Below are 72,089 nucleotides of genomic sequence, written 5' to 3'. Positions count from 1 at the left end.
CTATCATTCATTTCAAATCATATACTCCCATGCACTTCATTGTACTTGCCTTCTCCTACTTCACTTAACTCCTTAGCAACACTGAATACTCTCATCTATCCTATACATCACATAAACGTGGCGCCAACAATCCAATACTCTTCCTCCCCCCTTTTCCACATTTACCAATCATGGTGTGCTATTGAACCAATATACGTCTACACACACAAAACATCCCCTCCCAAAATAACTTTGACATGATGTCCCTCACAGGCAACAAAATCCGCCCTGATATTTGCCTTCCTAACATCTACATCTATTGTTGTTGTGGTCTTCAGTCTGAAGAAGACTGGCCTGATGCAGATCTCCATGCTATAATGTCCTGTGCAAGCCTTATCATCTCCGATTAACCACTGCAAACCACGTACTTTTGAACCTGCTTCCTGTGTTCTCCCTCTGCAATTCTTACCTCCCCCCCCCCCCCCCACGCGCTTCCATCCAATACTAAACTGATGATCCCTTGATGTCTCAGAATGAGTTATCTGAACCGGTCCGTTCTTTTAGTCAGGTTACAGCACAAATTCCTTTTCTCCCAGATTCTGTTCGTTAGCTCCTCATTGGTTGCATAACCTACAGATCTGTCTTCAGCATTCTTCAGAGGCACCACATTTCAAAGGATTCTAGTCTCTTCTTGTCTGAACTGCTTATCGTCCATGTTTAGATCCTATACAAAGCTATTTGTACATTCCACACAAATACCTTCAGAAAAGACATCCTCACACTTAAATCTATATTCGATGTTAACAAATTTCTCTTTTTCAGAAATACTTTTCTTGCCATGGCCAGTCCACGTTTTATGTCCTCTCTATTTCAGCCATCGCTAGCTATTTTGCTGCCCAAATAGCAAAACTCATCAGCTACTGTAAGTGTCTCATCTCCTAAAGTAATTGCCTCAGCATCGCCTGATTTAATTCGTCTACTTCCATTACCCTCGTTTTGCTTTTATTGATGTTCATCTTATATCCTCCTTTAAAGATGACGTCCATACCGTACAGCTGCTCTTCCAAGTCGTTTGCTGTTTTTTACAAAGTTAAAATGTAATTGTCAAGTCTCAACGTTTTTATTTCTTCTCTCTGAACTTCAATTCCTTCTCCAAATCTTTCTTTGGTTTCCTTTACTGTCTGCTCAATGTACAGGTTGGAATAACCTTGGGGATAGGTTACAACCCCGTTTTACTCCCTTTTGAACCACTGCTCCACCTTCATATCCATCGACTCTTATAACTGCTGTATGGTTCCTCTACAAGTTGTATATAAACATTTCGCTCCTTGTACTTTACTTTTAGAATTTGAAAGAGAGTATTCTAGTCGATATTGTCAAAAGCTTTCTCCAAATCTATAAAAGCTGTAAACGTAGGTTTGCTTTTCTTAACTTATCTTGTAAGATAAGTCTAGGGTCGGCACTGCCTCACGTGTTCCTACAGCTATTATCTACAAATCACAGTGCAGCGGACGTTGAGAATATATTGTGACGGTCGCTGTGACCGAGCGGTTCTAGGCGCTTCAATCTGGAACCACGCTGCTGCTACGGTCGCAGGTTAGAATTGTGCCTCGGGCATGCATGTGTGTAATGTCCTTAGATTAGTAAGGTTTAGGTATTTCTAAGTCTAGGGGACTGATGACCTTAGATGTTAAAACCCATAGTGCTTAGAGCCATTTGTACCATTATAGAATATATTGCATTGTAGCACGAATCAGTGAGTGTTCCGTTCTATTCGCGTTTGGAAAAAAACTGCTAAAATTCGTCTGAACGCACTGTAATTAATCTAATATTGTCTTCACAGTCTGTACCGGACCGATACAAACGACATTCCAGTACGTTCCTGGATGTCGCACTAAATACTGGTTCTAGAAACTCTGTAAAAAGTCTTACACGCTATAGCTGGCTACAACCAAGTGTCCGACAGGTCAAAGTATTTCAGCATTTCCGTGACGATCTCCTACGTAGAAGGGCAACAAGGAAGCCACCCAATGCTGCATTGTACCAAATTGATTCAAGATGGCGCAACCAAGTTGGCAGCCATATACGTGGCAACATCGTAGCAACGTCACGGAGGGAAGATCAAATTCTGAGGGGAAATAAGGACAATTTGGCTCCACTAACCTAACCCCAGCAGCCCTCCCCTTTCCCCCATGCCCCTCCGCTCACCAGCTTAACCCATCTGGAAATTGACAGGAAAAGAACTCAGTATGTACTGGGCCACCAGATCGGATGGACGTAAGTCTTTGTTTTATATGCATTGTTTATTTAAACAGTTTGAGTTGTCATAGATTGTAGCACCATCCAGTGTGTTCACCACGAAATATTGCCCCCTCTCCCCTTCCGTGACGTAATCCAAGACGACAGTCTGAGGAAAAAATGGCGAGAAATTCCCTAAGTCTGTTCCTAGCTGCTGGACTGGCAGCGTAGATGTAATTGTTTACTGTGTTCAATAGGTGAAATAACTGTAGGAGAAGGAGGAGTCCAATAAATAAGTCAGTTAATAAAAGCCCAGTCAGTCTTCCGACGGGCAAGAGGCAACACATCACTTAGGAGCGTGACGTCTTACAACGGGTACGGAGACTGGGGCAGGGACCACGTTGGGCTCATGGCACGCCATGCGGCAGCTGCAGGCCCACCCCCTAAGCACTCGCTGTCGCGTTGGAAATACCCGCAGTCTTCCCACCCTCGGCCCATGGATACCCTTTGTCACTGAATGCGAACTGCTTCAGGAGTTATTACATCTGATGTTTAAGCATTATGCACATACATAAGTTGAAATTGTCTCAGAAACTAAATGCACAAAGAGAGTGAGAGAGTTTTGCTGATGATGAAAGAATATTTAAACAATTTTCGATATAATTACACGTTTTATTCCGGGGAATACCACCACCATACTAGAACAAAAACTCTAAAAGAATCGTAACACACTTGTCAAACCGTCCCTGACACACTTCGCAAGCTATTGTAGGAAATACCCTTGTCTTTGAGCATGAGCTGCTTCAGGAGTTGCTAAATCCCACTGAATAAATCTCTAAATACACCTTCAAGAAGATCACTGCACACTAGTTTGCTTCAGTTTTGTGATGTGTACCGCCACACTCGAACATAGACTCTAAAAAGATCGCTGCACACTTAAAAAATCTCCCTGAGACACTACACACGCTTTTGTGGGAAATAGATCCCGAAACCGATATCTGCTGCAATATCTGGTATACACGCCACACCGACGATTTTTCGAAATCGAAGTAAATATGTCTGTTACTCTAAAAATAGGATGCATACTGCTTTTCGAGTTTTAGCTGCTTGTTTGGAGGCACTGCCAGAGAGAGAAAAATTTCTGAGTCTCACAACTGCTGTGGTGTTCATCACTTTTCTTAAACAGGGAGTAGGCTTGTATGAATGCATGGTTTCGCGGCGATATGAATTAATAAAATTTTCTCAGGCTTCCAGCCGCGTCGGCTGGAAGCCCGAGAAAATTTCATTAAGTGAGTGGACCTAGTTTATATTTTCTGCTGGAATCAGGCATATTATATTCCTCACTTCTTGGAGCACACACTGGTGTCTAAGGAGCACAGACGGGAAAATCAAACAGAATTCGAAGCACTGTCCTACAAAAGAGAAAAATGGTTGGAACTTTCTGTGAATTTTCGATGTCGTACAGCTGCCACAATGGTGGGTGACAAACAGCATCCAGCCTGTTTGAACAAGAGGAGGATGGTCCGTTTGGACCTGTCTCTGAACACTCGAACAAATAAGACATCACGTGACTCTCAGATGTCACAGAAATTTCCTCAGATGCCTTGCCTCTGTCTTGTTTGAACCAGTCTGTAGAAGTTCCTATGTCCGACACAAAGGATGTCTTTTGACTCTCTGATGTCATCGAACATCTTGTAAATGGAGCATGCTGATTGATCATTGCTGAATTTGCCCACTGAACTGCTACTGCTGCCAGTGTGGGAGCACTAACGGCATTTTATGCAGACAGACAAATTACGAGACTTTCAGTGGCAAAACTATTTTGTACAGATCGAAAGAAAGATACAGCTCTCATTTTGCACTCACAGTTAAACCCTGCAAAAGTGGCCTAAAGATCATGTAATACGGAAACTATCGCCAAAGACACTTCCCCAATTACATAGCTCAGTTATTGTTGTGAAAAGCTTGAATTTTTCTGCATGAAACCGATCTCCAACTTGGCTATATCACTACATACCATGTGGATGTAGTAAACACAATACGTATCTTGCAATATACAAAATCATCGTTTCTGCATAGTGCATACAGCTAACGACCACCAGACACTCGTACATACACGGCGAAGACAGACAGACATAAGCACATACAACATATATAGTCCTCGCTGCACTAGATATTTCCCACGAGGTAGGCCGGCCATCCACCGTGGCCAACAATCACTAGTCAACTGCCCCACACTCATTGCTCTGATGCGCAATCAGAGCACCTTCAGTGGACCCCAGTCACTCTCCGAACTGGTGTACAAAGGCTGGGCTGGATTCTCTCGGCACAAAGGCATTACTGTTTCTGGCCCTGACCTGCTTGCTTGCTGCCATGCTTTCTACAAACATCTCCAGATTCTAGTATTACAAGAATATATGTATTTTCTCCTGACTTGCCAGAATATCATACCATTTACGCGGTAGTTCTCGATATAAAGCCCATATCACTATGCGATCGATCGCTTGCATGGTAGAATCTTGAAGATAGAAAGTGGAATTCATGTCTCTAGATACCCGAAACTTTAGCGAGGGGGAGCATGGTGGATCATGCTGCAAGCCACTGAGTAACTAGAAACTTATCTCATCTGCGAAGATCTTTATGTGAAAACTCGGAAAAATAGAAGACACTAGTAGTTCCACTCGTATTTTTTAATGAATACCGAAGTCAATGATATAACAGATTCCAAATCATCCATCTACTTTACAAAGTCAACTAAAGTGTTTCTCATGTCTAGAGAACTAGCAAACATCTCTTCCGCCTGTCTTTCACCAAATAGATGCATGCAGCACACACTACAATCGATGTCCTTTCCACTGAATAAAGATGGGAAATGTGTAGAAGCAGTCAACCAGACATTTTACATGGGAGGGAATGCCTGTCCAGCGCAAGTATATGCCCATATGGAATTTTCTCAAATTTCCACATATTGCAGCACATTCGCATGCCCCAAGAACTATATAGCAGATAGGCAGGAAAAATAATTCTATAATGTTCGTTTACAGCATATACACATCTTGACACAGTCACGTCCATTAGATATTTAGGCCTGAGGATTATGGTAGGGAAGGTGAATGGTCGACTTCAGTTTATTGGGAGCTAAGTACAGAGCACTAGTGCTACCCCTTTTTCAGTGCTTCTCGAGTACTTGAGATCCCCACCAGGTTAGATTAAAGGAAAACACCAAAGCATTTCAAAGGCAGGCTGCTAAGTTTGTTGTCAGTAGGTTTGCTCATCATGCTAGTATTAAGGAGATGCTTTGGGAACTCAAATATGAATTCCTGGAGGGAAGGTGACGTTATTTTTGAGGAACACTACTGATAAAATTTAGAGAACTGGCATTTGAAGCTGACGGCAGAATGATTCTGATGCCACGAATGCGCATCTCCTGTGAAGATCACAAAGACAAGATAAGAGAAATTAGGGCTTGCATGGAGCATATAGACAGGCATGTTTACCTCTGTCTATTTGTGAGTGGAACAGGAAAGGAAATTATTCGTGGTACAACATATCCACCTCCACTCGCCATATCGAGATCTATTCATGTATGCAGATGTATAGTCACACTGACCTCACGCCATGTGACTTCCAACTATTTGTGCATGGCTGGAAGACCTCTGGCAACATGCTTCCACCCTTTCATTAATTTCCATTCATGAGTTAATATTTTGTATTACTTTATCCGTCTCGTCCTTCTGTTTTGCAGAGCAGTGTAAATAACTGAATCTCCTGTAAAAGCCTGCCCAGGTTAGTAATATCCAACATGAACAGCTAGGGCCTCAACAAACCTCCCTGAGGAACCACTGAAGTTACTTTTACGTCTGTTGATGATCTTACATCCAAGATAACACATAGCATTCTCCCTATCAGCGAACCTCAATCCAGTTACAGGCTTCGTTTGATACCTTCCTTTGTGGTTGGGCTGTTTTAAGAAATGAGTTTTACAAGAATATAAATATAATAAGGATTAGAAAGGATTGTGTTTGCCATGCAAGCAAATGTTAATAGGGGATGGTAATAAAGTAGCACCTTTCTCTATATTACCATCTCATCTTCAGTGTGTATGAAATACGACTTAACACTTTGTAAAGTGTCAAAATTTACATAAGTGTGAAAGTGATGTAATTTTTGTTCTAGCCAATAATAATTATCTTTGTCTCACTGGCTGGTATGATTGTAACCTCGTTTATAGTGAACTAACTTATTCTAAAAACTTTTCAAAGGTGTCTAGAATACCATATTACTGCAAATATGGCAGTTATTTGAAAGGACTATGTTATCCATGCAATAATCATACGTTGTTGCTTTGGGCATTGAATTTAAATAAGATAATAAAGTAATATTGGAAATCTATTTGTGTAAAAGTGTCCCTTCACTCACATTTATTAATTCATTCATACATCATGCTCCAGAAATCCCATAATGCAGGAGAGCCTCCAGGATAGGGAACAAGTCATGTTTCACATTAATAGGGAGAAGTAGCCACTACATGCTACTTCTGTAATGTACACTAACAATGAATTATGACTAATGCTAATGTAACATACTGATAATTTTGCAAACAACTTCTAAACTCCTTTATATATGTTTGAGTATATTGGGAGAACTATCTGATGAAACTGTAGTTGTTTCCACAAATCTCTGGAAACGCATGCACATTTGAAATATTTTTTGTAAGCCCCATTTGGTGAGCCAGAAATGCATGTGAAATTATCTCCATTATCTTAAAAAAATGTGAACACTCACTCATTCCTCTCCTGCTTAATTTCTTCAATTAAGGTTTGAATTTAGGTGTGTTTCCATCTAAATTATGATTTATTAAGTCTCTACTTGATAGGATGAAATTATCTCTATTATTTTAAAAAGATGCAAACACTCACGTATCCCTACCTGATTTATATTTTCAATTAAAGTCTGAATTTAGGCATATTTCCATCTAAATTATGATTTATAATACTCAAGCCCATGCATAATAAGAGCACTACCAACAAAGTTGATAACTACCAATTAATCAGTTAATTCTGATCCTAACTGAGGTATTTGAAAAAAATTATTGCACCGAGATAAGAAAACTTTCTTCTCAAAGAAATGTATTACGAGAAGCTCAACATGATTAAGAAAGACTAGTGAGTATCATCAGCTATATATGATCCAGTGCCTGCTAATACAGATGATATTAGTTAGGAAAGAAAGGGTGGTATGTTTGTTGCTAGATCTATCATGTGTATTTGACACAATATATCATGAGCTGCTGCTTGATGTATTGGAAACTTATGTTAGATGAATAGCAAACTGTCTCCTTCAGTCAAACCTATGAGACAGATTGCAGGTCACACAAATCACACACCAAGTGGGGAATATTATTCAGAAGTACAACTCCAGTCTAGCAAAAGTAAAGTGAGGTGTGCCCCAAGGGCCAGTTCTGGGTTCTTTATTGTTCATAATTATATTTAATAATCTGTCCACAGAGCACTATGCAGGTCACACAACAATTGTTAAGTGCAGACCTAAGAAGAATGATCTGACCCAAAATTGTTCTGGTGTATTCCTTGAATTGAAAATTACTTCCAGAACAATCACTTAAGCATAAATATTAGTAAAACAGGTGTAATGGACTTTCAAATATATCATCATGCTGGACTGTTCTGTCTGATGATGGTTTAGAATTAAAACTGTTTGATAAAACTGCTTTTTTGTGTAATGTTAGATATGCATCTCTCTTGGGAGCATCACTTTCATCTCTTATGGCAAAAAGTAAGAAACTTAATTTACTGACTTGTGGGAAAATGAGTATTATTCAAAAATCTTTAGTGTAATCATACCTTACATGTGGATTTAAAGTACAGTGGTATGCTGATGCCTAACCCAGTAATACAGTATTGATCCTTGAAAAAAGCCAGTAAGGATTCAATTTAAGCTTAGTTATATTGAGTATCATGCAAAAGGATGTTCATAACTAAGAATCTACTAACACTGCTATCAATAAATGCTTAGGCAAAACTGTTCTACAAACTTTAAAATACGAGTAGAACAAGTCTAAATAATGATCTACACATTTATAACACTAGGGGAAACTATGATTATCATCTGGAAAGGCTTAAAACAAAAGTTGCAGAAAACAGTCACTATTACATGGGGATCAAATTTAATAACAAACTTCCAAAAAATTTAAAAAGGTCAAATGGAAACTGCTTTGAAATGGTCCTAAAGGTGCTTCTTATGAATAAAAGTTTTTATAGAGTTAATAAATTCTTTTCAGAGGAGCAGAAGACTTTCATCTACACAAACAGTATTTAAGTGTACCAGAAAGCAAGTTACATATATTCTTTTGTTGTTTGTATTTATTCACACAAAGCTATGACAGGAAGTGTAAAATATGTTCAGAATCAAAAAAATCCTGTAATTGGCTGTGGAGAACAAATAAATAAATAAAAATAAATAAACATTTACATTGTGTGGACTTTACATCCCTCATTCCAAATACTATGATAGATTGCAGGAGTGGTTACTGATATATTCTTTTACTTTGTTTTGAATATATAAGGATTTTTCAGTTTCCTGACTGATATCTGGTTGTATCACAATATAAAACTACATTGTGAAACCTAAATTAGGGTGCACAATACTTATGGAAATTATTTTTATTCCTAGCGCTATAAATGCGAACTATTCATTTCGCACTAAACTTATTTCTATTACTAACAACAAATGTCACTAATGATCATGTGTATTGGGAACTAAGTGAAGGAATCCCTAAGTCCCTTAACAGGTTTCTTCAACATGTTTTATTATCAATATACACAATGCTGCTGTAGAATAATTACTTTTTTAACCTTGTATGGATTGTATTGTATGTTAACTGGCCACCTAGAAACGATGGAGAGGCTCCGTCCCTGCTGCAGCCGCAGTGGTCCACAACCCCATGACAACTACTGCAGTCAACTTCAGCCCTCTGTCGCCTCACACCGAACCACTCTTTCAGAGTCATTGTGCGGTTCAGCCCCTGGTGGATCCCTCCAGGGAACATCTCACACCAGACGAGTGTAACCCCTATGTTTGCACGGTAGAGTAATGGTGGTGTATATGTACGTGGAGAACTTCTTTAACCTTAGTTGCATTGCTCCAGAAGAGACACTATAGGAAAGTACTGAGGAAATATTCTGGCAATTCTATTTGCTGTTCAGTGAAATAAGAGAAATTTCTAAGTGGAAAACAGATGGAACTGTCCTTCATACATAATTTACCCACAAATGAGTGGTGTCTCCCCTCCCACTTTATTACCAGTATAATACCTATGAACTTCACTTAAGAAGCCTCATCTCTAATTCTGATACCTGTAAGTTAATTTACTTTGTTTGGAATTGGACAATATCACTAATCATAAGATCAGGTGTTAAACTATTTCTTATAAACTAGCTGTAAGGCTATTGCATTATTCTCTCCTGAATGTGTTGGTTATGGATGTGTCATTTACAAACATTAAAACCCAACAATGTCATTGCAGATCTATCATATAACCACAGAATAGGAGTAGGTCAAGAACTGAGCCTTGTAGGTCATCATATTAACTTTTTAATATTTCTTTAGACTTAGCTTAGCATTATCCCTGGTAATGTAAACCTCTGTTTTCTATTGTTAACATAGGAGTCTTGAGGCAAGTATGGGCTCCATAATATAAGAAATATTAAGCTCTTGAACAAAACGCAAATTTTGTGAAAGAGAAAGCACCAAAACGTATCAAAAATTATTTTCCTCTACAGAAAACAATGTGGAAATAATTCAGTGGCATCAGAATATAATCCTGTAGTATAATGTTCCTCCCCATGAACCATGGACCTTGCCATTGGTGGGGAGGCTTGCGTGCCTCAGTGATACAGATAGCCGTACCGTAGGTGCAACCACAACGGAGGGGTATCTGTTGAGAGGCCAGACAAATGTGTCACTCCTGAAGAGGGGCAGCAGCCTTTTCAGTAGTTGCAAGGGCAACAGCCTGGATGATTGACTGATCTGGCCCTGTAACAATAACCAAAACGGCCTTGCTGTGCTGGTACTGCGAACGGCTGAAAGCAAGGGGAAACTACAGCCGTAATTTTTTCCGAGGGCATGCAGCTTTACTGTATGATTACATGATGATGGCGTCCTCTTGGGTAAAATATTCCGGAGGTAAAATAGTCCCCCATTCGGATCTCCGGGCGGGGACTACTCAAGAGGACGTCGTTATCAGGAGAAAGAAAACTGGCGTTCTACGGATCGGAGCGTGGAATGTCAGATTCCTTAATCGGGCAGGTAGGTTAGAAAATTTAAAAAGGGAAATCGATAGGTTGAAGTTAGATATAGTGGGAATTAGTGAAGTTCGGTGGCAGGAGGAACAAGACTTCTGGTCAGGTGACTACAGGGTTATAAACACAAAATCAAATAGGGGTAATGCAGGAGTAGGTTTAATAATGAATAGGAAAATAGGAATGCGGGTAAGCTACTACAAACAGCATAGTGAACGCATTATTGTGGCCAAGATAGACACGAAGCCCACACCTACTACAGTAGTACAAGTTTATATGCCAACTAGCTCTGCAGATGACGAAGAAATTGAAGAAATGTATGATGAAATAAAAGAAATTATTCAGATTGTGAAGGGAGACGAAAATTTAATAGTCATGGGTGACTGGAATTCGAGTGTAGGAAAAGGGAGAGAAGGAAACATAGTAGGTGAATATGGATTGGGGGACAGAAATGAAAGAGGAAGCCGCCTGGTAGAATTTTGCACAGAGCACAACATAATCATAACTAACACTTGGTTTAAGAATCATAAAAGAAGGTTGTATACATGGAAGAACCCTGGAGATACTAAAAGGTATCAGACAGATTATATAATGGTAAGACAGAGATTTAGGAACCAGGTTTTAAATTGTAAGACATTTCCAGGGGCAGATGTGGACTCTGACCACAATCTATTCGTTATGACCTGTAGATTAAAACTGAAGAAACTGCAAAAAGGTAGGAACTTAAGGAGATGGGACCTGGATAAACTAAAAGAACCAGAGGTTGTACAGAGATTCAGGGAGAGCATAAGGGAGCAATTGACAGGAATGGGGGAAATAAATACAGTAGAAGAAGAATGGGTAGCTTTGAAGGATGAAGTAGTGAAGGCAGCAGAGGATCAAGTAGGTAAAAAGACGAGGGCTAGTAGAAATCCTTGGGTAACAGAAGAAATATTGAATTTAATTGATGAAAGGAGAAAATATAAAAATGCAGTAAGTGAAACAGGCAAAAAGGAATACAAACATCTCAAAAATGAGATCGACAGGAAGTGCAAAATAGCTAAGCAGGGATGGCTAGAGGACAAATGTAAGGATGTAGAGGCCTATCTCACTAGGGGTAAGATAGATACTGCCTACAGGAAAATTAAAGAGACCTTTGGAGATAAGAGAACGACTTGTATGAATATTAAGAGCTCAGATGGAAACCCAGTTCTAAGCAAAGAAGGGAAAGCAGAAAGGTGGAAGGAGTATATAGAGCGTCTATACAAGGGCGATGTACTTGAGAACAATATTATGGAAATGGAAGAGGATGTAGATGAAGATGAAATGGGAGATACGATACTGCGTGAAGAGTTTGACAGAGCACTGAAAGACCTGAGTCGAAACAAGGCCCCCGGAGTAGACAATATTCCATTGGAACTACTGACGGCCGTGGGAGAGCCAGTCCTGACAAAACTCTACCATCTGGTGAGCAAGATGTATGAAACAGGCGAAATACCCTCAGACTTCAAGAAGAATATAATAATTCCAATCCCAAAGAAAGCAGGTGTTGACAGATGTGAAAATTACCGAACTATCAGCTTAATAAGTCACAGCTGCAAAATACTAACACGAATTCTTTACAGACGAATGGAAAAACTAGTAGAAGCCAACCTCGGGGAAGATCAGTTTGGATTCCGTAGAAACACTGGAACACGTGAGGCAATACTGACCTTACGACTTATCTTAGAAGAGAGATTAAGGAAAGGCAAACCTACGTTTCTAGCATTTGTAGACTTAGGGAAAGCTTTTGACAGTGTTGACTGGAATACTCTCTTTCAAATTCTGAAGGTGGCAGGGGTAAAATACAGGGAGCGAAAGGCTATTTACAATTTGTACAGAAACCAGATGGCAGTTATAAGAATCGAGGGACATGAAAAGGAAGCAGTGGTTGGGAAGGGAGTAAGACAGGGTTGTAGCCTCTCCCCGATGTTGTTCAATCTGTATATTGAGCAAGCAGTAAAGGAAACAAAAGAAAAATTCGGGGTAGGTATTAAAATTCATGGAGAAGAAATAAAAACTTTGAGGTTCGCCGATGACATTGTAATTCTGTCAGAGACAGCAAAGGACTTGGAAGAGCAGTTGAATGAAATGGACAGTGTCTTGAAAGGAGGATATAAGATGAACATCAACAAAAGCAAAACAAGGATAATGGAATGTAGTCTAATTAAGTCGGGTGATGCTGAGGGAATTAGACTAGGAAATGAGGCACTTAAAGTAGTAAAGGAGTTTTGCTATTTGGGGAGCAAAATAACTGATGATGGTCGAAGTAGAGAGGATATAAAATGTAGGCTGGCAATGGCAAGGAAAGCGTTTCTGAAGAAGAGAAATTTGTTAACATCCAGTATTGATTTAAGTCTCAGAAAGTCATTTCTGAAAGTATTCGTATGGAGTGTAGCCATGTATGGAAGTGAAACATGGACGATAAATAGTTTGGACAAGACGAGAATAGAAGCTTTCGAAATGTGGTGCTACAGAAGAATGCTGAAGATTAGATGGGTAGATCACATAACTAATGAGGAAGTATTGAATAGGATTGGGGAGAAGAGAAGTTTGTGGCACAACTTGACCAGAAGAAGGGATCGGTTGGTAGGACATGTTCTGAGGCATCAAGGGATCACCAATTTAGTATTGGAGGGCAGCGTGGAGGGTAAAAATCGTAGAGGGAGACCAAGAGATGAATACACTAAGCAGATTCAGAAGGATGTAGGTTGCAGTAGGTACTGGGAGATGAAAAAGCTTGCACAGGATAGCTGCATGGAGAGCTGCATCAAACCAATCTCAGGACTGAAGACCACAACAACAACAACAGTATAATGTTCAAAGGATCCCTACATATTTCTATAAGAAATCCACCTTCATACCAAACTCTGTGAATTGAGTATACATTATTACAATAGTGTAATGTTCTTAATGTGTCGATTCTTTTATAACATGGCTTGCTCAGCTATGTTGTTTTACTGCCATTGTTTTTAAAAATTGCGGTATTGCCTTCAGAAATTTTGACATATTGCAAGAATATGTATGACAGGTCGATATCATCACACAAAATTAATTTGATTGTGTGAAATCGAATATTCCCAAACAAAGCAACAAATAAAATCGACTTATATACCATATATGAGTGAGATAATGATGCAGATAGTTTAGTACAGTCAAAAACTATTAAAAATAACCTCAACAGAAAATTAAAAATTTTGTGTCAAATTTATAATTTCTGACTATTTTTCTAACAAAGCAAAACCCATTTCATGGCCAGATGTGTTGACACTGAATGCTTTAAACTTACAAACGTACTCTTATGTATAGATAGATGACTTAAATGTGAGATGACCGCTCATATCTGAAATATAAATGAATGTGATAAATTTTGCCGTAAAACAATAATTGAAATATTTCTAACTAGTACATCTGGTATGACTGTTGAATAAGTTATCATCCAACTAGCCAAAAAGTAACACAATATTAAGTGATGTTCTCTAATTCAGCTTCAGTTTTGAATGTACACAAAAATCTTAAGTGTGGACAGTAACTTCAGTAATTTCAGTGCATTATCTTGTTTGAACACTCAGTTACTGTTACCAATTCGTAATGAATCCAATCAAATTCATTATAAATATGTATTTTTAGGAATGATGATTATCATAAAACTGAATACTGATGAAGTTGAGTCATGATTACTCTTTTGAGCTCAAAACTTCATATTTACTATTTTGATAAAGACATATTAATTTTTAAACCTTGTACTATATTACTTACTTGTACACAGTTTTCATGTGCATAATAAATACACAAGTTTCAGAACAGTCTACCATATTATTTACTACTGACTTTAAAGTTTGATTGATTCATTTTTGTTTGGTCTCATTTGATTACTTTATATTTTGTTTACACAACGCAATATAGAACATAAAATTGTCAAATGTGATTGTACCATCACAAACATTTTTCTCTTGAATTTTATTTAAGTCATAAAGTTATTTACATACTATTTAGCTCAGGTGACTACAGAACAGACACACATAAACAAGTATGCATACAGTATACAATGTGTGATCAAAAAGAAATGGGAATATTTGTTTTTTTTAAAGAATCTTTATTTATCCATCAACATCAGCTTTGCCCCTTCAAAGTAATCCTCCTCAGATATGATATACTTTTGCCAGCGCTTTTTCCATTCCAACAGCCTTACTGCAGTGGTATCACCAGTTCCTGTCAGATCACTGAAGTTAAATGATGTCAAACTGTGCTAGCACTTGGATGGGTAACCATTCAGTCTGCTGAGCACTGTTGGCAAGCGGGATGCACTCAGGCCTGCGAAGCAAACTGAGGAGCTACTTGATTGAGAGGTAGTGCCTCTGGTCTCATAAACTGACATATGTCCGGGACAGTAGTGTGCTGACCGCATACACCTCCATATCTCCATCGAGTGACGCCTATGGGCTGAGGATAACATGACGGCTAGTTGGTAGTGTTCGGCCTTCATGGCCTATTCGTATGGAGTTTAGGTTTTGGGCTTTTTCCAATCTTGGAAGGACTTCTGGATCTCACTTTTAGTTATTGTGTTCAGCTCCTTCAGCGATTCTGTTTCTGTCTCACCAGTGATGGCAAAATGATGTCTTTCACGATTCTCTTCAACCTTGGGAATAGAAAGGAGACGCAAGGGGCCATGTCAGGAAATTCAGTGGTTGAGGCAACAAAACGGTTTTGTTTTTTGGCAGAAAATCACGAACAAGCATTGATGTGAGAACAGGAGCATTGTTGTGATCCAGTTTCTATGAGTGGTTAAGCCAAAATTTTAGTCATTTCCTTCGTATTGCTTAACGTAAACGGTGCATAACTTCCAGGCAGTATTCAATATTGACCATATAACCACAAGGCAAGAACTCACGGTGCAATATCGCATTGTAATCGAAGAAAACAGTGAGAAGAACTTTCACAAGTGGTCGAACTTGCCGAATTTCTTTTCTGGGTTGACTCTTCAGGCAATTTCTGTTGGGACACTTGAGCCTTGGTTTCGATGCTATACCCATATACCCATGTTACATCATCTGTTATAACCTTCTTTAAAAGTTCTGGATCATTGTCGACTTAATTTAGCAATTACTGAGCAATGTCTATGCCACTTAATTTTTGGTTGTAATTCAACAACTTCGGAACGAACTTTGCTGCTACACGTTTCATGCCCAAAATATTCGAAAAATTGCTTGGTATGAACCGAAGGATATGCCATAATCATCAGCAACCTCGCTTATAGTGATTCGCCGTTTTTCCAGAATCATTTTCTTTACTTCTTCCACATTGTCGTCAGTAATTGATGTGCTAGAGTGTCCAGTATGGCAGTCATCTTCAACGCCTTCTCGACCCTCTTTGAAACGTTTATACCAATCGTAAACTCTTGTCTTACTCATAGCAGAAATGCTACAGTCAGTGGGTCATATGATTAAAAAAGAGGATATTCTCCAGAGAAGATTCTCATAGCAAAAGAACATCCTGTGAGAAAGTTCTCAGTTTCATATGAATAAAAAATTCATAGAATATTCTCTGATGAGGGAGTTCCTTCTCTCTACCTCCTCTCCTTCTTCAGAAGGTTCTTGGTGTGTGTTGTCCGCTGTCTCTGGCACAGAATGTACACATAATGTTACATACCATTTCACTCATTTGGACAGGCAAACTATTCAGTGTATATACAAGGAACCGGCATCAGTATGTTCTAGAAGAGCTGCACTGCATTTCGATTTTACTGTTATATTTGGCAAAAATTATTAAGACGATTACAGATTACGAAAATACATTTTTTTGCGATGTTATCGATATTCCACAAACTTTTTTGTTATTAAAGTTTGGTGAATACATTATGCAAACGAAATCTTAAGATTACATAACATTTTCATATACTTCCAAATTGGACCTCTGCTAGAGTTTTCTAACATGAGGCAATTTTGGTTAAATATGATGCATAATGGTCTGCTTGATATCTTGTGTGTAAGTGGCCACCCGTATAGTTTGTTACAAGTAACGGATCGCTAGGTTTATCATAAACCAGTTGTTAATTTTTCTGGTCTATTGGTTGATGTGGGGGACGGAAGCAAACAGCAAGGTCATCAGTCCCATCAGATTTGGGAAGGGAGTAGGTCATGCCCTTGCAGAGGAACCATCCTGGCATTTGCCTGAAGCAATTTAGGGAAATTAGGGAAAATCTGAATCAGGATGTCCAGACATGGGTTTGAACCCTTGTCATCCCTAATGTAAATCCAGTGTGCTAACAGCTGCGCCACCTTGCTCAGTAAAATTTCTAACATAACAAAATATACGATGCATGCTGTGAAAAAACATGGTGATGAATGTCTGAAAATCTCAGTGACACAACTGTTTAATGTATGCCTAAGTCTTCACCTACACCAATCTGAAAACTTGGGTCTGCTAAATAGCAACAAAAATGTTTTAATTTTCACTTCATTTGAAAGATCGCCTCCCCCCCTCTTCTTTCACGACTTTCTGTGGGAACTTTACCAGGCAAATAAAGTTTTTATTGTTAAACACAAATAAAATTCTACAGTTTCCTCTTAAGAATTTCTTTGGGCCACATATACTTTTTTGCCTTCCAAGCAAGATAATTTCTGTAATTTTTACTAAAATAACTTGGCATAACTTAGACACCAACAGAACTTACTCAGCTCAAAGTATGCTACAGAGCTCGCTTATAAAAGCAGAGAATGTTCTCTGTTTGTGAGAAGCTCCTCTAATTTATTTTATACAAAATCGGAGAATGTTCTTTGTTTTGAGTAACTTCCCCACCCTCATACTCACACTGAGGGCTTCTTGGGTTCTCTAACTCGCTTTATTCAAGAGGACCTGGGAATTTTCTTCGAAATTTCGAATATAAAGTATACTCTCCAGCTCATTCATTCGACTCACTACTTCAAAAACGGTGTTGCACTTTATTTCATTTTTCAAACAAAATTTCATAGAAATTCTTTGATCCATATTGTTCGAAAGTAAAAATTCACGAAATAATCGAAAACATGCACAACCTTTTCGATTATCAACAATAAATTAAATATTCGAAACAGCTGAAAATGCAAACATACATTGGGTACGTGTGTACCAACAAGATAGAAAAAATTGAAAATCAGATTTACAAAACCTCTCAAATTAAAAGGTTCCTGTTACATTTTGATCACAACTTAGATTCAGGTGATTAAAATATGTACATACAAGTAATAAAATCATTTGTTATTATGGGACACGTACAATCTGGAAGCAAAAAATTTTTTACGTTGGATAATCCTTAAGAAGTTAATGGAATATCTTTTCACTCTTACTGTCTGCAGACTATTAGAACGTGACATCATCAGTTGCACATCTTGGTATCGAGGACATTTTTCAGCAGCTCTCTATCTATGTAGTATGCTTCTCTGCTGGCTTCTATTCCTTGTATACTAATAATGAATACCTGCATTTTTTCTAGTAATATGTTGCGTCTAATTAATTAAATTATTGTTCTGTACAGTATATGCAGGTAGAAGGAAATGTCAATATTTTTAATTATGAATGGCTTGAATCCATTTATTTTGTTTATTCGCGATGGTCCTAGTGGCCTCTTTGTGCAGTACAAAAATTCTACTTGTATAATTGCTGCTGGGATTGTCCAAACAGTAATTTCATATTGAAAGTATGGTTCAGAAAGTGCATCGAACTTGTTTGTAGACATAATGTGCAAAGTATTACATAGTAAAAATTATAGTGATTAATTTATAGCAAACATCATATATGTTTGGTCTCCATTGGAGCTTATTGCCAAATATAATTCACGAGAGATAACGTCTTTCAGTTTTGTTTCAAATATGAATGTATCTATGTGAACCTTTGCCTTGTAATCGACGCAATTATTTTTAATAAAGTCATTCTATAAGAGCCACTGCACAGTGTTATTTATAGAAACAAACACGCTTCTTTCCAGCGTGTTTAGATATTTTCTATGTTTACTAATGCCATTTCATCAGCATACAGTATTTTTTGTTCCTTCTCACTGACGTCAGTAGTGGACAACAATAGTGGACCAAGTACAGATCCCTTCAGATACAAAATACATAATGGCTTGGATTTGAGTTCTGCCTCCAGACTCTATAGCCATACATTGCTTTCTATTGCCTATTGATTGTATTTATTACGCTGCGTGCCCGTGCATGTCATAGCTTCCAAGATTTTCAATTAGTGCTGGTTGTGGTGGATGTGACGAAAACTTTAGACATCTAGAGAAATATGACATATAACGAGTTTCTTTTTTGTAATGCATTTATAATAGCTTCTATTAGAATTCAAATAACTATTTCTGTACATTTCCATTTTTGCAATCAGAAACCTGTGTTTTTTAGATGATAACATCAATCAGTTTCCGGAAAACCAGTTCTGCATATTATTATTTTAATAGTATTTTTTTCTGTTCATTTATCACGAATGTCAACAGTCCATTGGAATCACTTTTCCGAAATCAGTTTTCTTAATACCTATTTTCTTTTTGATGTCGAACCAAGCATTTACATAAATGGCAAAGAGGTGGTATTTTCTCTGTGGAGTCTCCAGTCTGTCGGCTTGACTTGTATATCTTTGGCATGTGTTTCTATTCTCTTTGTCGGATATGTCAAGTAGGGGCGTAACCTGTCCACATTACGCAATTGATGAATCATCGACAAATTCAATGAGTGAAATTAATGCGATGTAATTCGCCATGGAATCGCACAAAGAGCAAAATAATGGTCTGGCACTTTATTCTTGAATCCAAGCATTGAACGGCATGATGACATCAATTTCCCGTCCGAATGTATTAACTGCCAAGGACACCCCATTCACAAAATAATAAAACAGGACGCTTTACACATCGGCGATAGCAGCGACGTTTTATCTAGTCCCACTCAGCCGCTACGCGCGGTGTCAGCTGCAGCGCCGTAATTTAGTGGAGAGACGCTCTACAGACCGGTGTTAGTTGGCGATTGGCGGTCGTAACATTTGATATGGAGTGGATGCTGACACCGTTAGATATCTTGTCTGTTGTCCCAAGGTGGTATGTGGGCGCCTGCTTTGGGACAGTATTCTTCTTATATTACTTGCGCGATGCCGTGAAAGTAAGTTTAATGAAAGATATACTAGCGATTTTTCGAATAGAAGTGTAGTTTTAAAACAATTCTGATTTTTTTTTTTATAGCTACCAACCATAGCGTGTGCTCCCGGCAAGTTCAGACAATTTTTGGAAGATAACGTTCCTATATTGAAGGAAAAATTCTGGCCTACATTATGGTGTTTCGAATCGCGAGCGCAAACTGTTTTGGCTAGCCTACTGCGCTCACAACTTCTTCCCGAAATTCTGTACAGAAGGTGAGCCAATATTTCAATTTTTGCGTTGTCACAGCTGATCGTAATTCCATTATATATCATGTCATTAACACCAACAGAGTTTAGGGCTACTTTAAACATTTTGTAACTTATATACTTTATTTAACGCTTTAGCTGTTGGACTGAAGTTACTGTATAAAATGACCTACATTGATGCAAAGCGAGACATTGTCTTGGCGTAGGTCCTAAAGACTGACGCTTACCCACGGTAAAAGTAGATACGATATACGTTTCGATACAGTCATAAGAGCACGCACAGTTTAGAGTGAAGTTAATTTTTCTAGTGTCATTAGTAAAAAGCGCATGGTATAAAATTTTTGAAACTACCAAACCCTTGAAGAGATGTTGAGTGGAGTTTTGATCATAAAGTTTGGTGCTTCTTAACGCATATCATATGTACAAAAACTGAACGTGACTTTTTATTTACAGTTTTTGTGTGTAACTTCGAATTTATTGTATAAATTGTAAATATTTGTCATCCATGGTGTGCTCTATCCTATTTCTGACTTGAGTGTGATACTGCCGCCCCCACATAGCTTAAATCTTGAGTGTGGCAACAAACTGACCAGTGGTGTAGCCCAACATCTAGGTTTTAAGTTTAAAGGGAAGGGTGTTAGTTGATGCAGCCAATGAATGTGAAGGCTATATAGACTGTGTCAGCAGCTTGACATGTAGCACAGCATAACTTTTACATTCACACCATAGTTAATTGCTCTTTGCTGTATTTTATGCATGTGTCATAAAAACAAAACTTCAAGATAAATTCAGAAAATGTGTGATAGATAGTGGACCCATCTCTGATGAGTGTTTTGATACATAGACCTGTTATGCACATATATCATACATCAACTATGAACAGTGCAAGTGGGTCCACTCTGTAGTCTTAAAAGTCTACAGAGGTTATATAGTCACTCTCCACAAGACTAGATGCACTAATGATTCAGCTGTCATGCTGCCAACTTCAGCCATTAACATCTTCAGGTCCCACATGTGTTATTGGAAGGATTGTTTCAATGAAGACCGCTTGAGCCTGAGCCTAACTGATACTTAACATATCATTCATTCCATAGGTATTATAAGTGTCGTCTTTGATAAATGGGCATATGTATGATAAAACATGAAGAAAACGGGCTATTTGTAGATTCAAATCAGTTCATTTAGACTGACTGCTCAGTACATATAAATTTGAAATGGTATCACTGTCGGATCACACACACAATTAGATTATTTCAGACGTATTCCTTTTGAGTTCAATAACTCCTGTTTTAGGGTGTCATTAATTGTCATTTAACAACCACCTCCTTTTTCACATAGTAAAAAAATGTGAATTGAATCGTCATTTCGAACTTGTGAATCAAATTCCTTCTTCCTTACTTGTTGAAGAGACATTAGAGATTGACAGTTCGTATTCTCAAACTTAATTTTTACTTGGTTAGTTTTTACTAGTTACTATAAACACCTGCAGTTCACAAGCTTTAGTGTAAGCATTATAATTGTATTTCTTGTTCTCTTGATGATAAGACACACACCATGAAAAATAAAAATTGATTTTAAAGAATTTATACACGTCACCATGTTGTATTATTGGCTTTGTTTCTCTTTGCAGAGAGATATTGAGGCTTAGTGATGGTGGACAAGTGGCCTTGGATTGGCTGGAAGATGGCTGTGCCCCTAAGTCACCAATTGTTGTTATCCTTCCTGGTTTAACCGGAGCTAGCCAAGCAGATTATGTTAAAACGCTTGTTAGAGCTGCAAACAAACTTGGGTTGCGTGTAGTTGTGTTCAATAACCGGGGTCTTGGAGGTATATCACTGAAGGTAGGTTTCAGTTGTATCCACTGATGTGGCACACATTCATATCTCAGTTTTACCATCAAATAAGACAGTTGTTAACAACAATGTCACCAAAGAAATATTTTATTTTATGAAAAGAATTGTTGGTGATTGGCATTGAAGAGAATAAATATTTATGTGTAAGGCTTTTTTTTAGAAAGTAAATGGAAAAAACACACGCACAGGCAGGTGTGGCATTATCAAAAGATATTATCTTTATTTGGTGATGTCACTATATAATTTTTTTAAAGCAAGAATTTAGGTCTTCATTGACTTTGATTTTAATCTTCTTGCTATGATATAACGTGAAAGTGATCCTTATGTTCCTCGACATTTTTCATTACTTTACCACTTTATTATTATAATTATAGCAAAATTATTTTGGCAACATGTATAATTTTTGTAATTGGATGAATGCCAGTTAAGAAGTAACTTGTTTTAATGGGTCAGTGTAAAGTGCAGAAGAAGCCTTTAATACATAGCTGAGGTAACTCAGGAAATATAAATTGAATAACAATATTAGTTACAAAAGTGGCTGTTAATCACTTTAGGGCTTCAAGGTAGTTGGTAACACTTGCATATTGGACCAACAAATTAAAATAGGATCAACAAGCTGACTTTAAAGCCATTTGTTAACTGTTCTGTAAAATATAGCACCAGCCACAATGCATTCCCACTGTGTTTGCTTTTGTCAGGCTGAGGATGAGTTATTGGATGTTCCCAAGTAGCTGGAAATTGCCCTGACTACTGTCAAAAATTGAAAGCTGCTACAAATGTTTTTTTTTTGCGAAGGCTACCAAGGATCATGTACCATAGACACAAGAGGTACCTCAAGTACTGTCCTCTCAGATGCTTTCTCCTCTGCAGGGAGTACAGGGTTTATCAGTACTTGTCCACTTGGATGTCAGTGCTATGTCAGTAACAAGCCAAGCCGCACCCCCCCCCCCCCCCCCCCTGCAGGGGAAACAGGAGAACTCAGGCTGTCACAGCCGGCCCCCTAACGAACAAGTTCCATGTGCTGTCTTCCACTGAAACTGAAACCGAGCCAGAAAGACACACATCAGTTGTTGGGAAACAGACTGTGCTCTGTTTCATGGGGAGATGAGCAGGAAAGGATAGTGGTCTGTTAATCATCGACAGTTCAGATGTTCAGAGAATAATGATACCCATTGAGAAAACAAGATGCAAATCAGTTGCATGTTGTTACACCTTTTTGGAACAATTGGTGCTTGTTGTCTGGGCTCTGAGGTTGAGAAGATATTGCTCATAATCTGCATCATTGTTCCCAGCAGTGATCATGTCCCCACAGTTCTGAATTAAGTGGAAGGTTTCCATCAGAGACTGAAGATTCTGTTACTACCTAGGCTGCAACGACCTAAACTTGTACAGTCCTTCTAAATTGGATGGTGTGCACTACATATCAGAGGCAGACAGTGTGTATACAAGAGTTTTTTGGATGAGATGACTTTGTGTCCAGTCAAGACAACAATAGCTGTAGGATACACTAAAATATCTGTGTAGATGCATTGAAATGCCCCCTGCCACCCCTCCCTCCCCCAGCCCCCTCCCACAGGTGAGAATATTAAAATTCTAATAGTAAACGATCAAAGCATTCACAATGAAGTGCCATAGTTTAAAGCCATCCTAAAAAACAGTTGGACTCACATAATACTAGGCAAAGAAAGGCTTTAAAAACCAAACCATTGAGATTTCTGAGGAAAATTTAACCATATGTTCAAAGAATTGACTAATGTAAACTGGAGATGGTGTACTTGTTGCAGTAGACAAGGAACTAAAATCCTTTGAGAGATAAATTGAAGCTGCATGCAAGATTTGTTGTGTAAAACTCATTACAAATAGGCTATGTGTATAACCTTATGGTTGGATCCTTTCATTGATCCTCAGATTCACCCCCAGGTGCAAATGGAAGCTTTAGAGAAATATCACGCCAGTAGTACACACGTTCCCCTATCATACAGCAGTCATTGAAAAAGACTTTAGTCATCTATCAATCAATTGGTATGGTTATAATTTTGTTAGTGATTGGCATGACAAGTCAGCCTGCAAAACATTACTGCGTCTCCTCTGAAGAACAGATAGTTTGGAACCCAACAAACAGATCTTACCTCACTGAGGATGCCTATGTTGAAGCTACTAAAAGGACAAAGGGCAGCTAAACATATTGAAATATTTATATGTTCAGCAAGCTAGATAACAAGGCAGTGGTGTCTTATCTTTCTGAGGAACTTGAAACATTTTGATCTGGATAGGAGCATGTATAAGAACCGTGGCTCAAGTTTAAAACAATAGTTGACCATGTTCTTGAGAGACGTGTATCTCCTAGAAAACTCACAGTGGGAGGGACCCTTTAAAGTATACAGTTATTGTAAAGATAAAGACACTACTGAGTAATAGGTGAAAAACAAAGCCTAGGTCTACAGGCAAAAATGTGGTGAATGTCAAATGTTGTTTACAAAGGAAAATCCAGAAGTATTGCCCCAGTTTAATTCTCATACCACTGCAGGTATTAGTGTCAGGTGCTATGAAAAGCAGCTGAAATCGTTAAAAGTGAACGAAGTTTCAAGACCTGATGGAATTCCTATCAGATTCTATACTGAACTTGCAGCTAAGGTAGCTGCTCTTTTAACAATAATATGCTGTAAATTTCTCAATCAAAAATCATGCCCAGTGCTTGGAAGTAAGCATAGATTGCTCTCATCTACAAGATAGACAGCAGAAGTGGTCCTGAAAGCCAATATTTCTGGCATTCATTTGTTTTTGGTGATTGTGACAGAAAAATCCTCAATGGCTGTAGAATACTGTTAATAAGTCGCGAGCTGTTTCGCGCCACTAGAAGAGACATCCTCAAGCTGAAAAAGATTATTTTTATCACTAAAAGGCAACTGCCTTAGATCCTCTCCCCATCATTTGTGTCATATTGTAAACAAACTGGACACTAAAAGCTATAGTCCTTACTTAAAATGAAGGGGATAGCGGAACCACGCTACAAGCAGGAAGGTGGTTGAGTGGCTGGAGGCAAGGCAGTACCAACAAAATAAAATGTTGTTGGTGAGTCTTGGAACATATTATGTGCCCAAATGTAATGAGGTAACTTGAACAGAATGAACAACCAGCATAGATTCCAAAATCACCGCTTGTGTTAAAGTGAACTAGCTCTTTTCTGTGATGACATCCTGAAAACATGGATCAAGGCTGTCAGGTAATTGCAGTATTTTGTGACTTCCAAAAAGCATTTGAGTTAATACCACACATAAGCCTATTATCAAAAGTGTGATCGTATGGAGTGCCAAGAAAATTTCATGACTGGAGTGAAGATGTCTTGGTAGGGATCACATATCATGTTATCGTGGATGAAAAGTCTTACCCAGATGTTGAAGTAACTTCATGTGTGCTCCAAGGAAGTTGGTGGATATTTTTTCTGTTCATGTAGTATATTAATTACCTTGCAGACATTAGTAATAATAATGCCAGATTTTTCTCAGATGATGCAATTTTATGTGAGGAGCTATTATCTGAAATAAGCGGCACAAATTTCCAGACAGTAACATTTCAAAGGCTGCAAGGATTGGAAACTTGCTTTAAATGTTTATAGATGTAAAATCATGCACTTTACAAAGCAAGTCAAAGTAGTTTCCTGAGACAGACTCTAAGTGTCACATCTGGAATTTGTCAACTCATACAGATACCTTCATGTAATAATTTGTAGAGGTATAAAATGGAATGATCACATTTGCTCAGTGGTAGGTAAGCAGGTGGCAGACTTCAGTAAATTGGCTGAATATTAGGGAAATGCAGTCTGGAGATTGGATGTTTTGTAAACAAATGAGTCATAATAGAATATTGCTCAAAAGTGTGGGACCCATACCAAATAGGAGTTCTGCAGAAATAAGTTGAAGGACATGAAAGGGAAGTAGTAGTTGAGCAGGGAGCTATGCAGGGTTTTAGGCTTTCGCTAATGTAATTCAGTCTGTCCCTGAATAAGCAGTAACAAAAATCAAAGATAACTTCGGAATGGCAACTAAATTCAGAGAGAAGAAATAAAAACTCTCAGGTTTGCAGATGAGATGGCAGTGCCGTCAGAGACTTGCTGCTCTTCTTTGTATAATTTCATTATGTCCTGTTAGACCTATTTGATACGGATCCCACACTCTTCAGCAGTATTCTAAGATAGGTTGCGTTTTTACTTTGTGAGCAATCTCTTTTGTAGACTGATCGCTTTTCCCTGGTATTTTACAAGTGGTTATAACTCTGCCATCTCATTTACCTATGACTCAGCTTGTTATTGTTCCATTTCATACTCCTACATTTTGTTACACTCATATATTTGTATGATTCCAACTGAGACTTGTTGGTATTGTAGTCACTGGGTGCTACAGCTTCCTTGTTTTGAACAGTGCAAAATTTTGCATTTGTGAACATTAAAGGCAGATTGCCACTTTGAAATCGAATCAAGATTTGAATGAGTATTTGAGCAGCTTTTTGCAGACAGTGTGTCACTGAAGATAAATGCATCATCCACAAAAAGTCTGAGGTTACTATTAATGTTGTCTGCGAGGTCATTAATGTATAACATGAACTGCAAGGGTCCCATCACACTTCCCCGGGCACACGTGAAGTTACTTATACATCTGTCGATGACTCTCCATCTAAGAGAACATACTATGTGAACTGCACCAAAACTCAACAATCCAGACACAAGACTTTTGAAAATCAAGAAATACTGCATCTCCCTCACTGCCTTAACCTGTGGCTTTCAGGATTTCATGTGAGAAAAGTGCAAATGGGTTTCAGTTGATCCATTATTTTGGAATCCTTGCTGATAGGCATGGAGGACATCATTCTGTTCAAGATACTTCATTACATTTGAACTCTGAATGTGTTCTAAGATTCTGCAACAAATGAATGTCAATAATAGTTCACTCCTGCTGCCCTTCTTGTACACGGTTGTGACCTGTACTTTCTTACAACCACTGAACATGACTTTTTGTTCGAAGTATGTATGATATATTATGGTTAAAAGAGGAGCTAACTTGGCTTCAAGTGTACTACAGAATATGATAGAAATTCCATGAGGCATTGGGGCTTTGTTCAGTTTTAACTGTTTCAAGTGCTCCTCAATGCCACTGACACTAATATCTATTTCACTCATCTTTGCAGTGGTACTAGAATTAAACTGAGGCAGTACTCCAGAATTTTCCTTTGTAAGAGCACATTTGAAAATGGAGTTTAGCATTTTGCAAACCTCAGTTTCAGTTCCCATCTTGTCTGTGAATGTCTGTACACTGACATGTGAGCCACTAAGAACGTTTACAAATGAACAGGATTTATTCAGGTTTTATGAGAAATTTTTTGATAATATACTGCTACAGTGGATTTTTAAGTCTTCATGCATTGCCCTCTTGACAACCAAACACGTTTCCTTCAGCATCTCCCTGTCTACAACTGCGTGCTTTGTTTTATATATAATATGCAGTAGTCTCCTTTCTTTATAATGACTGCATCCCATGGAGGGTCCCTCCATCATTAACTGACTTTCTAGGTACAGGTCTATTGATAGCATAATTAACTAATATTTTAAACCTGGCCATAGTTCTTCTACATGCTTCTGTCAGAACTAAATGTTTCAAGTTCCTCACTGTGAGATAAAGCCACTGCCTCTTTATGTAGTTTACTGAACATATAAATCTATCAGCTTGTTTTAATTTCCTTTGCACTTTGGTAATCATTGTTGTAACAACCACTCATGGTCACTCATACTAGTTTCGGTGTAGCCATCCTCAGTGCTGTCAAGTCTGTTTCCTGTCATTAGATATAACATATTTCCATTGTGAGTGGTGTTTCAAAGTATGTATTCTAGGGAGTTTTCAAAGAAGCTGTTAGTGCTGCCCTCTCACATAAAAGAAAAAAGAGAACCCCTTGATCAGGCTCTGAAGACAAGTAGTAGTCAACTAACAAACCTGTCATCCTCAGTTGCTCATCATGGGATGTGGTATGGAGGCACATGGGATCAGCACGCCACACTCCCAGCCATTTTCCATGTTCTGACCTTGGAATTGCTACCTCTCAGTCTGGTAGCACCTCAGTTGGCACCACAAGTCAGACTGCTCCCTGGTGCACTTCTCCCACCAGGGAAAAATCCCTAGTAGTATTGGGAACTGAACCCAAGCCCCCTACATGAGGGTCTGTCGCATTGACCACTTGGCTACAGAGGCAGACCTCTCTCATATAAGAAACAGTAATTCTTCAAATTGATTGATGGATGGTTAAAGTCTCCTCCATTGATCACAACAGTATGATGGTAACAGAAGTATGTTAGAGGAACTCATGCATTAGTGAATTGAAGTTGTCTTCTAAAAGTTTTCAGTCACAACAGGGCATGTGTCTGGTGGTTGATAAAAGGATCCAGTTGTAAGTTAATGCTCACTCTTGATACTGGGTTTGCTCAGTCTTGCTTGTAACTTCTGTCTCAGGGGATTTGAGTTTCTCGAAGACACTTCAAAAGTCTTTCATTCAACTGCATTAGATGTCAATAATCCTTCATTCTAAGATTATACACTGCCCATTTCATGATATTTTAATTGCATTTGAAGTTGAAAAATTTAGCTAATTTACCAGTAGGTCATTGAATTGGTATTGTTTCCAAAATTTCAGATGGCACTTGACATTAGCATTGCCAGTTAAAATCGGTGGTAACCCACAAAAAGACAACCAAAATTATTTGTTTTAGGCTGGGTAACTGAGCTCTGCAAGTCAGTTTTGTAGGGCAGTGCTGCAAAACCAGTGAAAACAGCAAGAAGCAACATGTAGTGCCCATGACTATGCCTGCAGCAGGAAGGTCGACTTTTCTGCTACAGGCATAGCCAGGTCACAAAATGTGGCTTCTTATTGTTTTCACCAGATCTGCAGCACTGGTCTACAAACATAACTCTAAGAGTTCACTTACATGGCCTACAACTACTAATTTTGGTTTTCTTTTTCTGGGTTACTTAGCATCAATTTTAACTGTCCATGCTCATGTCAAATTCCATCCAAACATTGGGATGCCTAATGTTAAATTAGCTATATTTTTCACCTGAAGGTATAATTACAATATCACAAAACCAGTCATGTGTAATCTCAGAATAAAGGATTATCAACAGGTAATGTTGTTTCCAGAAGTTTTTTAGAAGATTTTCACAATTTTTAAAGAACATTTTTATTGTGTATCAACTATGCTGTGGATGCCTGTGCACCTTAAAATCATGTCTCTGGTTCGAGCCTTCCACTAGATTCAGAACCAGGGGGCCACAATCAGTTCTGCAAGCAAGAGTGCAGACTGTGTGCTTTGTTGAAACTCCATGAGCAAGGCTAGGCTTTTCTTCTTACCACTGGAATGATCCAACTGTGACATCAGAGCCCGGACAGTTGACAACCTTTTTTACAGTGTCTGCCACAATCCATAGTTGGTTACATCCTGTTACCTCAATGGCAGCTGGAACACACTCTTTGACTATTTGAATGGGGCCACCAGGTACACACACTGAGTGCACAATGTGTTCCTTTCTGTCCCTTGCTGCCATTTCTCGAAGGGGTTCCATTATTCACAGGATGTTTAAGCTGTAGACAATAAGTAGACCCCTACCCTCTAGCTTTTGCCTCCCTTTGACATGGAAGTTAACATGTTCCACATCAGGTGAAGTGATTCTCACTGCCTCAGTTTCAGTGGAAGGCAGCACCTCAGATTCGTTGACCTGAGGGGAATGGATTTAACACCTAGAGTTCTCCCTGGTCCCTGTCTCCAATGCGTAGGGCACCAGAGACCATGCAAGTCAAAGGCACGCCTTCCTGTATTTGCTATATAGGCAGCATCCACAGTACTTGAGGTACCTTTGCTACCTCTCATACATGATTCTTGGTAACCCTCCCAACATATCCTTTCTTAGAAGCGTACAAATGCTTGAAAGTAGTCCAGAAAATTTCCAGCTGCTTACAAACATAGACTAACTCATCTCATGCCCGAGAACAGCATATACAGTGGGACTGCATTGTGTATGGTGCAATATTTTACAGAACAGAAAACTAAGCTTACTGATTCTATTTGAACACATGGTCCTATATGCTACTAACATCAACAGTTGCCTATAAGGACAGAAGGGATTAACAACGGAAAAGAGAAATTTTATGACAATAGAAAAATTTGGCTTAAAATTCGCTAATTTCCTGAACCATTTCACAGTTTATAGTCATTAACAAACTTGAAAATAGCATTAATGTACAAAAAAAATGCAGAAAGTGTACCCCGTTAAGACATCTGAATGTAACCCTGATATGTTAGTTATAATACATGCTATGGTCACTGTATATCACAAAGTCTCTTTTACTAAGAAATATGCTATGCACAACACTCATAACTGTCAAAAATTCTCAGAAATGTATGTTTATTTGTATAGATATTCACTGAAATTTTGAGAGAAAGATTTTTTTGTACAGAGAGACTACTACTAAAACTATACAAATGTATGGATAAAAAATCTACCCAGCAAGTGGTGGCAAGGAAACACACACACAAAATGTTTTAACTTTTATAAGCTTTCAGAGCCAGTGGCTCCTTCTTCTGGCAGAAGAGTTGAAAGGGAAGGAAGAAGGATGAAGGAAAAGTACTGGAAAGGTTCAGGGAAAGTGGTATAGTTCTGAAAAGTCACCCAGAACCCCAGTTCAGGAGAGTAATAAAGCATCAGTCTTTCCTTCTCATCCCGTCTGGTTAGTCTCCCCTGACCCAGTGTTCTGGGTGACTTTTCTGAACTGTATCCCTTTCCTAAACCTCTCGAGTCATTTTCCTTCCCCCCTCTTCCATCCCCTTCAACTCTTGTGCAAGAAGGAGGAGCCACTGGCTTCGAAAGCCTGTAAAATTTAAATAAACCCTTTTGTATGTCATGTTCCCCTGCCAGTGCTTGGTGAGTAGATTTTTTTATTCAATCTATTTACAATCAATCTGTTTATTATGTCAATAACTGATTATTTTCATTGTTATCAAACTGTACAAAAGCACACGCACTAGGCAGCATCGATAAATCTTGAAGATATACTTTAAATGTACACTGTACAATTAAATTAGGAAACAACTGTTCACAAATAAGGGCAATGTGGCCAAAATTTTCTAAAAAACAAAAATTAAATTTAGAATTGATGACATAATATGAAGTTCTTGCAGCACTAGCAAATGTTTGAAGAAGCACACTATATAATCAGGACTTACACAAGATTTTACACAATAAAATATTATGCAAAAGCGATACAAACAGTAAAATATTAGAATCTTAGGATTTCGATTTAAGCTATCTGGCACATGTAATCTCACACAAAAGACAATTTGGATTTTTTGCTTAGTTGAATGTGAGACAACTTATACTCTAACGTGCCAAAGATGAACAATGCACCATCAATTTATCACGGTAAAAAATGCAAAAATTGTGGACCACCAACAAAGCATGTCTTCTGTGTGGGGTCCTAACAGTGCAACTCCATTGTGATGTATCCACTGGAAAGCCTCAACTGTTCCCTTTAACCGAATTTTGATGTCATACCTTTGGCAGCCTGCATAATCATATTCACTCTAAAGGTAGAGAATCAACACATTTGGTCACTGAGCATTTTGTGCTGCCTGGTGTTCAGAAGGTCTGACATGAGGGCCCATGCAGGCTTTGCCTGTCAACACAAAGTAGTGCACCACATACATGTGCATGTAGGCCATTTTCCAAATACTGTTATGGGTTTTGCTCATGTATTCATAGACATATTCGGTCCACTGCCACCCTCTGATGGGAAATTCCTATATTCCTATTATTTTATCGACAGTGACAGACCATGTCACATGCTGACAAGAAATGATGCCAGTTGCACACATTACAGTAGAGACACTGTCCGTACCTTTTATGTCAAATTGGTTTTCTCACTTCAGCTACCATGGTCGGCAATTTGATTCAGAGGTATTTCTCGAGTTTTGTGGTACCAACCCTCATTGTACCACAAGCGACAATCAAGCCATGGCATGATTCAGCAATGTCATTGTACACTTGTGACTGCTTTAAGGTGCTGTATGACTCATTGGACAACTGTACTTCAGATGGTTCTGTTTGCCTTTGTGCAATGTATAAAGTCAGTTTCATTGCTTTTGCAGCTGAACTGATTTTGTGATGAGCCACTGCGCTTGCCTGGTGAATTTGTCAATGTGATTGCCACACAGCCATTGATGTTAACCTGTCAGATTTTGTTGCACATCTGCATGTCCATATTGCTTACATTTGGTCTTAACTGATCTCCAGACATAGTTCCACTCTTATATTCATTCATCAGGACTTGCAAAATTGTGCCCTTTGTAGTGTTTTGAGCAGATGGTGTCTAACCAGCATTTTAGCCACCATATATTGGCTCTCACCAGATAGTGAAAAGAAGAGACAGAGCACAGTGTTATTACATGACAAGACCACAACATTATGTTTAAACAAGGTCAAACCAGCATATGTATTTCCTGATACAGTCAGCCTTGTGCCTCAACCTGCTAACATGACAATCGTCACCAGGATCTAGTTGTGAAACCACCTCTGACTAATGCACATGTTTCTGGTCAGTATGTTCATTTTCTGGCAAAATTTTGGGATGACACTCTGGTTTCACCTGATGGGCTGTTGTAGTGCAGTTGAAAACTAATTGCTGTTTCATACAGTATTTGAACAAACCTTGCTGCCAGAGAAGTTGAGATTCTGTATCAAAATTCTTATCATGCACAGTGAAATGCAGACTTTTCTGTAGCGAACAATTGAGGTTTGTGGTAAAAAATGTAAGTGATTACAGTTCCAAAAATCTGTACTGCGAGCTTTAAAATAGACAATGTGCCTGTTAGGAGCTTAACTCTTAGCAAAAATAATCGTTACATATATTAACTGTGTGCAAAACGGTGTGGAAACAGTGTTTGTAACAAATTTGGAATATTATTCTATTAATTTAATAAATGTAGTTGGTCAAGAATTCTGGATAATTATACTGAACATGCACTGTAGAGCATATTCACACAGCTTTTCTCATAGTCACCTGACACCGATGATTATGTTTCTGTTGCCAAATGTTGCACAGATAGGTATGATAACAATAAAGTTCAATGTGGCCCAAGCACAGGTATCATATCAAATATATGTAAATGCTCAGATATTTATTCTCCATTTCCATAAATAACCATACCAAATGTAGTTTTGTGTAGATGTAATTAAAGATATTTAGCAAGTATCATGATTCTGGATTTCCAAGATTAGAGCTATTTATACGATAGATTCCTTATTTGTCAAGGGAAAATAAGGGAATGATGGTTGCTATAAAATCTGCTTAAATATTTTCTCTTCGCCATACAATCTAACTATTATTCTAATCACTGGACAAGAGTTCTTGAAATAGTCAAGTGTTTGCTTTCAGTTCCCCGAATCATGAGTATATAGTCTGAATTTTTAAAAATACTCTCGTAGTCCAGTTATGTTTGTATCTTCCAGACACCTCGAACATACTGTGCTGCGAACTGTGAAGATCTGTCAGCTGTTATTCATCATGTGCAGACTCTCAATCCAAATGTTCCTTTAGCAGCAACGGGTATATCAATGGGCGGGTAAGAGCAGTGTCTTCAAATTCTCATAGCAAAAAAAATTACATAGATAATAAGGCAATTTCTTAAATCTGTAGCTCTGCGTATACTATTGGAGGTGATTTTTATTCATGTGAAATAATCGTCCAGTTGTCCAAGTATTGAAATGTAGGATTAAATTCGAGAGAAACTTGGTTTATGTATTAACCCACCTGTTAAATAAATTTTTAAGTGTCTCTAAATTCACCCTCAATTTCTGCTGACATGTTTTTTCTTAGCCACTAGAAATCAGTTCACATCTCATTTGTTGGTGATTTGTATGAGTGAGTGATTTTGTATAATGAATGATTGAGCATTGGATATAAAACTTAAGGAAAAGAATATCAGGTATGAAACTCAAAGAAAAATAAAGAAAACATCAGCATAATGTGTGGTGGCAGCGGCAGATGTCCTTGTCATCTTGTTGGTATTAGACAGTCATGTTCATACAGCTTTAAATAAAAATATGGAGTTTTAAATAAAAATATGGAGGTTGACTGTAGATATACACCCAGTTCTACAGATAAAAACAAAGTATACAAGAAGTTAAACAGGCATGCAAAATTAAAGGAACACTATATAAAATGTCAGTGCTCATTTTGTAAATGAATTAGCTAACACACAGCACCAGGAGTGCAAGTTTTCTACACTTGCATCTATACTCTACAAGCCACTTTTCAGTGTGTGGCAGAGGGTACTTTAGGTACCAATGTAACTTCCCCCATTTCCTGTTCCAGTTGCTATGGTTTGCAGGAAAAACAATTGCTGATGAGCCTCCGTGTGGTCTCAAATGTCTCTAATTTTTATCTTCATGGTCTTTCCACAAGATATACATAGGAGGAACCAATGTATTGGTTCATTCATTAAGAAAATAGACTCTTGGAACATAACAGTAGACCACACCATGACGCAGGATACTCGTCTTGCAGTGTCTGCCTATGGAGGTAGTCAGGTACTCATGAACCCGGAATGAAACGTGCTGCTCTTCTTTGGATCTTCTCTCTTGCCTTTATTAATCCTATCTGGTGCGGATACTAGAGTGGTGAGCAATATTCACGTATTGGTCAAATTAATGTTTTATATGCTACTTCCTTCGTTGATGGACTACATTTCCTGAGGACTCATCCGTAGAATGTCAGTCTGGAATCTGCCTGACCAAGGATCAATTTTTTGTGGTTGTTCCACTTCAAATCATTCCGTATGCACACTCTTAGATACATTTTGAAAGTAACTGCTTCCATTGATTGCAGAACAATCATGTAAACATACAGTGAAGGGTCTTGCAGTCTATGTATTCATAAAATGCTACATTTGTTTTTATTGGTGGGGGGGGGGGGGGTGTCAACTGTCAAAAATGGTTCAAATGGCTCTAAGCACTATGGGACTTAACATCTGAGGTCGTCAGTCCCCTAGACTTAGAACTACTTAAACCTAACTAACCTAAGGACATCACACACAATCATGCCCGAGGCAGGATTCGAACCTGCGACTGTAGCAGCAGCGTGGTTCCGGACTGAAGTGCCTAGAACTGCTCAGCCACAGCGGCTGGTTGCCAACTGTCACTCCCTGCACCGAGTGCTGACACTCTGCAGTTCCTCCTGCATTTCACTACTATTTTCTAGCATTTCAACTTCTGTGTACACAACAGCATCATCCATGAATAGCCTCATGGAACATCTGATGTTATCTGTCAGGTCATTTACATATATTGTGAATGATAATGATCCTATAACATTCCCTTGGGGCATGCATGAAGTTCCTTTTACTCCTGAAGACTTCTTGCCATTCAGAAAGACATGCTGTGTTCTGTTCGCTAGAAAACTCTTCAATCCAATCATGTTGCTTATCTGATATTGTGTATGCTTTTATTGTGTACATTTGGTGGCTTGTAGAACTGTATTGAACATCTTCCAGAAGTCAAAGAACATGTCATCTATCTGGGTGTTGTTATCTACAGCTTTCTCAATCTTGTGGATGAACAGAGTGAGCTGGGTTTCACAAAGTCATTGTTTGTAGAACCTATGTTGGTTTCTCCAGAACACATTTTCTGTCTCCAAAAGCGCTATAATATGTGAGCATAAAACATGTTTCAAAATTCTACAGCAGATTGATGTCAGATATAGGCTTATTGTTTTGTCCATCTGTTCGACAACCCATCTTGAAAATGAGAATGGCGCAGTGGTCAGCACAATGGACTCGCATTCAGGAGGATGATGGTTCAATCTCACATCCGGCCATCCTGATTTAGGTTTTCTGCAATTTCCCTTAATCGCTTCGGGCAAATGCCGGGATGGTTCCTTTGAAAGGGCATGGACGACTTCCTTCCCCGTCCTTCCCTAATCCGATGAGACAGATGACCTCGCTGTTTGGTCTCCTCCTCCTCATCAACCCAACCCCAACTACGAACTCTTCACTTCTCTGGAGATGGGTACACTGCTGCTAGAAGAGGGCAAGTTCTTTTGCATACTCTGTGCAGAATCGAATTGGTATCCTTTCAGCTGTAAAAGCCTTTTCTTTTTTGAGCAATTTCAGTGGTGTTTCTATCCCTTCATAACTTTGTTCGGCATCAGTTTTGTCATATCTGTGACTATTTAAAGGAGGAAATACAGTGCACTCTACCTATGTGAAACAGTTTTAGAAAAATACATGTAGTATTTTGGCCTTTTCTGTGTCATTCTATGTTTCAATGCCATGATGGTTACAGAGAGTCTGGACTGATGGCTTTGATCCATTTACTAAGTTAGCATAAGGCAAGAAAGTTTTTTTGGGATTTTCTGTGAAGTTGGTAGACAGAATTTCACTTTCAAGTTCATTGAACCTTCGTGTTTAGTCCTCCTTACACTAATTTTGGCTGTGTTTAGTTTTTGTTTGTCTGTGGTGTTTTATGGTTACATTTAAATTTGTGATTAAGTTCTCTTTGCTTTTGTAGCAGCTTTATAACATAGTTGGCAAAACACAGTGGATCTTTTTCATTCCTCACAATGTTTTGAGCACATAATTGTCTAAAGCTTGTTGTATGATTCTCTTGAACGTTTTCCATTGATGCAGAATATTGTCAGTCCTGGAGATGAAATTTTCATGTCAACATATCAGGTAATCAGAAATCTGTCTCTTGTCACTCTTTCTAAACAGAAAGAGCTTTCAACCTTCCTTTGTTTTCCTATTTACAGCCACATTCAGTGACACAGTAATGGTCTTATGATCACTGACTCCCTGTTCTGCACTAACTGAGTTGAAAAATTCAGGTCGTTTTGCCACCAGCTGGTGTATGATGATGTCTTCATGAGTCAGTTCTCTGATTAACTGCTCCAGGTAATTTTTGGATAAGGCACTTAGAACAATTTCACATGATTCCTTGTCCCTACTACCCATTCTAATGACTTGAGCCTCCCAGTTTATAGCTAAGTTAGAACCTGACTGTTATTATGACATGACCAGGAAATTTACATAAAATATTCTCCAGGTTTCCCTTCAGATGTTCCACCACTTATGCTCTTGAGGCAGGGGATCTACAAAAGCATTTGATGAACATGTTTTATCTACCTTTAACACTTAATCTTCACTCAAATTATTTTGTGTTCTGAATCTGTACAAATTTTACTCACCTCCGCCACCAACATTCATCTCCTCTTTGCTATACACATTCCAGTCACAGTTTAAAATTTCATTGCTAGTGACATCTGTTTTAAGCCAGCTTTCTATCCCTACTACTATGTGAGCATTGTTACCATTTATAAGTGGGAATATTTCTGGGAACTTTCTATAGATGCTCCTGCAGTTAACTAATACACTATTAATATTTTCTTTCTCCAATCTGCTATGATGACTGATACCTCCTTTGGACTCAGAACACATCTTATTGGGCCTGTGGAGGGATTTCTCTGTTCCAAAAAAACCCAAATGTGCATGCCACACACATTCTGTTACCCAGGTAACCTCTTCCTGTGCATTGCACATGATCGACTTGTTAAGTGGGGTCTACATTTCTCCAATTGATAGTGGAGGTTGAAAAATTTGCATCTAATATGATCGTACAATTATCTGAGTCTCTGATTTAGACCTTCCACTCAGCTCGAAACCAAAGGATCATGACTGGTTCTGGGAACAATGCTATAACACAATAACTGTGCTTCTACCCCATGGACAAGGCTAGCTGCCTTCATCAAATCCACCACTTGCTTGTAGGAATTGAGGATGGCTTCTGAACTCAGCATGAGGCACAATTTGCAGCTGGGTGCATTTTTGGCAGAGCCTCCTCCACATCTTGAAGGAGACCCCCTGGCAAGCAGAGTGGATACCGGCCTTCTTTCCTGACCTGCCCACTATTTCCCTGAGAGGCTCCATCACCCACCTAAAATTGGAGTTCTCAGTGACAAGCAATTCCACCCTCTATGTTTATAAAGACCTCTCAGGAAGATTGTTAACACCGCTTCATGGATGAAGAGGTATGTCAGTCCTCGGATCAAATCTTTCTGGTGGATTAATGATGAGGGGTCAGTGTGACAGGCAGCCTGGATGTGATTTTTAGATGGTTTCCCACATTCCACGAAGTGAATACTAGACTGGTTCCCATGTTCCACCTCAGACATTCTGGCACATATAATTTACTTTATACACAGACAGATTGAGTACACTGCTTCTGTCCTGGGGATCAATGGGAGACTTGTGGCCTTTGATGTTTGGTCTCCTTAAACATGTACTCAGCAGCACTTGCTTACTGTCCTCTTTGTTTTTTATGCTGTCTGAAAGGTGACTGTGAAAAAGTGACCACTGTTCACCAAATCTTCTCCGTTATATGAAGACTTCTTCTTGCAAGTGATAAACATTCCTGCATCTTGTGTTGTAATCATGTGTATCCCAGTTCAACAAAGCAATACAGTCTATTTTAACATATATGGGCAAGAACAGTTTATACATTTAGTTCTCTGAATGATTTTTTTGCAGGCTTGTTTTGTTGGTAAATTAGCCATGCACCTAACTACTTTCTTCTATAGTTTAACCAATTTTAGAATATTAGTATCTGCAACATATCCCCTTATTAGAATGCGATATGATAGGTGTTGGTAGATCAAGCCATAGTACATCATCTCTAGTGCACCTCCATTTACAGCTTTTGACATTTTCCTTATTTGGAATGTACTAGGACTTAACTTATTAGCAGATTTTATTGTTATGGTTCTCCCCAATAATGAACCTGTCGACAACACTACCCCAGTATTTATTACAGTGCACACCACCTAAAAGTGCGTGCCCAACCTCAAGAGTGACATCATTTGATTTAGCTGTTTTGTTTGTATTAAACTGCAAGTATTTTTTTTAGATTTTATAATTAAGTTGGTATGACTGAATCATGTTTTGGAAGAGTTGTGTTTTGAGAAACTCTCTCTTCCAGCTCTTCTCTTGAATTTGTATGCATATGTGACTTCATTGTCACTAACTGCTACAGATATATCATTTGCATATATTATAAATTCTGGGCAGCTCGTTCCTGGTGAAATGGACTGTTGTAGAACTCCTTGTTCCTATAAGATTGGCATAATGGAAACTGCTGAAAATCGTATTAAATTTTCTGTTTATTGACATATTTCTTTATACACCCAAAAGTCCTCTATAAAAGAACACCTGTATAGAATGCAAATGAGAAACATCCTTGCTTTTGTCACTTTCTCTAAAGCCTCTGTTAGTACCCTTGTGGCTTGCCTACTTTTACCCTGTAAACTTAATTTCCTCTACCTGCTATAATGTAATGGTTTCCTTCCTTCATTGATGCTTCACAGTTCTTAAGCACTTATCATAAATGGAGCCTCTTTTGTTGTTGCTACTGTTGCGGTATTCTTTGTTACTAACACCATTCTGGTCACTAATTGTATAGTGGCCCTCCTGTCCTATTAACCAGTTTGATTATTGACGGGTGTTAGACCACTCAAGGCAAACCAACAACAACCATAATTAGAGAGTTAAGAAAAGATTACTTGAAGGAAAAGCAGCTATTAGGAAACCACTGCTGCAAAAATATACATTTTTTTTTTAATGGGACAGGGAGGTAAACTCATTGACTGGTACATTTGAAAGTGTTTAGCAAGCATGAAAGATTAGTTCTATGTTAATTACTCTGGAGTTGGCAGCTCCAGTGAAAAGATACAGTTCTCTCCTTATCATGCCAGCAGACAGCATCATCCTCTTTGCTAAGGACATACATGTCAGACAATGGGCTGCTGGTCACTAAGTGTCTTGATGCTAATGTATTGCGATTAATGGGTGAGGATTCATGTAGACATTTCATGTGATTGTGATGGCAGACTGGACACATTAGTGATGTAGGATGTTGAACATTTTGTACATATCTTCTTGTGTGTGCATTATGTTTTAATTTTTCACACTCCTCTCATCTGTTCCTTTGAAGATATATTTTGTGCCACTAGTTGGAATCGGTAAGTTTTTTCCGCTAATAATAAATGCTGTTATTGACCACTGGAATTTATTACTCCCTCCCAGTTTATTGGCAATTCCCTTCTGCCTCCACTGTTTGTTATATTTTGTCTGTGTGAAAAAGTCTGTTTGCATATTTTGGGTCCACAGTAGAATTTTCATGAAAAGTTCAGGATAAAATCAAACATGCATTCGGTATTAGTAATTTAATTATTATCTGTGTAATACAATGGTTATCCAGAATAGATAAATCACAGGTTCGGACTGTTGCAGTATACCCAATGATCCAGTCATGTAATCACTTTGTGGCATTTTTTCATTTCATTTTCGACAATGCCCTAGCTCTCACATTCACTCGGGACTGGACTTTTTAAGCTTTTTGGATTCTGTTTGATGTAAGCATTCCTTTGACTTGATTTTTCTATAATTTGGGACTTATTTACCAGTTAACTGGGACAATATCTTTAATCATTTTGTAAATTTCAATTTAATACCAGATTTTCACTTATATTTTGGCAAATATTATTATTGTCTTACTTTGGGTCCTAGTAGTGCTCCACAACTTCTTTACAATGACACATGAGTCAATGTCCTGACTACAATCATTTCCATACTACGCCAATTTATAAATTTATACAAAGCTAATTTATAACAATAATGAAAATTCCTGGATGGAGCAGTATGCAAAATAAAGGAAAGGGAATCACTCACATGTAGTGGATTGATGCGTGGAGCACAGAAATACATCACAGAAAATAGAATTCACACTAGCTTTCGAGTTCTTTCCCGTATTTTTTGTAATTAATAAAAATCACACACATGTGCCTAAACTGGTTCAATGACATCACAGACAAAACAAACACTGTGCAACAAACACGGACAAACATGGGCTACCTGTTGTGGGTTCAGCCATTGTTTCTGCATTAGTAGTCTTGTAGTTATTAGCAAAGTATTAAGGAATGCATCCGACTGGCATTGACTCCATAAAGTTGTGAATATGGGTGGGTGGGCTATTATTTTGTGTCTGCATTGTTGGTGACAATTGTAAGGGGACAAAAATGTACCAGGTGCTGTGACTGTCTTTGGCTACGTAACCCCTTCTGAAATTCAGCAGGTGTCAAGGGAGAAATGTTGGCAGACACAAAATTTATGGTTGCATTGTGAAAGGATTTGTGGAATACAAGCATCACTCTACTTGCAAACATTTTAATTCTATTGTATATTGAATTGAGATGGGTGTACTTACTAAGACAGAGTATCTGTTAATATACATCTTATTAGTTGATTAATATGTAAATTAAAGGAAAGGCAACCACTCACACACAGCTGACTGATGTGTGGTGCATAGGAATACTCAACAAAATATAGTATTTACACTAGCTTTTGAGGACTTGCTCTTTCTCTAGCAAAACTGAACACATGACCACACAGACATCCAAATGTTTGCATCAGGGGCCATGGCAAGGTTGACTGTTGATTGGTAGAATACTGGGGACCTGCAATCAGTTTACAAAGGAGATTGCGTGCAAATCACTTGTGCAACCAGTTCTAGAATATTGCTTAAGTGTGTGGAACCCATACCAAATAGGACTAACAGGGGATATTGAATGTATACCAAGAAGGGCAGCATAAATGGTCACAGGTTTGTTTGATCCATGGGAGAGTGTCACAGAGATGCTGAAGGAACTGAACTGGGAGACTGTAGAAGATAGATGTAAACTATCCTGAGAAAGTCTGTTAGCAAAGTTTGAAGACCAGCTTTAAATGATAACTCTTAGGAATATACTACGACCCCCTACATATCACTCACATAGGGATCGTGAGGATAAGATTACAATAATTCTGCATGCACAGAGACATTCAAAGAATCATTCTTCTTGTGCTCCACACATGAATGGAATGGGAAGAAATCCTGATAACTAGTAGAGTGGGATGTACCCTCTGCCACGCATTTCATGGTGATTTGCAGAGTACATATGTAGATTATTGAGGATAGTTGCCTGAGCAGATGGAGATGGGGTGGGGGTAAGGAAGGATGTACTAGAGAAGGAAGGAGTACTAAGATGGTGTGAGGCAGGTATTTAAACAAACAAATCAATGGCTGCACAACAAGATTTCAGGAGTTCAGAGGGTAGAGCATGTAATAGGTAGAGGCGGGGGGGGGGGGGGGGGGATGATACAAGGGTGGTGATGAAGTGGGAGGTAGGGATGGAAAGGAGAAAGGAAAGGGGTGGAAAAGTGGGGAGAAAGAATATGCCTGCATGGAGAGGAGGGGAAGAGTGAAAGAAAAAGGCATTACACAATCTGGATGGTGAAGGATTGGTGGGGACAGAAGAGTGAAGGGAAAAGGTTAGGTGAGGCAGTGGGAAACATGTTAGCAGAGGGTTGTGCCAGAGGGACTGCAAGAGTGTTGTATGTGCTGGAGAGACAATTTCCACCTGCATAGTTCAGAACAACTTGTGCTGGAAGAGAGTATCCATGTTGCTCACACAGTGAAGCAGCTGTTGAACTCATTTGTATTGTGATTCATATCATATTTGGCGACTGAATGGTCAAGTTTCTAGTTTTCCACTGTTTGGCAGTGGTCATTCATGCGAGTAGACAGTTGATTCCTTGTCAAGCATGCATAAAATGCTGCACAGTAGTTGCAGCATAGCTACTATATAATGTGGCTGTTTTCACATGTGGCCCTGACTTTTAAAGGGTAGGAAATGCCTGTGACTGGACTGTTATAGAGATGGTGGATGAGTGTATGAGACTGGTTTTGCACATGGTTTGACCACAAGAGAATGAGTCACGGGGTGCAGGACTGGAGTAGGGGTGGAAAACTCTGTAAATTGGGTGGGCAGTGGAAAAGTACTTTATATGGTGTGGGTAGGATATCCCTTACCTTGAGTCATGACAAGAGGTAGCTGAAGTCCTGGTGAAGGAAGTGATAGAGCATCTTAAGGTCAGGATGATACAAGGTGATCAGTGGATTGCTGGTAGGTGGCCGGTTAACAGGTTTATTGGATAGAAGAAGCAATGGCATGGAAGATCAGTATGTAGAAGAGATGACTCAGATACTGTCTGTGAATAACGACTGTGGCAAGGTTATCGATATATTTCAAAATATCAGGGAATTACATACATATATCTTTTTTATTCTCATCCTGTGTTTTCAACCTGAGGCTGAAGTTAATCTGTAATTGGTTGATAGGATTATAGAATTAAAGGTGTAGTCTGATATTACAAAACTGTTGTACTCACCTATCATTAAACTTGCTATAAATTGAATGATATTTAACCCTTTGACTGTCATATGCAAGGCTTGGTGGCCGTGTCTCAAGTGCTACTTCACCACATTTCTCACCATGCATTGAGTTCTTTGTTCTTCCAAAGTGCTTGCCTTTTCTTGGCTTTGTGCTTTGTTCTGAGTTTGGGACTGAGACTGGGAGTAAGAAGTATCTATTTACACTATTTATTTACTGCAGTGTATAACAACATTGCAGCAAAATATGAAGATGTAGAATTGACAGAAATCACAAGATGTATTTTGAAACATCATCGATTATACTTATGGCAAACTACAAACTGTTGTAAAATGCTGCTGAAGGTGCTGTCATCGAACTGACAATGAATCCCTTGACTGTATGCTGAACCGGCATCTGTTGTATTTATAACAAACTAAAAAGTTTGGGGCAGGTCCACAAAAAATGCCAACACTGAGACAACTATGTTGATTAGTGTACATTGAAACACCTTCTGTTGGGTTTAGAGCAGTGGTGCTCCAATCAAACGAAGCCTGTAATTTACCAAACTGTCTGTGTCAAAACGTCTTCAGCATTCAGTCACACCAAAGGCGCATCACCACTGAACTGCTCTAACTGCAAACTGTAATGTAGGGATGGCACACTTCAACTGCTGTGATAGTTCATCACACTCAGAGTTAATAGAGATTACATTATTATACAGACATTGTAAATATCATGAAATATGCAGTTGTCATTGTCACAATTAATAAAATGTTTCCGGCTGTTATGCCACGGTCGAATGGCTTTCACCTTAAAACCCGGTATTTCATCCCCATCTGCAGAGGACATTTTTAAGGGGGATCAAAGCTTTGTTGGCTGTCTGATTCACACTCTTGCTTGCTGCTGACTACAGCAAAATTCCACATCCCGAGGTTCCGCGCAGTGGCGTGACGTCACATGTTTTGAATAAGCAAGCATAATTGGCCGTTATCGACTGCCATCATCCGCTGTTGCTATCATCCCGTGGTGGAAGACTGGTACGCATCTTCTTCAGCACCGGAATCCAAATGTCATTCAATTTCATGCCCTCCTCCTTCCTATTGAAATTTATGGGGTGTTTTGCAATCTCTATGGCCCCTCTGTTCATGGAATCCTATAAATTCCAGCTTTTTCCAGTGGTTGGCTAACATCGTTGGCCGATTTTAAGTGATCTTGTAACTTCCATGTAGGTGTGTAGATTACTGTGATGTTCCACTTTTTCAGGATTATTCCTCTGCGGCCAGTCACGTCCTTAATAAATGGCAGGAAAACTGTTAATTTCACCAGCTCTTGAGCATCGCTGTAATTTCTACGCAGTGGTCTTAAATGCTCCTATCACCTCAGTGAACAAATAATCATTCTTGAGGAATGCATTGATGAGATGTTCTAATTCTGCATCAAGCAGCTCTGGTTCACAGATTTCCCTTGCTCTGTCCATTAATATTCTTATGATGCCTCGCTTTTGTTGTAGTGAAATCCATTCGACCATGGCATAATAGCCCAGAACATTTTATTAACTGTGACATTTCCAGTTGTGAAAGTTCACATTTTACAGTTGTCACTGAGTTTTTCTACTTCCATAATTTAAAAAAATAGACAAACTCATCGTAAATACTAGGAGAAGAGGAGTGATGTGTGGGGGAGGGTTGTGAGGGAGGGAACGGAATGGGGAAGATAGAGTACTGGGGCCCCTCAGGACAGTATAATATATACTCTCTGACGTCAATGAAAAATAGCTATTAGAACAATGGTTGTAACACAAGTCAGTGTTCTTCTAACTTCCCATCATAAAGTGCATGTTCTGTTATACACACAATATTTCATCTTACATATTAATTTAAATACGATTAACTCAAGTGTATGTGATATTTCTGTTATTCTATTCCTTATTGTCTCCAAGAAACAGACATTTTAAAACATAATAACTTGCTTGGATTTTGTTACATGGATATTTCAGAGTGTATATTCCAGATTTGTAGGGAGCCTAAAAAATCAAGATATTGAATACTGTGTACAGAATAAATTAATATGACCTAAAATGCACATATCTTTCGTAAAGTTGTAGTATCAGATGGTCATTATTGTGAAACAAATTCTTGTTAAGGACCAAATATTGCTAAATACATTCAGAAATCTGAATACTGTCATCACTGTGTTTTAACCTTAAGCATTTTCTTGAATTGAAATTGATGCTACTGGATTGAGTATATAATTATTTCAGTTATTCCCAAAGTGACCATATAGTAGATTATAGAACATGACAAAGTTTTATTTTTCCATATTGCTATCCAACCTAATTTCTTGTCTTTGGGATATAATTATTAGCTTCAACACAGGTTTTCCATTAGTGCCAATAGTTTTCAATGTCAGTTGCGTCATTTTTCCCATACTCCATATGTGAATGGAACTGGAAGAAACCCTAATGACTGGTACAATGGGGCATACCATCTGCCACGCACCTCATGGTTACTGCAGAGTTTAGATGTAGAGGTAGATGTAGATGAAGAATAAGCGTTTTCTTCTGCCATCCCGTACATTTCCTCTTCAGTGAGGGCTTGACTTTGTTCTCTATCATGCCTGAGCAGTATAAGCTGTTGATAGTGGATTGTTCCTCCAAAAAATCGCAGAAAATTGGACTATGTGCACTACAAAAAAATGATTAACAAGATCTTACCAGCTGATAGTCACATTTTGAATTTCTTATGGGCAGATAATTGAGGGTGCTTCCACTATATACTTTGATGCTTGGACTCTTGCTGAAAATTATGTATCCAAGTTTAATGACAAGTTAAAATCCTGTACGAAAATGCATAACCTTCAGTACTGAAATGGTCTTTGAGTTCAATGCACAGGTGAAATCTCTCTTCTTTTTGATCAGTAATAAGTTCTCTGGAAACCTGCTTTGCATAAATCTTACTGTAGTTCAGTTTGTTTTGACTAATGGAATGAGTTGTGTTAAAATTTGCTTGATATTTTGGAGTAATTTTTTCAACTGTAACTCGTTGGTCTTCTTGGATAAGTGAATCAATAAGAACTTGCAATGTCAAAGCCTATGCTTGTACCAGATGGACAGAGTGGTGCTTGTCAGTTACACTATTGCAGCCACTTTTGAGCTTTTCCATCCACACCTAAAAACTCGCACAAATGATGCAACAACTTCCACATTGTTTATTAATCTGAGTGAGAATTGTTGATGACTACAATTTGTGAAGGATAAAAATTGGATTTTAGAATGCTGTTCTTCAAAGGAGACATGTCATCATAACTGCAACATTAGACATTAGGTTTACATAAATATTAATTGAACAAATGACTAACATTCTTTTCGAGATTGCCAAGTAACATGTACAAACTCTAAATTCTGTTCATTAGGTGTTGCTTTCACCATATATATTTGTCCATGTAATTACTGAACAACCTTCGTAGTTACTTTTTTTTTATGTCCATGCAGTCAGTGTATTAGCATTCTAAAAGGAGAGTAAAACTTGAGTTGATTCCAATCCAATGATAACGTTACTTTGGAAGTAATGTGAATGTTCAGAAGTCATTGATTTTTCCGGTATTGTTGTAGTATGATTACTGTGACTTAACACAAAATCCATTAAAATAACAATTATCTTCATTGCAACCTTTTGTTCACAATTCTCATAAAAGATTTGTTGTTTCAACCTAATTCTTATCATTAATATTTATTGCTTCAAAGTTTTCAGACAGACATACATTATTCAATTGATATCATGTTTTGTTCATAATACAGATTAATCCTTGGAAATTACTTGGCTGCAGAAGAATTGGCAGCACGGAAGAAGTTTGTAGCTGCTATGGTTATCTCAGTACCATGGAATGTTTTTAAAGGGTCTGAAAGCATTGAAAAACCCTTTCTGAATCTCATGCTCAACCGGCATTTGTGTGAGGGACTTTGTAAACTGATTGAAGGGTAAGGGCCATTTATAATAATCAGATTCTCTTAAGCAAAATGTTTATAGGGTTTTATTTCACCATAATCTTATCTTTTTTCCTTTTTGTAGGGCAGAAGAACTTGGTATTGATGTCCCTTGGGACATGAATGAAATTCGAAAGGTATGTAAAAGTTTAATGACAAGGGAGACCATCTTTATAATGGCATTCAGAAAATTTTCTAATACTTTTGATGAGCTCTGAATTTTCGTACACTGCCTGACAAAAAGTGAAGCAACAAGAAGAAATGGTTGGATGTCCAATCAATGTCATACACATACACACCACTGGATTGATTAGAGTTGAAATTCACTCCGACGCATACAATGGCAACCAGAGTGCATTAGTGTTGTTCATGGTCAGTGTTATTACCTGGCTTTCTAAGGTCTATAAGAGTCGTGAACATTATCAGCTGTCAAGTAATTACTGTGGACACAGAGATGTCCCATCTCTTATGAGACTATGCTATCAGCACCTTTCACAGTTTGAAAGAGGCCTCGTTGTGGTTCTTCATTTGACTGACTAGTGGAATTGTGCAGTATCCAGATTTGTGAGGCATTCGGATGTGACAGTTGATGTTGGATTGTATGGGCTGGCATAATCATCATTGAATTTCCAATTGACCATGTTTGGCCACCATAAAGGAAGATTGCCATACCATGCGCCAAGCACATCATAACCCCTTCATTTCTGTATGTGTCCTCCTAGAATAAGTAATGGACTCTCTGCAACATTGTGTGTCATCCTGCAGCATTGGTTGGAAACCTTAACAGCACATCACAAAGGACTGTGGTTAGTGTGTCGCCTTTGCTAGGAGGCATGGACTACTGATGAAGTGTCACATTATGTTCAGCAATGAATTGTGATTTTGTATGAACCGGATCTATCATCAGTGAGTATGCCGATGACCTGAGGAGAAATCTCATTCTTCCAATGTTTTGCAGAGGCATAGATGTGTTACTCCTGACATTGTGGTGTGGGAAGTCATTTGGTACAATACCAGTGCATGGCTGATACACTGATTGAACAACAGTACATTGTCGGTGTCCTGTGTGTTACCTCTCTGGCAACAGTATCATGGTGTGTTTCTTCAACAGGACAATGATCATCCACGTACAGCACACATCTCTGTGAACTGACTATGTTGTTGAGGTACTCCTGTGTCCAGCAAGATCCCCAGATCTGTCCCTGATGGAATGTGTGAGACAAGTTCGGGCATCAACTCCAACCCAGGGTATCAAGGATCAGTTATGACTGTTGTGGGCCAGCTTGCCTCAGAAGAGGATTCAACAGCTTTATAAGATGCTTCCCAAGCAAATCAGCACATGCATCCAGGCCAGAGAGGGTGCAACATCATATTGATAAGTGAACTCGTACTGCAAAGTTCTTTGTAAATTTGACTCCAGTTTGTAATCGCTGAAATAATATCACATACTCTCTCAGTCCATGAAGCTTCATTTTATTCCCTTCTCCCCTTCTGGGTGTTTCACTTTTCTGTCAGGCAATGTAGATATATGTGTACTATTATCACTTTGTCTTGATTTATTCATAAAAATGATGAATATAACCCTAGAAAAAGAGTTGTTGAGACATGGGCATCTCTGTCTGATAACACAGATTGGGGTGGTGGTGTTGGTGGTGATGTGTTCCAGACTTTATACAAGTTCCTTTCTGTGCCACTGATTGCAAAACCATAAGTACTTATACAGATGCTACTGGACACTGGTAACAATAACAGAGGTCCCCAAAATGAGATTGATTTTGTCACTGCAGGTGAATGGAGTTAGTGTAAATAAGTGTTTTGCAAAACTGGACTACACACTGTATCATCCCTCCATGTCCTGTGAATCAGTAGATTAAGATTCTTTTAATTTCTCAGTACAATTTTTCTCTGGGATCCTACTGTCGTTTTAAAATGGCAATAATCTACAGCCAGCAGTGGTGTTATAATCCTCACTTCAGGCTGCAACGTATATGGAAAATAAATAACTTCTCTAACAACAACATAAATGGTCATTTAGTCCATGAACCAAACAGGAATGATTTGTGGCAAAATAAACCACAAACTCATGATTTGTAGCACTAAACATGCAGTAAACAGTTGGAGCATTGCAGTGTCCACAGGTAGAGGTGAGACGGATAACAGCAACAGAGGCAGAGATCGCAGCCAGTTGGCCTTACATTTGACTTACTCTGGCTGCTCGTATGACTCTCCTGTGACATTGGCCTCCGCCTCACCACAGGTACCCACACCAGATGCGTGCAACATTGCACGTATTCACACGTGTGTATCACCAATCTGCACATCTGGTGTGGTTGCTGAATATGGCTCCTCTTCTTTCTCAATAATATTTTCTGTGTAGAAGATGGTATACTGCTTTCCTCTCAAAGCAGTCATTTGCATTCATTTAACTTCTGACTGTAGTTCATATAAGCTCACCAGACAAAATGTTAGTCACCCCAGTACAAGAACACACTTGTCACTTTGGATCAATGTAGGTGGTGTAGAACTGGTACCTGACAGTCCCGTTACCTCCAACTACTGACATAAGTCATGTCAGTGAAGTGGTGTGTGTGTGTGTGTGTGTGTGTGTGTGTGTGTGTGTGTGTGTGTGTGTGTACTAGTTGGTTGTAGGGCATCAGCACTGTAAGCTGAGTCAAAATGGAAATATGCTGAATGGCAGAAAGCAGGTATCATTTTTGGATGAGTTGGTTACCATACAATGAAAGAAATTGGCAAATTTGTTGTGCATCAAAGCAAACAATCCATTGTGTCTACAAGGAATGCAGCCATGTAGCATGGCCCAATGAGTGTGATTTTGCTTCATTTTCAAATCATTGATGGTGTTAAATGCACTGAAGGTGGTATTGTAATGTTTTTTTTGGATCCCCTTTCCCCCGGGCCATAACTCGGGGCCACTCATTCAGGTTACCATGAACATGAACCGGGTTCAAGACACAAGGGAATTAAAGCCATTAGCTGCCAGTGGGCAGTGATTTATAACAGTGAGCCAATTGAAAATTTATGCCAGACTGCGATTTGAACCCTGGTCTCCTGCTTACTAGGCAGATGCACTGACACCATGGTATTTGGACTCGGTGATTACCACAACTGCACGGACTATCCTAGCATGCCTCCCGTCAGACCCAAATTCTCAACTTCTTCCACACACTACTGATGTAGTGGCCCTGCTCATTAGCCTCATTACTTGAGGCATCTCACTGATTCCCTGACAGACATGTCTGAAAGAACAGACACCATTTTGATCCTGCAGCCACTATGAACCCAAGAGGGAGACCCAGGTTTGAATCCTGGTTCTGCACAAATTTTCCACTTGTTCCATAGATACAAATCAATAACCACTGGCATCTACATCTTCATCTACATGGATACTCTGCAAATCATATTTAAATGCCTGGCAGAGGGTTCATTGAACCATCTTCATAATAATTCTCTATTATTCCAATCTTGTACCGTGCTCGGAAAAAACGAATACCTATATCTTTCAGTGCGAGTTCTGATTTTCCTTATTTTATTATGGTGATTGTTTCTCCCTACGTAGATCAACATCAACAAAATATTTTTGCATTCAGAGGAGGAAGTTGGTGATTGAAATTTCATGAGCAGATTCCACTCCAATGAAAAACGCCTTGTTTTAATTATGTCCACCCCAAATCCTGTATCATTTCAGTGACACTCTCTCTCCCCTATTTCGGAATAATACAAAATATGCTGCCCTTCTTTGAACTTTCTCGGTGTACTCCGTCAATCCTCTCTGGTAAGGATCCCACATTGTGCAGCAGTATTCTAAAAGAGGGCTGACAAGTGTAGTGTAGGCAATCTTTTTAGTAGACTGTTACATTTTCTAAGTGTCCTGCCAGTAAAACTCAGTCTCTGGTTAGCCTTCCCAGCTTATTTCTTTAATTCCTCTCTGTCTTGATTCAAAAAGGCTGCAGGGTCAAAATGGTGTCTGTTCTTTTGGACATGTTTCTGTTCTTTTGAACATGTCTGTCTTCGACATCTTTGTGATGAGTGTGCTGTGAACACTCCCGTCATCCAAGATGACAGCAGTCACGTTTATAGGACTGCATGCTTATATTTCCTCTTCGAAAAGCAGTCAAACCACCCTATAATACTGTGACTGCCCCACTAAGTCACCTAACCTTAAGTCCATAGAAAATGTGTGGGGATCTAGTCATTGATGACTGGTTTGAGCTAGATATGGCAAACCTGAAGAAACTTTTGGGTTCTCTTCCTTGCCGAATTGAGACCATTATTAGCAGTATGATTCCTGGGAGCAACTCAGTTTTCCTCTGGTGTCTTTATGTACTAGTATGAACCTTCTAGAAAACTTTCATGCCACATACTTTTGCACCACTGGAATATGCAGAGACTTGTCTATGGAGACTTAGTTGCTGTGCTAGATACTTCTGTTGCTTAGATTTTCTCAGTAACATTTTTTACATGGAAAATGCTATTCCCTTCACAGGAACTATTTGTATTCATTTAACATCTGGCTGCAAGTCATGTCTGTCCCATTACGCAGTATTCTCATGTCCAATTATTCCCACAGTAATTCAAATGAAGTTGACAATTACTGTTCAATTCATTAATTAGTATCTGTTGTCCAAGAACCTCCATTATATACCTCTGGACTTGGAACCACTTAGGTGTCCGTGGCAGTTGTGTTGAAACAAGTAAGGAAATCGCCATAATGGATCCACTGCAACACACATCCTGAAAGATGACTTATAGGAGCAACTCAGATGTCATATCTCACAAAAGTGGGATACTACTGTCCACCCCAATGAACTTTTAATCATTTAAACTTCCTTTACAAAGTAGAGGTCATTTCTTCACTGTTCTCAGATGAACACTACAGTTTTATGTTGCATCACTACATACTACAGCAAGAGAACTTGGTCCAATACATCACTACATGTCCATACTCACTTAACCTGTGACATACACATCATCTCCATCACCTTCCCCCACCCCCCTACCCCGCACCCTCCAGGGGGCTCGCCACTCTGTGGCGGGTTCATGCTTGGCTACCACAGAGCCCCAGCCTTTGCAGTATTTTTTCCCTTCCGTGCTGCATGTCTATCCCCTTGCTATTCTTTTTCCCCTCCTATGGGGAACATGTCTGGGGTGTTATCGGGAATGTTCTGCATTCTTTCGCTGACAAGCGAACAGTCTCACCTTTGTCTTTCACTCCCTTTTCCTTTCTTTCTTTCCTGTCTCTTCTTGTTCCTCCACTTTGGTGTTTGAGGATTCTCTTTTTCTTCTTCCTCCCTGTGTGCTCCTGAAGGCTGGCCCATGCGTCTGACGCATAACAGGTGACTGGGTAATGTATAATTCCCAGCCCTGGGTCGACAGGTAGGGTTCGCACGTACCCCCTAATACAGGCCACGCCCAGGAAGGGGTGATTGCCTGAGCTGCAACCTTATGAAGGGCCCCCAGTTGGAAGGAGCACACCATCAGAGATGCTGACAATCATTGGGGATTTCCTCGCGATGAGTAAATCTACTTCCCACTCGAACATCTATAAAACATAAACATAATGAGGCTAATAATTCAAAGACTGTTCCTGCTGTACCACAGTTCCTCGTGGTTTCACGTACTGTAGATGGTCAGTCCTTCGCCACGGTAAATCTGTTTATTATTCAGAAAGGTGTAGATGCAATTGCTGGCCCTGCTCTTGTTTATGGAATGGCACTTTGCTTTTGGAAACCACTTCTGATTCTCAAGCACAACTGCTTGCTGCCTTGCTCCTCCGTGGTTACCTGTTCGTGTTGAGGCCCATAGAACTGTGAATTGTTCCTGTGGTGTAATTTACACCAGCCTGCTCGACGGTCTAACTGAGACCGAAATCCAATCTTACGTCTCTGATCAGGGTGTCATTGCTGTCCATCGTGTAATGAAAAAGGTAGATTCCTCCTTAGTACCCATCTGCACTCTTTCTCACCTTTGATAGAATGGTGCTTCTGTCCAAGCTCAAAGCAGGCTATGAAATTATCACCATCTGGCCAGACATTCCGAACCTGATGCACTGCTACCAGTGTCATCGTTTCAACCACACTTGAACATCTTGTCGACACCCAGCCACATGTGTCACCTGTGGTAGGGATGTGCACGAGGGCCATTGTCCACCTTCTTCTCCCCACTGTATCAACTGCAATGGTGGCCATGCCGCCACCTCTTCGGATTGTCCAGTGAGCTGTTCAGGAGATCTGGGTAAAGAAAAAGGTACCTTATCAAGTCACTCGCAAGTTACTGGCTAGTCACAAACCCTGCGTTCTCCCGTTTGGTACCTATAGTTCTGTTCTTGTTTCCCTTCGCTTAATGAAGGACATCACTATGCGGACATGTGACCTCAAATTCACCTCTGAGGTTGTGAAACCACCCAGCGTCATGGTAGCTTCGCCATCCCCCTGTCCAGCTGTGCAACAAGCTGTCAAACTCTCGCCTCAAGTGGCAAAGCCACCAGCTACCCCCTGGTAGGCCGGAAAGGACATGAGGAGTACTCCTGTGAAGACTTCCTCCATCCCTCCAGCCAAACAACACCCGAGTCTTCATCTAACCAGAAAGGCTCAAAGAAGTCCACCAAAGGTAAACGGTCTTCTCCTTCACCATCTCGAAGATCCTCTTCAATGGTGTCGCCACGTGATACCTTAGCCTGGCAGCCTCTGTGTTGCCAGTGCGCACCAACAACCATTTTTCAGCATTGGACTCCACAGACCAACCACACAAGTAAGCTGATGCTTCTGTGGACCCCATGGAGCAGGATCTTCCTGGTTCTGTGTCCTCTTCCCCAGCTGTTACTCGGCAGCCGCCAAGGTGACGCCCCTACATCTCTTCATCTCTTCCTCGCTCTGATTCTCCTGCAATGGAACATTCACATCCTTTGATCCCACAAAGAGGATTTATGGCTGCTTTTAGTGCAAAAGAGGTAGCTGGATTTCATTCACTAGTTCTTTTAATAGTTCCACACCTTCCGCTGTCATGTGGGCCAACCTCTGACGGCTCTCTGGAACCAAGATCCATTCACCAATTTCCGGCCTGATAGTAGCTGATGATGTTATCATGGACCCTAATTATCTATCTCCAACACCTTGGGCCACCATTTTGCAGTAGTTTCAAGCTCTTCCCACTATCACCCTGCCTTCCTCCATCAGAAACAGGAGGAGGCAGCTCGAGTGATACTCTTCTCTTCTCCGAATCGTGAATGCTACAATGCCACCTTTACTATGAGGGAGCTAGATCATGTTCTCAGGTCATGCTGATCCTCCGCCCCAGGGCCAGACGCCATCCACATTCAGATGTTGCATCACCGTTCCCTAGCGGGCAAGTACTTTCTGCTTAACTCATACAACCACATCTGGGCAGAGGGCACATTTCCTGGATGTAAGCATGAAGCCACCATTGTACCCATACCGAAGCCCAGTAAGGACAAAAACCTTCATTCTAGCTACTGTCCCATCTATTACCAGCTGCATTTACAAGGTGATGGAACAAATGATTCACGCCCGGCTAGAGTGGTGGCTCTAGTGTCACCATTTACTAATGAATGGACAGTGTGGATTTAGAGTGCGGCATTCTGCAGTTGACCATCTCATTACTTTGTCCACCCATATCATGAATGGTTTTCTGCAGAAATCCCAAACTGTGGCCGTGGTTTTCGATTTGGAGAAGGCCTACGACACCTGCTGGAGAATTGGTATCCTCCGTACTCTTTACACATGGGGCTTCCGCGGGCGCCTGCCCTGTTTTCTTCGGACATTTTTACAAGACTGAGTTTTCAGGATGTGTGTGGGTTCTGCTTGTTCAGAAACATTTATCCAGGAAAATGGTGTGCCTCAGGGTTCCATCCTGAGTGTCATCCTCTTCGCTATTGCCATTAACCCTTAATCCTATAATGGCCTATCTCCCACTGGGCCTCTCCGGCTCCCTTTTTGTTGATGATTTTACTATCTATTGCAGTTCTCCACAGACATGTCTCCCTGAGCAGCGTCTTCAGTGCTGTCTTGATCATTTTTACACCAGGAGCATCAACAATGGCTTTTGCGTTTCCACTGACAAAACCGTCTATGTGAATTTTTGGTGGCGCAAATGGTTTCTCCCACCATTTCTACATCATGGGCCTGTTACCCTTGTGTTCATTGAAACTACAAAATTCCTGGGGCTCATGCTCGATAGGAAACACTCTTAGTTCTCCCATGTCTCTTACCTGGCAGCCCACTGTACACAGTCCCTCGATGTCCTACGTGTCTTCAGTGGTACTTCCTGGGGTGCCAATTGAACCACACTCCTCCATTTGTACCGGTCCCCTGTCCGTTCGAAATTTGACTATAAGTGCTTTGTTTAAGCGTCTGCATGACTGTCCCTCTTACGCCGTCTTAACACTATCCACCATTGTGGCATCCGTTTGGCCACGGGTGCCTTTTACACTAGCCCAGTTGAGAGTTTGTATGCTGAAGCTGCTGAACTACCACTGTCCTACTGCTGTGACTTTCTCCTCAGCCAGTATGCATGCCGTTTGTCTGCCATGCGTGGCAACCCCTCCTATGCCTCCTCCTTGGATGATTCCTTTGATTGTCAGTATGGGGCATGTCCCTCTTTTCTGTTACCTCCTGGAGTCCACTTTTGGCATTTGCTTTGGCAGCTTAACTTTACACTACCTACAACTTTCACAGTGGTGGTGAACCCCTGGCTTCGTGAAGCGACCCATTTTAACCTAGGCCTTCATTCACTTCCTAAGGACACTACTCCAGCGTCAGTCTATCGCCTTCAGTTTCATGAGCTCTGCATGGAACTTCGCGATAGTACCTTTGCATACACTGGTGGCTCTCGGACCGACTGTGGGGTCGAGTGTGCCTTCATCATTGGCACCCGTGTCTTTTGATATTGGCTTCCAGCACACTGCTCCATATTTACAGCTGCATTCTTCACCATGTATCAGGCCACAGGGTACATCCAGCGACACAGGCTTTTCAATTGTGTCCTCTACTCAAACACACTCCGTGCGTTTCAAAATCTATGTGCGCAGTACACTGCCCATCCCTTAGTGCAGCGGCTCCAGGAAAACTGTCACTTGCTCACTCTTGGTGGAGCCAGTGTCATGTTTCTGTGGGTTCCTGGTCATGCCGGTCTGCCAGGAAACGAGGCTGCTGACACTGCTGCCCAGGCTGCAGCACTCGTACCCAGCCCACGAGTACCTGTATTTTCTCCGATCTCTGCATTGCCATCTGTCAGGAGGTGGTGTCCCTTTGGCGTCGCCAGTGGTCCTCCCTTCACGTGAATAAGCTTTGGCTTATTAAGCCTCTCCCAGCGTCTTGGATGACCTCCTCTCGGTCTTCCCGCCAGGAGGAGATTATTTTAACTCAGTTGCATATTGGGCACTGCCTTTTTAGCCATCATCATTTGCTAAGTAGCGCCACCCCACCACTTTGTACAAATTGCGTCCAAATTTTAACTGTCCGTCACCTCCTGATGGAATGCCCTTTTTTTTTTAACCATTTACATTCCAGCTTGGGTTTGCCATCTCATTTATCAGTTATTTTAGCGAATGGCGCGTGGACTGTCGACTGTGTTTTACTTTTTATCCCCTGAAGCAGTATAGTGAAGGCCATTCAATTTTTAGTTTTGGACCTCCATTTCTGTATAGTGTCTTTTCTGGCTCTTTCTCCAAGTGCTTGTTTTTAGCTATCTTCTCTTCTGTCAATTGGGATTGACGCATAGTGGTTTAACTCCTCCCTGTGTTCGTGTTCTATAGTTCTGACTTGGGCGCGTATGACCCCAGTTGTTTTTTGCACCCTAAAGCTAAACAAACAAAACAATCTCCACAGGTCACGGCCGACAACACAAGGAAGATGGTCCTTGTTTTAACCTTCCTAAGGGAAATTGGATATTGCCACTTGATTTACAACCATTTGTGTGGCACCATCACAGCCCTTAGACCAACTCTACCCCGTATTACCGGAAAGTTTTACTGTTTATTGGTTGGCTATAAGGATAGAAGGACTAATAACCATAATATTGAGTCTCTTAGAAATTATGTTCATTAACCCAGTATGCACCACATTCTGTAAACCTTTCATGACAGCTTACAAATGCATAACCAGCCACAGGCTAGATCTTCACTCTTGAAAATATTTGCCATGAGATCAGACAATTGTGTAGTTTGTTGGAGTGCTGTAGCTGCTCTGCTGTGCAAAGGATGAGTGGCCAGAAGATTATACATGGGGATTCTCCTTACCTGAGCCAACATATTTAAAATTTACCGTTTGAGATTAAGAAATCACAATTAAGGAAACTTGGCAGAAGACTCTTTATGGAGAAATAATCAGTCTGGAATAAAGGGACTGCAAGATTGCACAGGTCAAGCTTCATAATGAAATAACACAGTTCAGTACTGGATAGTATGCCAGCTTATGCTGAGTGGAGAGCTCCCTGTGCTTTTCTTTCTTTCTTTCTTTCTTTCTTTTCTTCTTCTTCTTTTCTTTTTCTTTTTTTTTTTTTTAAATACAATTAAGTTGGTTTCTGTAATCCTATTGTTTCTGCATGCTATGCAACCAAGAGCAAGTGCGGTTTTCATCTCAAATGGGGCAACCCTTAATAACATTTATTCTGCTATGGCTGAACAAAACTATATGGATTTCTGTTCATATACGGAAACATAATGCTTAAAGCAAATGTAAAGCAATGTAAATGTCATAGTAAAATCTGAATTATTTTATGCATAAATTGTTATATTCAAGAGCAATATGTTGATGTTCCATTCTGTTCAAAGATAAATATGTAATTAGGAATGATTAAATATTACATAGCAATATTATATAATAAAATTTTGAATAAATTCTGCGACAAGGAGAGTGAGAAATTTGAAGCAGTATATACTGCTTTGCAAAACTTAAGTATGAGATAGATGAGATAACACAGCATATTAACTACTCAGTTTAAATGAATGAAAGTGTGGGAGCATGTTGCCAGAGGTCTCTAGTTGTGCACAAAGTTGGATGTTACATGGCACGAGATCAGCTTGACTGTAGTGTGAAAGGGGGCTGGCACCTCAACACGGAGTAGTTGAAAGAACAATAGCCCAGGAGTTTGGTATCTCTTGTGCATAGGGAGCATTCCAGATCACAGGCACTGCTGTCCAAAGGAGAGGAGGTGGTTTACCATATTCATCTACAGCAGCAGGTGACATTGTGCAATAGGCAAGAAGAGACAAACGTTAGACAGCGGGTGCAATTGCCATCACATTTGACAGTACTGCAAGACATGCAATCCTGCACTGCACAGTGGGGTGGGAGTGGTCTCTTTGTCCGATGCCATCAAGTTGTGTTCCGTTGATACCCACCCATAAGTGACACCATTTGTGGATGGTCCCAAGAGCAAAGGGACTGGACCAACAAGGAGTGGGGTTGTGTGCATTTCTTGCATGAGAGATGGTTCAGTCTTGAGTTGTGATTCTGAACATACCTTCATATGGCAAGAGATGCACCCAGGAACATTGTTGAACATGATTGCTTTGGTAGTCCAGGTGTTATGATGTGGAGAGGCTTAATATTGCATAGGCGTACTGACTTCCAAATCTTTGGACATGGTACACTCACCAGTCAGTGTTATTGTGACAATGTACTCCTTCTCCACAAGTATTTTTCACAGATGTATTGGGTCCTAACGTCATTTTTATGGATGATGCTACATGACCGCATCAAACAGCATAGGGGGACAAGTTCTTAGAATGAGAGGGTATTTGGCGAATGGACTGGCCTGCCTGTTCCCCTGACTTAAATTCCATCGAATACATGTGGGATGTGGTAGGGAGATGTACTGCAGCATGTTGACAGGCAACAATGACCATCCAGCAGTTATCAACCACACTACCATTCCCTACCACAAGAACTCTAACATTGTGGACATCAAGGGAGCATGTTACAGAGCAGGCATTGCTGTCCACCCTATTAAGAATCGTATCCCACATTTTGTAATGTCCGGGGGACAATCATAATTGTGGTGACTTCAGGTAAAAATTGTCTATGAATAAAAGTGCTATTCCTGTTCATTTTGTTGTATATTTCTTTCAGGTACTTTCTGTACTGTACCAGTTCTCTCTATGTATGGTCCAAGTTTCATCAAGCTATGTTACTTGGCAGCGACACATCATGTGAAAGTAATCCGCACAGCAATGTATACTGTACTTTAAAATTTTGATGAGGACAAAATTTTTTTTTACTTGTGAACTGTGGCATGAAGTTTGTAACTTTTTGAAATGTGTATCTTAGAATGTACTAAAAAAAAATCTAAAGTTTTCCTGATGATACTCTTTCTTTAACAGAGCAGAACAATAAGGGAGTTTGATGCAAACTTCACTGTGAAGCAGTTTGGTTTCAAAGATGTATTTGACTACTACAGTCAGGCAACACTCCACAACAAATTGCACAAGATAACAGTACCTTTACTTTGCCTGAATGCGGCAGATGATCCCTTTCAGCCATTAGATGGTAAGTGTTATGTGATTATAGAGGCTACATCAATTGTAAGCTTAAAGTTGAAGCTGTCACTAGGAAAACTGCAATAAAATATAGTGTTTTTTTAATGTGAAAATCATTTGTGCCTGGTTTAATATTGAATAAGTCCTGGTGCAGAGTAAATAATTTAAGGATTAAAGGTAACAGCTCACTAATTAACAGAGGTGCAAATTCGTTGAAAGGTGCACAAACAAGACATTTCATACAAATCCTGGCTACTGAGTGTTCTCTCTCTCTCTCTCTCTCTCTCTCTCTCTCTCTCTCTCTCTCTCTCTCTCTCTTTTCTATCAACCCTACCTGTTAAGGGTCCCAGATTGATGAACAGTACTCAAGAACCAGTCAAGCAAGCACCTTGTAAGCCACTTCATAGTGGACGAATTACATTTCCTTAAGATTCTTCGTATGAATCTGTCTTGCACATGCTTTTCCCCCTATTTGTTTTATGTGATCATTCCACTTAAAGGTCACTGTGGATAGATAATCCTAGATATTATACTGTTTCCAGCAAGTGTCATCACTAGTGTAGTTATACAGTAGTGGATCTTTTCTTATCTACATTTATTTACATTCAGGGTCCACTGCCAGGGCCTGTACCGTTCATCAGTCCTCTGCCGGTCATTCTGCTCAAGAGTACTATCTTCTGGCATTGACACTTTCTTTTAGGCAACCACATCATCTGCACACAGTCTTAGAGAAGCTTTTGATGTTTCCTGCTAGGCCATTTATATACATTGTAAACAATGACAGCCCCTTTCACACTTCCTAGGGGACCCACGAAATATCTGTCAGTTTTATTTAATTAAGATTAACATATTGAGTTCTGTCTTCAAGGAAGTCTTGAATTCAGTCTAAAATCTGGTTCAATATTTGCTAGTCTCTTTTCCTCCTCCTCCTCCTCCTCCTCCTCCTCCTCCTCCTTCTTCCTTTTTTTTCCTCACTAATCGAGAGCGTGGGACAGTGTCAAATGCCTTCCCTAAGTCAAGGAACATGGCATCAACCTAACTGCCAACAACTGCAATATTTGGTGTGCTTTGTAGCTCTGAAAAGGGACTTTCCTGAAAGCTTGCAAAATTCTGTCTTTTTTTATGTGTGCCTTTCAACAAACAGTGTAGAGATAATCACTCTCAATATAAAGGTGCTTCACAGCTGTGCGCGTGTGCGAGAGAGAGAGAGAGAGAGAGAGAGAGAGAGAGAGAGAGAGAGAGAGAGACTGACTGGTGGGTCACAGAGGCAAGTGGAGGACAAAGACTAGAGGGGAGATGATATTGAAGCAAAGAGGGCTGTAAGACCATGGAATGGACTGTATGAACAATTCTCATATGTGCAATTCAGAGAAGCTGGAGATAGGAGGAAAGAGGAGGCCAGATGATATAGGTTATGAAGTATCAAAAGTGGCCATACTGAGCTGAACAGCATGCTATTAACTTATAGCCTTGTTTGAAGTATAAATGCAGTTTGCTTGTGGGAAAGTGAAAAGACCACTGGCTTGCAGGATTCATCCATAATTCCTTGTACAATGCAACTAGAACATGGCTGACACCTAGAAATGGAAGTTAAGGAACATTGGCTGTTGTGCTTTTGAAAGTTTTAATGAAGATTTAATATTAAAATGAATAACAGATAGTGAATAAAGGACAGAAAGATAAACTGTCAAAGAATAAATAGAAAAATTGCACTAGGGTCAGAAGAGAGAACGATACTGCTGGCAACGAAATTTGGAATCCTTACTACTTTAATAATATTAATTAAGGATTTAGATCAAAAGTAGCTTAGGACCAAACTTATTGGTTACAGTAATGCCTGAAGTAGAGGGAAAATGAGGAAATATAATGAGAAGGTAAAAGAGGGGCAAGGGAGAGGGGGTTGGGAGAACATACACAAATTATATGATGGCATGGGGGGAGACGTAGCGGTTTGTTTATTTCAAGTATTCTGTATGCAACTGCTAAATTATTCCATTAGAGAAGATAAACTAATCTGCCAAGATTGCTAATAATAACCTTTATTCTCGATAACTGGTTTCAGTTATGTTTTTTTATGAATTGTTAAATCCTGTGTTAAGTAATCTGTTGTATATGAGTTTGCAGTAACTGTATCAAATCTAAATTCAGCTTCTACATAGGTACATTGTGTAATTAACGCCATAAGAATATTTTTTAGAGTCTGCCTTAATTATTAATGGGCAGTTATTTTGTATTTATTTATTTATTTATTTCGTGTTCCGTAGATCCAGTTAGTCAATCACAAGTATATGGAACGTGTCAAATTGTACAGGTTTCAATTTAAACTTACAATAAATACAAGAGCAATTCAATGCCAAATTGTACATAGTTTAAGTAAGACATACTATAAATACATCTAAAAACAAAGATGATGTGACTTACCAAACGAAAGCGCTGGCACGTCGATAGACACACAAACAAACACAAATATACACACAAAATTCTAGCTTTCGCAACCAACAGTTGCTTCATCAGGAAAGAGGGAAGGAGAGGGAAAGACGAAAGGATGTGGGTTTTAAAGGAGAGGGTAAGGAGTCATTCCAATCCCGGGAGCGGAAAGACTTACCTTAGGGGGAAAAGAGGACGGGTATACACTCGCGCGCACACACACACACACACACACACACACACACACACACACACACACACACACACACACACATCCATCCACACATATACAGACACAAGCAGACATATTAAAAGGCAAAGAGTTTGGGCAGAGATGTCCAAACTCTTTGCCTTTTAATATGTCTGTCTGTGTCTGTATATGTGTGGATGGATATGTGTGTGTGTGTGTGTGTGTGTGTGTGTGTGTGTGTGTGTGTGTGCGCGCGCGCGTATACCTGTCCTTTTTTCCCCCTAAGGTAAGTCTTTCAGCTCTCGGGATTGGAATGACTCCTTACCCTCTCCTTTAAAACCCACATCCTTTCGTCTTTCCCTCTCCTTCCCTCTTTCCTGACGAAGCAACCGTTGGTTGCGAAAACCAGAATTTTGTGTGTATATTTGTGTTTGTTTGTGTATCTATTGACGTGCCAGCGCTTTCGTTTGGTAAGTCACATCATCTTTGTTTTTAGATATATTTTTCCCACATGGAATTTTTCCGTCTATTATATTCATACTATAAATACAGTAATAGATACAATGTCAGCTAGATAACAGAACAACCATTTAGCAGAAAAAGGAGTTTCAAATAAAGGTTAAAAATAAGAGCACTAAGTTAAATCAGATATTAGGCCTTCAAGAGTAAATACAGGTACAGTCAATCTGTTGTTACAAAAAGTGTGCTAATGCTCAAATGCACAATAAAATGAATCGAACTACTTCTAGACACAGTGTGGGATCCATACCAGATCGGGTTGACGGAGGAGATAGAGAAGATCCAAAGAAGAGCGGCGCGTTTTGTCACAGGGTTATTTGGTAACCGTGATAGCGTTACGGAGATGTTCAGCAAACTCAAGTGGCAGACTCTGCAAGAGAGACGCTCTGCATCGCGGTGTAGCTTGCTCGCCAGGTTTCGAGAGGGTGCGTTTCTGGATGAGGTATCGAATATATTGCTTCCCCCTACTTATACCTCCCGAGGAGATCATGAATGTAAAATTAGAGAGATTCGAGCACGTACGGAGGCTTTCAGACAGTTGTTCTTCCTGCGAACCATACACGACTGGAACAGAAAAGGGAGGTAATGCCAGTGGCACGTAAAGTGCCCTCCACCACACACCGTTGGGTGGCTTGCGGAGTATAAATGTAGATGTAGAAGTAGATAAGTTTAGTGATGGTATACATTTCCTTTCAAATATTCATCCACAGTATAAAAAGCTTTCTCTGTCAGGTAATCTTTGAGAACTTGTTTAAATTTTGGCAGTTCTGTATGAACACATTTGATATGTAGTGGTAGAGCATTGAACAGCTTAATGCTGGAGTAGTAAACTTCTTTTTGTACCAGAGTGAGATGTTTCATTTTAAAATGTAGATTGTTTTTGTTTCTGGTGTTATAGCCATGGAATTTACTGTTGTCTTGGTAGATAGAATAATTTTTGCACACAAAGGTCAGCAAGGAAAAAAATATACTGTGAGGCAGTTGTTAGGATACCTATCTTCCGAAACAAGTGCCTGCAAGAGTGTCTTTGATGGACCCCACACATTATTCTGATTGCTTTTTTTTGGATGGTGAAAACTTTTTTTGCAAGTGGTTGGTTCCCCCAGAATATGATAGCATATGACATCAATGAGAAGGTAGTTAATAGGGATATTGGGCGATAAGACGCGACTAACAAATTTATAACAGTGTTTCAATATTTTACTAGAAATATTGTCCACACCAGCAGAATTTTTATTTTTTAATGATCTAATTACTCTTATGACTTCACTTACAGTAACTGGAGGTAAAGATAACTGTGGGATTCTGTTGCTAATAGCTTTCTGTAGGAGGGACAATGATTCTTCCATAGAACCATTAAAGCCTGTCTTCTCTGCTGCTCTCAAAAAGTGGTTATTAAATATTTCTGCAACCAACTCTGGTTTCTTTATGATACTGTCCCGTGTTTTAATCTCTACCTGAGACATGTTCCCTGTTGTCCTGCCAGTTTCCCTCTTTATTACATTCCATATAGTTTTAATTTTATTTTCTGAGCTTTCAATTTCCGATTTTATGCACATGGTTTTAGATTTATTTTCATCCATGTTGTCACATATGTGGTTTCAAGTAAGAAATACATGTTAAACTAGCAACACATGTTGGTCCAGTTGTCAACACCTACACTTTACTGGCTGCTGCCTCCCAATTTAGCAGTGACCTGGATGCAATGATGTACCCCATTGTGATTGACATAAGACAGGTGTATGTGGTGAATGACTGTATATATAGTTGTTTTAGTTTTGGCATGTTGATGCATCAGTCTTCTATTGTGTTACGTACCTGCCAGTTCATGGGAAAGAGTGCTTTTACTGCTGTTTTAGGTCATATGCCATAACCAGTTCATTGAGGCATGGTGTTACACTGTATATTACAATTGCTTTGTATATAGCCCCACTGTATAAGTGCTTTCTAGGTCTGCAGATGGTAACATTGATTACTGAAACCAGTTATTGCAAATAATGGTGATTATTAGTGACCTTGGAAATAAGTTTATTTTCTCTACTGTATTACCACAGATCACTCTTTGCTTCTCAAAATGAGTAAACTAAAATGTGAAGCTACTTTTTTTGCATTTTATATATTTTACTGTATTCAATAAAAAGTGTCAGTACTCTAAAAAATATATGATTTTTTAGAAGTGTCTTGTTGGATAGCCAAAAAAAAAAAAAAAAAAACTTCTTTGGAACTGCTAAAGGGAGGTTCTTGTACATAATGGATTTTCCAGTTTCCTGCGTAGATAAGGATTAGTTGCCTGCATGTGTACTCCAAAGATATTATTGTCTTTGGAACTTCTCTGTAGACAGGTATCATTGCACTTTACTGTGGTTTGTGTAGTATGTGTGGAGATGTAGATATCCTTGTTTTTCATAAACCCCCTTCTCAATACCCCCTCAGTTTCATTCATAATTTACTGCCTCCTGCCCCCAACTGCTGTCTTTCCCCACCAGTGAGTCCCTCCTCACACCAGCATTTATGAAAGTATATACAAAATTTCCTACAGGAAAATTAAAGAGACCTTTGGAGAAAAGAGAACCACTTGTATGAATATCAAGAGCTCAGATGGAAACCCTGTTCTAAGCAAAGAAGGGGAAGCAGAAAGGTGGAAGGAGTATATAGTGTGTCTATACAAGGGCGATGTACTTGAGGACAATATTATGGAAATGGAAGAGGATGTAGATGAAGATGAAATGGAAGATACGATACTGCGTGAAGAGTTTGACAGAGCACTGAAAGACCTGAGTCGAAACAAAGCCCCGGGAGTAGACAACATTCCATTAGAACTACTAACAGCCTTGGGAGAGCCAGTCCTGACAAAACTTTACCATCTGGCGAGCAAGATGTATGAGACAGGCGAAATACCCTCAGACTTCAAGAAGAATATAATGATTCCAATCCCAAAGAAAGCAGGTGTTGACAGATGTGAAAATTACCGAACTATCAGTTTAATAAGTCACGGCTGCAAAATACTAACGCGAATTCTTTACAGACGAATGGAAAAACTAGTAGAAGCTGACCTCTGGGAAAATCAGTTTGGATTCCGTAGAAATATCGGAACACGTGAGGCAATACTGACCATACGACTTATCTTAGAAGCTAGGTTAAGGAAAGGCAAACCTATGTTTCTAGCATTTGTAGGCTTAGAGAAAGCTTTTGACAATGTTGACTGGAATACTCTCTTTCAAATACTGAAGGTGGCAGGGGTAAAATATAGGGAGCGAAAGGCTATTTACAATTTGTACAGAAAGCAAATGGCAGTTATAAAAGTCGAGGGACATGAAAGGGAAGCAGTGGTTGGGAAGGGAGTGAGACAGAGTTGTAGTCTCTCCCCGATGTTATTCAATCTGTATATTGAGCAAGCAGTGAAGGAAACAAAAGAAAAATTCGGAGTAGGTATTAAAATCCATGGAGAAGAAATAAAAACTTTGAGGTTCGCCGATGACATTGTAATTCTGTCAGAGACAGCAAAGGACTTGGAATATCAGTTGAACGGAATGGATAGTGTCTTGAAAGGAGGATATAAGATTAACATCAACAAAAGCAAAATGAGGATAATGGAATGTAGTCGAATTAAGTCGGGTGATGCTGAGGGAATTAGAGTAGGAAAAGAGACACTTCAAGTAGTAAAGGAGTTTTGCTATTTGGGGAGCAAAATAACCGATGATGGTCGAAGTAGGCAGGATATAAAATGTAGACTGGCGATGGCAAGGAAATCATTTCTGAAGAAAAGAAATTTGTCAACATTGAGTATAGATTTAAGTGTCAGGAAGTCGTTTCTGAAAGTATTTGTATGGAGTGTAGCCATGTATGGAAGTGAAACAAGGACGATAAATAGTTTGGAAAAAAAGAGAATAGAAGCTTTCGAAATGTGGTGCTACAGAAGAATGCTGAAGATTAGATGGGTAGATCACATAACTAATGAGGAAGTATTGAATAGGATTGGGGAGAAGAGAAGTTTGTGGCACAACTTGACTATAAGAAGGGATCGGTTGCTAGGACTTGTTCTGAAGCATCAAGGTATCGCCAGTTTAGTAGCGGAGGGCAGCGTGGAGGGTAAAAATCGTAGAGGGAGACCAAGAGATGAATACACCAAGCAGATTCAGAAGGGTGTAGGTTGCAGTACGTACTGGGGGATGAAGAAGCTTGCTCAGGATAGAGTAGCATGGAGAGCTGCATCAAACCAGTCTCAGGACTGAAGACAACGACAACAACAATAACATACAAAATTTAAAAAAGCACTAGAAAATAATGCATACAATTCACTGCTGAAAAGAGTAAAACATAATCACTTAACAGATGCAGGAAGCATTGAGCAGTAGACATACACATAAATGAGAACTGTAACATGGCAGCTCAGCTTAAATACTTGCATTCTTTATCAGAGCTTATTGAAATCCATGTATGCACTTGTAAAGGAAGTAAGATGTGGATACAGTGTCCTGTTGATGATCTTATTACAGATGTAGAATGAGCTCAGATTGTGGAAAGATGAGAAGGACAGTCAGCTGAGCCCTTTTCACTGGAACCATCTTGACATTTACCATAAGCGATATACAGAAATCACAGAGAATTTGAATCTGAATGTCTGACGGGAATTTGAACCATTGTCTTCCCTAATGGGAGTCCAATGTCTTAACACTATGCCACCTTGCACAGTATGTAATCGCACATAGATATTGTCCTGAAACTGTAGCCCAGCTGTTATGTGATAAAGTACCTATTTTATGCATAGCAGTACGTCAAAAATAGCTACACAGATTGTAAAATAAAGTTCAAAATTTCTGTTGTTATGGCAGTGCTTTGTTCTTCTCTTGGTCACCTTAGATCTCCAGACCAATCACCAGTGGATTTCTTTTTGTAGGGTTATGTAAAGGACCTTGTTTATGTGCCTCTTTTGCTGGAAGCCTTTTTAGAACTTAAAAAACACATTTCTAATGATACCTTGTCAGTGACTCTACTTATGCTTCAGAATGTATGCTTTGAAATGCGTTATTGGATTATTACTTAGACAATATCTGTGTGGCTGAGAAGAGTCATGTAGAAAATAGAACACCTATAAAGTATGTAAAACGCAATCTGTACTTTCACTTTCTGTGTAAATTTTATTGCTGTAACACTACGCATTAAAAATAGTTCCATTTATTTGTAATTGCTTTATTCATTTTGAATTTTTTAAGGCAAAAGATGAAAAGATCATGAATAGAGCAAACACTAAATTTTGCTGAATTCCTGAGTAAATGAGGACACCTAAATCAAAACGGGAAACTTAAACACTGACACAGCAAGTGTAAATACATTAAATCTGTAAAATGAAATGATATTAAAATGTGTATGCTAATGCATGGAAATTAATGCCAAGATAAAAATGCGTATGAATGTGAATTGCTGGCAGTATGCCCTATGTTCGTGAGAAATGGGTGAAGAAATCACAATAACTAAATGAAACTTATTGCAGTAGTTTATCAACAAATATAACCAGTTTTCAAAAACATAACATAATTGAATAGATACAAAAGCTCCCCACCAAGTGGCAGCAGGAACAAACATGCACAAAAATTAAGAAAATTTCCTTAACTTAGTAACTTGGTGAGTAGATGTTTTTATCTATCCAATTATAGTACTGCAGTATTTTAACAGATGCTTTTGCGTCTTCAGTAAAATAAAATTATAAGGAATGTGTAATCTTCAGACCATTGACAATTTTTTTACTAAATAAAATTAAATTTACATGGTGTAAAGAAATTGCATTGACTGTTTCTGAAATGCTGAAGTACATGTGACTGGTATACTTTGAGAACATAATTTGTGATTTATTATACAATTTTGTGCATGCATTTTAATGTTAAACAATTCAGACCATAACTCTGTTTCATCACTGTCTTTATGTGTTACAGTAGTTTATAGCTTTACTGCATCATAGTTCATCTTGTATTCTTTTTTTATACCAGCCATTCCAGTGGAGGCAGCAAATAATTCCAAGAATGTTGCTATGGTTATAACTGCACGGGGTGGACACATTGGCTTTTTGGAAGGAATTATGCCAGCTTACCAGACTGAGACACAGTACATGAGCCGTTTGTTTTCACAGTATTTTAGTGCTGTGTTCAGGGAAGAGACAGGATTTTTTAATTTATTGGACAAAGCTGACTGATCATGTTATATTACCACCAAAGATATGTTGGTAAAAATCATGTAATTCTATGGCTGATTTCTTGTTGTTATTTGAAAGTCTATTAAATGCATTTACTAGAGATAGTAATTTATAACTTGAGCTAAAATATTGAAATGTAGCATTTGGTTTTACATTCATGATTTCAGAAGAAACGTGATTACATAGCACGCTTCATTTGGAGGTTTAATCTCGTTTCTTCCACACTATGGCTTTATGACTAAAGAATTAATTTTAAAAGAAATAATTTTAAATACTATTTTCTACTTTTGTAGTTTATGAAAAGATACAGAGGCATATGACATGTGCTGCATTGTATGCATTCCCCCTCTCCTTTCTGTGATAGTTTAAGCATGGATTTTTTTTAATCAGGGCTTGTACAATGTGTTTTAGATGACATTTTTGTCTGGTGTTTTTTTGTGTACTCATGTAATTGTTAGTTGTTATGGTTCACATGAAAGTCATAAAATTGCAGTTTCAATTGTCGAACAGTGGAGAAGACATTTGCATTGGAAGTAGGGATCAGATTGGTTGTGTCAAATGTGTGTAAGAGCAGTATTAGCAAGTAATGATTTTATCTGTCCACCTCCAAACTGTTGATGTGCCTCACTTGATGACACACATTTTATATTGAGCAGTTATAATGTAACTGATCCTGAGCTGTGGTTGTATTGGTGCTACGTTGTGGAAATACCATTGCACAATGTATGATAGAAAGCTGACATTGGCTGTAGATGCTCTTCCACTTACATAACTAACCTGTTGCATTCACTGTGTGTGTGTGTGTGTGTGTGTGTGTGTGTGTGTGTGTGTGTGTGTGTGTAAATATACATAGACCTATTGCATAAAAGCTCCAGGTGCAAGATTAGTTTCTAACAGAAAGATTGTTTGTGAATTTTGTAAAGATGTGTGACGTTAAATCAAAGTGAACTACTTTGTTTGCTGCAGTATTATCTAAAATATATGTAACATAATTATGTCTACTATAAAACACTGTCTTAGCCGTTCTGTCGCATTTTCTTGAGACCTTATCTGTCTTGCCTATTTTGATAATCATTCATTTCCATCTCTGTCCAGCTGTTCTCATTGGTGCCAATGTTTTATTTTAATTTTTGTAAGACATTCTGTTGGTACATTGCACAACATTCTGTGTGGATGTTGCACAAATTTGTGCTTACTACTGACAAGAAATTTTTTCTTGTCACATTACTTCACTAATTTCAATAACTGTCTGTGTTATGGAATGATTTCAGTAGTCTTGCTTTGGAGTTTCAGGTATATTTGTGGTTCATTCTGGCTGGCTGTCTTGGTACAAGAACATTATTAGTGATTTTTTTACAACTAATTTTGATGCAAGATTTTAAATTTTATGTTCCTGCCATTTTGTAAGATACAGTGACTACACATTATTTGCAGATATGTATGTATGTTTGTTTTGTCTTCAGAGTTTATGTTAATGTTAGTAATGATCTAGAGCATTAAAAAGTTAATTGACAATGCTGCACAACACTAATATTATGATAAGATCATTAAAAAACACCTTCAATTACCCTTACGTCACTATATACTGTAGACTACTATTATCTGTGTTAGGTGGTAATAGTACCACTGAATAGTTGTGTGTGTCTTCTTGTGTATTAAATTAAGTATTAATGCCTGTCAGTAGGGCCAAGAGTTGTATTGTTTTTATTTTTTTCACCGTCTTTACTTGTGCTCTTATGTTCTAAACAGTTACTCTTCTTCTCAATTTACCCAAAAGGGATATTACAGTATCAATATTATTGTAGTAACCCACTGATCTGCAGAAAACTTTGTGTAATTGTAGAACATAAGTGTTAAATTATTGCATAGTGATTAAGAAACATGTTGTGGTAACCTTGGCATATATGTGATCTGGCCAACGTGGTTTTCCAAAATTGCATTTTTATATAAAATCATATAAAATGTTTCTGACAGGACCAAATTTCTGTGCATAGGAGAAGAGCGTAAAAAAATAAAGCATGAAAGAAGTGAAGAAAATCTTTTGTCTTTATTATTTTGTGTGTTTTGCCATCATACCACACAACCTTTTTCCCTGCTCTTTTGTTGCATTTAAAGATGTTCAATTTCTTTGTTTTCCCATTTGTTTGTAGCATTTGTCTTCTGTCATGTTATGTTTATTTCCTAGTTTTGGAACCTATATACATTTCATTTTCTTCTTGTACCTCCTGATAAGAACAAATAAATGCTATGGCAATGGATCTCGGAATGGTTATGTCACACAATAATGTTTGCAACTTTCATTATAAAATTTTATGAAAACAGCTTAATATAATTGAATAACTCATCTTCTGGTAAGGAAAAATCTGCAAAATTATTTGACCATATTATTTTTCATTGCAAAATTAATAGTCTCTTACTAATTTTCTCAACTCCTAGTTGCAGGAAGGAATTATGTAATGAAATAAGCTACCAGTTACATAAAAGAAATTTAATTTCTTTACCAGTTCTTTCTTCTGGAGGTTATGCCTATTGCAGTATTTGTTAGTGTCAATAATGAAGTACATACAGCAAAACTGCAAAAAAAGATGCAGGAGCAATAATTAATGCAATACTGAACTCATTAATACAATAAGAGAGCTCACAGTTGCCTACAAGTTTTATGCAGACACTGTGAACTAAATGTAGGCATCTGAGAGCTCTTATTGTATCACTGGAGTCAGTATGGCATCACTTATTGCTCCTGCATATATATTTTTAGGACCATAGCATTTTTGTTGAATGGACTATATTATTGACACTCACAAACAATGTGATAGGCATAACCTTCTGAAGAAGGGCACCAAGTGCCCGAAACTGGTAAAGAAATTTCTTTTATGCAACTGGTTGCTTATTATTTCATTATATGATTGACTGATTGATTTATTCATCTGTAGAACAATATACATTGTATGGATGTCATCAAATATTTGTACCATATTTCTTCTTCATATAAACACGGTGTTTTAATTAGTTCTACTTTTCTAATCATATCACAAAATTATTACATGGTGCAATGTTTATGAACATTAAATTACAATCTATAGTTACTTTAAATATTCACTTCCAGTAAATACAATTGTAGTAAATATTTTTTTAGGCTTTGGCTAAAGATCTGGGGATCATTTG

The 72,089-nt window shown here is 39.0% G+C and overlaps 1 protein-coding gene across 1 annotated transcript; it reads left to right on the top strand.

Annotated features, from left to right (window-relative positions):
• Positions 1-19,199: 19,199 nt before the first annotated feature.
• LOC124798773 (phospholipase ABHD3) lies at positions 19,200-70,961 on the top strand. Its single transcript, XM_047262306.1, has 8 exons — positions 19,200-19,678; positions 19,759-19,928; positions 21,553-21,763; positions 33,316-33,428; positions 46,902-47,081; positions 47,173-47,224; positions 59,446-59,611; positions 68,722-70,961. Exons 1-8 carry the CDS (start codon positions 19,568-19,570, stop codon positions 68,922-68,924), a joined length of 1,206 nt encoding a protein of 401 aa, XP_047118262.1. The 5' UTR covers positions 19,200-19,567; the 3' UTR covers positions 68,925-70,961.
• The last annotated feature ends 1,128 nt before the right edge of the window (positions 70,962-72,089 follow it).

This window comes from Schistocerca piceifrons, chromosome 1 (assembly GCF_021461385.2).
Source record: "Schistocerca piceifrons isolate TAMUIC-IGC-003096 chromosome 1, iqSchPice1.1, whole genome shotgun sequence".
Classification (NCBI taxonomy): domain Eukaryota; kingdom Metazoa; phylum Arthropoda; class Insecta; order Orthoptera; family Acrididae; genus Schistocerca; species Schistocerca piceifrons.
Note: the sequence above shows the minus strand (reverse complement) of the source record. Positions and strands in the feature narration are given on the sequence as shown.

Bases quoted from the DNA above. Each gene is read 5' to 3' on its own strand.
- LOC124798773 (XM_047262306.1), top strand. From the start codon at position 19,568: ATGGAGTGGATGCTGACACCGTTAGATATCTTGTCTGTTGTCCCAAGG. The intron at 33,429-46,901 runs GTAAGAGCAGTG...TTCATAATACAG, and splicing joins ACGGGTATATCAATGGGCGG to ATTAATCCTTGGAAATTACT. The intron at 47,225-59,445 runs GTATGTAAAAGT...TTTCTTTAACAG, and splicing joins ACATGAATGAAATTCGAAAG to AGCAGAACAATAAGGGAGTT.